The sequence below is a fragment of the Nycticebus coucang genome, chromosome X (assembly GCF_027406575.1).
Source record: "Nycticebus coucang isolate mNycCou1 chromosome X, mNycCou1.pri, whole genome shotgun sequence".
Taxonomy (NCBI): Eukaryota; Metazoa; Chordata; class Mammalia; order Primates; family Lorisidae; genus Nycticebus; species Nycticebus coucang.
Genome location: NC_069804.1, coordinates 136036188 through 136108276, shown reverse-complemented (window position 1 = coordinate 136108276; position 72089 = coordinate 136036188). Strand labels below are relative to the sequence as shown.

At 38.0% G+C, this 72089-nt stretch overlaps 1 protein-coding gene and 1 pseudogene across 2 annotated transcripts; one reads left to right on the top strand and one right to left on the bottom strand.

Annotated features, from left to right (window-relative positions):
• Positions 1 to 46590: 46590 nt before the first annotated feature.
• LOC128578093 (phosphatidylinositide phosphatase SAC2-like) lies at positions 46591 to 48204 on the top strand (annotated as a pseudogene).
• Positions 48205 to 51742: 3538 nt separating this feature from the next.
• On the bottom strand, positions 51743 to 59382 carry SERPINA7 (serpin family A member 7). 2 transcript variants are annotated; one of them, XM_053580879.1, is made up of 5 exons: positions 59322 to 59382; positions 56904 to 57551; positions 55612 to 55885; positions 54795 to 54942; positions 51743 to 54288 (listed from the first exon to the last, which is right to left on the bottom strand). In XM_053580879.1, the coding sequence occupies exons 1-5, from the start codon at positions 59371 to 59373 to the stop codon at positions 54085 to 54087; spliced, it is 1326 nt and encodes a 441-aa protein (XP_053436854.1). In that variant the 5' UTR covers positions 59374 to 59382; the 3' UTR covers positions 51743 to 54084. The 2 variants fall into 2 exon arrangements, with proteins under 2 accessions (XP_053436854.1, XP_053436855.1); XM_053580880.1 differs by having other exon boundaries at positions 54019 to 54350.
• Positions 59383 to 72089: the final 12707 nt, after the last annotated feature.

Genomic DNA, 72089 nt, shown 5'->3' with positions numbered 1-72089 from the left:
TCCATGATTTTTTTTTTTTGTAGGAGCAGATCCTAGCACAGAGTAGGTCGTCCCTTGATGTTTGTTGAACAAATGAGTAAATGCATGTTTCATCAAGAGAACTTGTGATGTCCCCCTTCTGATGGAGATCTTAGGGCTGGGTTCTTAGAAACTTGTGGGTCCATTTTAAAAACTGGCTGTTTTTGTTTATTGCTTTCTATTTACCTGTGGGTGGCTTCCTGAAGTAGCAGGAAGGAACTTCAAGGAGAGGCCAGTGATGCTTTTACTACATTTGTTCCTGCCATTTCCCAGGAGGCAAGTAAAATCCTTGCCCAAACCAGAGGCTCCAGAGTGAGATAGCCTGTAATTTTATTCCTAAAATAGCTATGCACCTTTGGAAAAGTTTCTTATCCCCCAAGCCTTTATTTCCTTATCTATACAATGGCACAATGGGGGATAATATTGATATATTTCTAGATAAGGGTAATGCTGTTTTATAAAATAAACTCTACGCTTCCATGACTTAAAAAATTAGAAGTTTGTTCCACTCTAACCTAAGAGTCCAAAGTGGTTGTTTGTTATACATGTGTTGTTTCCTCCACATAGTGATTCAGAGGGCCAGGATCCTCCATGTCTTATGATTCCATCGTACCTTTAGACTTTGGAGTATCCTGCTTCTAACTGGCAAAATGAGGAAACAGTAGTAACACAGATCACTTCCACTCATATTACATAGTAAGAAAAAGTTGCAAATATTTTCTAGATGCAGGCTGTTTGGGAAATAATGTCCATGAATAGGCAGGTGTTTTAAACAATAAATTTATCCCATAGAGGGCAGAGTAAAGATTTTTAGGGGACAGTTATCCCTGCTTGAGCCTCTGGCCACCAAATATCTATGCACATTCCAACTCACACATGGAATACACTTACTCCCTCTCCAAGGGAGATACCCAATGTTCTATCCAGTTACAATGTTCAGGTCAATATCCATTAACTTCCTATTGAACTAAAAGTTCTCTGCCTTTCTCAAATCCCCAATGTACAATGGTGGAACAGAAACAGAAAACTCTCAGTAAAAACTTCCATGAGTTAAGAAACAGAAGAATGAAAAATACAGTGTTTGGTGGTCCATAGAAATAATGGAATCTTACTGGTCAGACCTTTTTATTTTTTATTAAATCATAGCTATGTACATCAATATGATCATGGGGCACTATACACTTGGTTCATAGAATATTTGACAATTTTCATCTCATTAGTTGACATAGATACTCTGCCCTGTCAATGGGGGTGGTCCCTGATTAGATACTGATTCCTCTCTTTGTGGAAAACTTCCTTGCCCATTGCTCTCCGTGGCCATACCACAGTGGGTTTGGGGGAGTTTTCTCTCCTTGCTGGATACATAATTTTCCACAGCCTTCTTTGTGCTGGTGCAGGTTTAGGGATTAGGGGATTTTTATACAGTTTGAGGCTCTTTTATATATCTTTTTTATTAAAATAATAACTGTATACATTTATGGGGTACAATATGATGATTTGATATATATGTGGAACACTTAAACCAAACCAATTAACATAACCATCACCTCACTTACTTATTTTTTGTGACAAGACCTTTTGGGCTCTTTTAGTTTGTGGTTTCTTTGGCAGTACAAGTATCTCAAAATCTAGTAAGCTTTCAGTCTATTTACATTCAACCAGTCCTGTGTGCCAATAACCACACTGAGCTATTTGCCTTGACACAATCATTGCCTGCCTTATTTCCTTGCTTTCTCACCCTCTTGTTTTCTCTTTTCTTAATGGAAGTCATCTGAACCAGTTGGATTGGGTGAGAAGACAATAAACCTAATCTAATCTTTGCTGAAGGACTGAGTCTATCTTTTTAACTGACAAGGAGTTTTTATTCAAAGACATTTTCTTTCTGAACTTTTTTCTATTTGGAGTGAATTTTTGTATATGCATAGTGATATCCAATACCCCAGCATCATGTATTAAACAGACTATTATTTCTCACTGAATCATCTTAGGACACTAGTCAAAAATCAACTGCTTCAGAAATTTTTGATCAAAACCCAACTTCCACAGTGACGAAAGGATTAAAAATGTCTACTGGACTTTTGAAAAATTCAACACCCAAAATAATACCAAACTTATCACTACTCTCAATTAATGTGAATGGCTTAAATTGCCCTACACAGAGGCACGAGTTGGCTGACTGGATACAAAAACTCAGGCCACATATCTGCTGCATACAAGAATCTCATGTGACTTTAAAAGATAAATGTAGACTCAGAGTGAAGGGATGGTCCTCTATAATTCAGGCAAATGGCAATCAGTAAAAAGCAGGTGTTGCAATTTTATTTGCAGATACAATAGGCTTTAAACAAATAAAAGTAAGGAAAGATAAGGATGGTCACTTTATATTTGTTAAGGGCAACACTCAACATGGTGAGATTTCAATTATAAATATTTATGCACCCAACCAGAATGCTCCTCAATTTATAAGAGAGACTCTAACTGACATGAGCAACTTGATTTCCTCTAGCACTGTAATAGTTGGAGATTTTAATACCCTTTGGCTGTGTTGGATAGATTCTCAAATAAGAAACTCAGCAAAGAAACTTTAGACTTAAAATTAACCATTCAACAATTGGATTTTACAGACAACAAAACTGAATACACATTCATTTCATCCCAACAAAACTGAATACACATTCTTCTCATCAGCACATGGAATATCCTCCAAAGTTGATCACATCTTAGGTCACAAGGCTAACCTCAGCAAATTAAAAACAAAACAAAACAAATTATTCCTTTTCTGTTCTCAGACCATCATGGAATAAAAGTTGAACTCAGTAACAACAGGAATCTGCAAACTCCCACAAAGACATGGAAACTAAATAATCTTATGATAAATGATAGCTGGGATATAGATGAGATTAAGAAAGAAATCACCAAATTTGGGGAGCAAAATGATAATGAAGACACGAACTACCAGAACCTCTGGTATACTGCAAAGGTAGTCCTAAGAGGAAATTTATAGCATTGCAAACCTTTCTCAAGAGAATGGAAAGAGAGGAAATCAACAACTTAATGGGACATTTCAAGCAACTGGAAAAGGAAGAACATACCAACCAAAAACCCAGCAGAAGAAAATAAGTAACCAAAATTAGAGCAGAATTAAATGAAATTGAAAATAAAAGAATTATACAACAGATCAATGAAACAAAAAGTTGTTTTTTGTTTTTTTTTTTTTTGAAAAGGTCAATAAAATAGATAAACCTTTGGCTAACTTAACCAGAAAAAAAAAAATGAGTAAAATCTCTAATTTCATCAATCAGAAAGGACAGACATGAGATAACCACAGACTTTGCAGAAACTCAAAAAATACTTGATAAATATTAAAAAAACTCTATTCTCAGAAATATGAAAATATGAAGGAAATTGATCAATACTTGGAAGCATAGCACCTTCCCAGACTTAGCCAGGAAGAAGTGGAAATGTTGAACAGGCCTATATCAAGTTCTGAAACAGCATTAACTATACAAAATCTTCCCCCCAAGGAAAGCCCAGGACCAGATGGCTTCACATCAGAATTCTACCAAACCTTTAAAGAGGAACTAGTAGCCATATTACCTAACCTTTTCAAAAACATAGAAAAAGAAGGAATACTTCCCAACACATTCTATAAAACAAACATCACCCTGATCCCCATACCAGGGATAGATCCAACAAGAAAAGAAAATCATAGACCATTATCTCTGATGAATATTGATGCAAAAATATTCAATAAGATCCTAGCAAACATTATCCAGCAACACATCAAACAAGTTATGCACCACGACCAAGTGGGTTTTATCCCAGACTCTCAAGGCTGGTTCAATATACGTAAATCTATAAATATAATACATCATATAAACAAATTAAAAAACAAAGACCATATGATTCTCTCAATTGATGCAGGAAAAGCTTTTGATAATATCCAGCATCCTTTTATGATCAGAACACTTAAGAAAGTAGGTATAGATGGGACATTTCTTAAACTGATAGAGGCCATCTACAGCAAACCTACAGCCAATATTATATTAAATGGAGTAAAATTGAAAACATTTCCACTCAGATCAGGAAACAGGCAAGGTTTCCCACTATGTCCACTGCTTTTTAACATTGTAATGGAAGTCTTAGCCATTGCAGTCAGGCAAGAGAAGGCAATCAAGGGTATCCATATAGAGTCAGAGGAGATCAAACTTCACTCTTTGCAGATGATATGATTGTATACCAGGAAAACCCCAGCAACTCAACCACAAAACTCTTAGAAGTGGTCAAGGAATACAGCAGCATTTCAGGCTACAAAATCAATACAAATCAGTAGCATTCATATATACCAACAATAATCAAGCTGAAAAAACAGTCATGGACTCTACTACCTTTACAGTGGTGCCAAATAAAATGAAATATCTGGGAATGTACCTAACAAAGTACATGAAAGATCTCTATAAAGAGAACTACGAAACTCTGAGAAAAGAAATAGCCAAAGATGTCAACAAATGGAAAAACATACCATGCTCATTGCTGGGAAGAATCAACATTGTTAAAATGTCTCTACCACCCAAAGAAATCTACAGATTTAATGCAATTCCCATTAAAGCACCTCTGTTGTACTTTAAAGATCTAGAAAAACTAGTACTTCATTTTATATGGAAACAGAAAAAACCTCAAATAGCCAAGACATTACTCAGAAATAAAAACAAATCAGGTGGAATCATGCTACCAGACTTCAGACTATACTATAAATCTATACTGATCAAAACAGCATGGTACTGGCACAAAAATAGAGAGGCAGATGTATGGAACAGAATTGAGAACCAAGAGATGAATCCCGAAACTTATCATTATTTGATCTTCAATAAGTATGTCAAAAACTTAAATTGGGGAAAAGGCACCCTATTTAACAAATGCTGCTGGGTGAATTGTCTGGCGACTTGTAGAAGACCACATCTTTCACCTCTAACAAAAATTGACTCTCATTGGATAAAAGACTTAAACCTAAGACACGAAACCATAAATATTCTTGGAGAGAGTGCAGGGGAAGCACTTGAAGGAATTGGCCTGGGAGAAAACTTTATGAGGAGGACCCCCAGAGCAACTGAAGAAATACCAAAAAATATATTACTGGGATCTGATCAAACTAAAAATCTGCACTGCCAAGAACACAGCAAGTAAAGCAAGTAGACGTCCCTCAGAATGGAAGAAGATATGTTTCTGACAGAGGTCTGATAATCAGAATCCACAAAGAACTCAAACTTATTAATAAAAAAAGAACAAGTGATCACATTTCACTATGGGCAAGAGATCTGAACAGAAGCTTCTCCAAAGAAGACAGGCACATGGTCTACAGACACATGAAAAAATGCTCATCACCTTTAATCATCAGAGAAATGCAAATCAAAACCACTTTCAGATACCATCTAATTCCAGTAAGAGTAGCCCATATAACAAAATCCCAAAACTACAGATGTTGACTGGGATGTGGAGAAAAGGGAACACTTCTCCACTGCTAGTGGGAATGCAAGCTAATACATTCCTTTTGGAAAGAAGTTTGGAGAACACTCAGGAATCTAAAAATTGACCTGCCATTGGATTCTGCAATTCCTCTGGTTGGAGTATATCCAAAAGACCAAAAATCACTTTGCAAAAAAGATATTTGTACCAGATTATTCATTGCAGCTCAATTTGTAATAGCCAAGTCCTGGAAGAAGCCCAAGTGCCCATTGACCAATGAATGGATTAATAAATTGTGGTATATGTATGCCATGGAATACTATGCAGCCTTAAAAAAAGATGGAGCCTTTACCTCTTTTAGTTTACATGGAGGGACCTGGAACATATTCTCCTGAGTAAAGTATCTCAAGAATGTAGGAAAAAGTATCCAATGTACTCAGTACTTCTATGAAACCAACATATATGAAAGTTGTGAAAGATAGAACACAACTATAGCCCAGGATGTAGGAGAGAAATGGAGTGGGAAGGTGGGGGGAAGTTTGATAGAGGGAGGGTAAATGGTGGGAATGCACCTATGGATCATATTGCAAGGGTACAAGTCAAATCTATCAAGTGTAGAACATAAATGTCTTAACACAATAATCAAGTATATGAGGCGAAAGCTATATTAATTAGTTTGATGTAAGCTTGTCAAATTGTATAAAAAAAATACGGTAGCCCACATATGCACAAATGTATTCATGATGTGTGTGTATATGACATAATTAAAAAAAAATCAATTGCTATGTATTTATAGACATGTGGGTTTATTTCTAGACTTTTAATTCTACTCTATCTATCTATATGTTTATCAATGCCAACACCAGTTTTTGATTGCTGTAATAATTCATGATTTTAAAATTTGAGATGTGTGTTTCCTCTGACTTTGTTCTTTTCTAATTATTTTGACTATTCAGGGTTAGTTATACATTTATGTGAATTTTAGAATCAGCTTTTCCATCTCTACAAAAAAAAGCAGTCATAATTTTGATAGGAATTGTACTGACTGTGTAGATCAATGTGGGTTGTAATGTCGTTTTAACAATAATAAGTTTTCTAATTCATAAACTCAGGATTCTTTTCCATTTATTTAGGCTTTCTTTAATTTTTTTTCAATAATGTTTTGTAGTTTCAGTGCACAAGTCTTTCACTTTCTTAAATGTATTCTTATTTTAATATTGAAGACATTATTAAATTGTTTGCTTAACTTCCATTTAGATTGTTGATTACTAGTGGATTTTTTTGTGCTATTTTTTATCCTGCAACATTGCTGAACTCATTTATTAGATCTAATAGGTTTTTTTGGTGTGCGTGGATTCTTTAGTTTTTTTTTATTTTTTTATACATAATATCATGTCATCTGCAAATAGAGGTAATTTACTTCTTCCTTTCCAGTCTGTAGGCCATTTATTTTTTTTTCTTGCCTAATTTCTTTGGCTGGAACTTCCAGAAAAATGGTGAAAGGAAGTGGTGAGAGTAGGCATCTTTGTCTTGCTGTTATAGATAATGCTGTTAGCTTTTCATCTGTGAGCAAGGTTAGGTTTGGGCTTTTAATAAATGTCTTTTATCAAATTGAGGATATATCCTGGCTTTTTTATGTTGGATATTGTCAACTTCTTTATCTTTACCTACTAGATGATAATGTGCTTTTCTTTTTAGAGACAGGGTCTCAATCACTCAGGCTAGAGTGCAGTGGCATGATCACTGCAGCCTCAAACCCTAAGGCTCAAGCAATTGTTTTTGTTTTTTATTTTATCAATACAATGCTAAAAGCTATAAATACAGCTATAAATTTCCCCCTGAGAACTGCTTTTGAAACATCCTATACATTTTAATATGTCGTATTTTCCATTTTCATCCATCTCAAAGTATTTTCTTTTCTTTTTTTTTTTTTTTTTTGTAGAGACAGAGTCTCACTGTACCGCCCTCGGGTAGAGTGCCGTGGCGTCACATGGCTCACAGCAACCTCCAGCTCTTGGGCTTACACGATTCTCTTGCCTCAGCCTCCCGAGTAGCTGAGACTACAGGCGCCCACCACAACGCCCGGCTATTTTTTTGTTGCAGTTTGGCCGGGGCTGGGTTTGAACCCGCCACCCTCGGCATATGGGGCCGGCGCCCTACTCACTGAGCCCCAGGCGCCGCCCTCAAAGTATTTTCTAATTTATCTTGTGATTTCTTTTTTTTTTCAGAGAATTTTTTTTTTTTATTAAATCATAGCTACTGTGACATTTAATTCCCACGTTTTTTCTCCTATGGATTCCTAATTTTATTTTATTAGGTCATAGATAAAACTTTAAATGATTTTTAAATTTCCTGAAACTTGCCTTGTGGTTTAACACACAACTTATCTGAGGATATGTTCCATTAGTGCTTGAGAAGAGTGTTTATCCTGGTATTTGTATATTCTATTTATACATGTGTATCTTTAGGCCTAGTTACTTTGTAGCATTATATAAGTCTTCTAGTTCCTTGCCGATCTTCTGTCTAGCTGTTCTATACATTATTGAAAATGAAGTATTGAACTTTACAATATTATTGTTGAACTATTCATTTCTTTCTTCACTTCTGTTTTAGCCTTATATATTCGAGCTCATTTTTATATATGTTTTTAATATATGTGTATATATGTGTATATTTTATATATGTATTTAATATATGTTTTTTTTTTTTTTGTGGTTTTTGGCCAGGGCTGGGTTTGAACCCACCACCTCCAGCATATGGGACCGGCGCTGTACTCCTTGACCCACAGGCACTGCCCTAATATATGTTTTCAAACACCATATCTTCTTGATGAATGACAATTTATCATTACATGATATTCTTCATTTTCTCTTGTAACAATTTTTATCTTAATTTCTATTTTGTCTGATAATAATATACCCATACCAGCTCTCTTTTGGTTACTATTTGCATGGAATATATTTTCCCATACTTTAATTTTCCTTTTTTTTTTTATTGTTCGGGATTCAATGAGGGTACAATAAGCCAGGTTACACTGATTGCAATTGTTAGGTAAAGTCCCTCTTGCAATCATGTCTTGCCCACATAAAGTGTGACACACACCAAAGCCCCACCCCCCTCCCTCCGTCCCTCTTTCTGCTTCCCCCCCATAACCTTAATTGTCATTAACTGTCCTCATATCAAAATTGAGTACATAGGATTCATGCTTCTCCATTCTTGTGATGCTTTACTAAGAATAATGTATTCCACTTCCATCCAGGTTAATACAAAGGATGTAAAGTCTCCATTATTTTTAATAGCCGAATAGTATTCCATGGTATACATATACCACAGCTTGTTAATCCATTCCTGGGTTGGTGGGCATTTAGGCTGTTTCCACATTTTGGTGATTGTAAATTGAGCTGCAATAAACAGTCTAGTACAAGTGTCCTTATGTTAAAAGGAATTTTTTCCTTCTGGGTAGATGCCCAGTAATGGGATTGCAGGATCAAATAGGAGGTCTAGCTTGAGTGCTTTGAGGTTTCTCCATACTTCCTTCCAGAAAGGTTGTACTAGTTTGCAGTCCCACCAGCAGTGTAAAAGTGTTCCCTTCTCTCCACATCCATGCCAGCATCTGCAGTTTTGAGATTTTGTGATGTGGGCCATTCTCACTGGGGTTAGATGATATCTCAGGGTTGTTTTGATTTGCATTTCTCTAATACATAGAGATGATGAACATTTTTTCATGTGTTTGTTAGCCATTCATCTGTCATCTTTAGAGAAGGTTCTATTCATGTCTCTTGCCCATTGATATATGGGATTGTTGGCTTTTTTCATGTGGATTACTTTGAGTTCTCTATAGATCCTAGTTATCAAGCTTTTGCCTGATTGAAAATATGCAAAAATCCTTTCCAATTGTGTAGGTTGTCCCTTTGCTTTGGTTATTGTCACCTTAGCTGTACAGAAGCTTTTCAGTTTAATGAAGTCCCATTTGTTTATTTTTGTTGTTGTTGCAATTGCGATGGCAGTCTTCTTCATGAAGTCTTTCCCCGGGCCAATATCTTCCAGTGTTTTTCCTATGCTTTCTTTGAGGATTTTAATTGTTTCATGCCTTAAATTTAAGTCCTTTATCCATTTTGAATCAATTTTTGTGAGTGGGGAAAGGTGTGGGTCCAGTTTCAGTCTTTTACATGTAGACATCCAGTTCTCCCAACACCATTTATTGAATAGGGAATCTTTCCCCCAAAGTATGTTCTTGTTTGGTTTATCGAAGATTAGGTGGTTGTAAGATGTTAGTTTCATTTCTTGGTTTTCAATTCAATTCCAAGTGTCTATGTCTCTGTTTTTGTGCCAGTACCATGCTGTCTTGACCACTATGGCTTTGTAGTACAGACTAAAATCTGGTATGCTGATGCCCCCAGCTTTATTTTTATTACTAATAACTGCCTTAGCTATATGGGGTATTTTCTGGTTCCATACAAAACGCAGAATCATTTTCTCCAAATCTTGAAAGTACGATGTTGGTATTTTGATAGAAATGGCATTCAATGGGTAGATTGCTTTGGGAAGTATAGACATTTTAACAATGTTGATTCTTCCCATCCATGAGCATTGTATGTTCTTCCATTTGTTAATATCCTCTACTATTTCCTTTCTGAGGATTTCATAATTTTCTTTATAGAGGTCCTTCACCTCCTTTGTTAGGTATATTCCTAGGTATTTCATTTTCTTTGAAACTATGGTGAAGGGAGTTGTGTCCTTAATTAGCTTCTCATCTTGACTGTTATTGGTGTATACAAAGGCTACTGACTTGTGGACATTGATTTTATATCCTGAAACATTACTGTATTTTTTGATGACTTCTAGGAGTCTTGTGGTTGAGTCTTTGGGGTTCTCTCAGTATAAGATCATGTCGTCAGCAAAGAGGGAGAGTTTGACCTCCTCTGCTCCCATTTGGATTCCCTTTATTTCCTTGTCTTGCCTAATTGTATTGGCTAGAACTTCCAGCACTATGTTGAATAGTAAAGGTGACAGAGGACAACCGTGTCTGGTTCCAGTTCTAAGAGGAAAAGCTTTCAGTTTTACTCCATTCAGTAAAATATTAGCTGTGGGTTTGTCATAGATAGCTTCAATCAGTTTTAGAAATGTGCCACCTATGCCTATACTCTTCAGTGTTCTAATTAGAAAAGGATGCTGGATTTTATCAAATGCTTTTTCTTCATCTATTGAGAGTATCATGTGATCTTTATTTTTGCCTCTGTTAATATGGTGGATAACGTTTATGGACTTGCGTATGTTAAACCAGCCTTGCATCCCTGGGATGAAGCCTACTTGATCATGATGAATGACTTTTTTGATGATAAGCTGTAATCTGTTGGCTAGGATTTTGTTGAGAATTTTTGCATCTATATTCATGAGTGAGATTGGTCTGAAATTCTCCTTTTTGTTTGGGTCTTTTCCTGGTTTTGGTATCAGGGTGATGTTTGCTTCATAGAATGTGTTGGGGAAGATTCCTTCTTCCTCAATTTTTTGGAATAATTTCTGCAGTACAGGAATAAGCTCTTCCTTGAAGGTTTGATAGAATTCTGGAGTGAAGCCATCTGAAGCAGGGTATTTTTTGGTTGGAAGATTTTTTATTGTTTCTTTGATCTCAGTGCTTGAAATTGGTCTGTTCAGGAGCTCTATTGCTTTCTGGCTGAGTCTAGGGAGAGGGTGTGATTCCAAATATTGATCCATTTCCTTCACATTGTCAAATTTCTGGGCATAGAGTTTCTGGTAGTATTCAGAGATGATCTCTTGTATCTCTGTGGGATGAGTTGTTATTTCCCCTTTATCATTTCTGATTGAGGTTACTAGAGATTTTACTTTTCTATTTCTCGTTAGTCTGGCCAATGGTTTATCTATTTTATTTATTTTTTCAAAAAACCAACTTCTTGTTTCATTAATTTTCTGAATGATTCTTTTGTTTTCAATTTCATTGATCTCTGATTTGATTTTGGATATTTCTTTTCTTCTACTGAGTTTAGGCTTAGATTGTTCTTCTTTTTCCAATTCCATAAAATGGCTTGTGAGTTTGTTGATGCACTCTCTTTCTGTTTTTCGAATGTAGGCATCTAAAGCGATGAATTTTCCTCTCAAAACTGCTTTTGCAGTATCCCACAGGTTTTGGTAGCTTGTGTCTTCATTGTTGTTATGCTCAAGGAAGTTAATGATTTCCTGTTTTATTTCTTCCTGCACCCATCTGTTATTCAATAAAAGATTGTGTAATTTCCATGCCTTTGTGTGGGGTCGAGTGTTTTTGTTAGAGTTGAGTTCCACCTTTAGTGCCTTATGGTCTGAGAAGATACAAGGTAAAATTTCAATTCTTTTGATTCTGTTGATATTTGTTTTGTGTCCCAGGGTATGATCAATTTTGGAGAATGTTCCATGGGGTGATGAGAAGAATGTATATTCTTTATCTTTGGGATGGAGTGTTCTATATGCGTCTATCAAGCACAGTTGTTCTTGGGTCTCATTTAAATCTCTTATATCCTTGTTTAATTTCTGTTTAGAGGATGTGTCCAGCTCTGTAAGAGGAGTGTTAAAGTCCCCTGTTATTATGGTATTATCAGATATCATATTGCTCAGACTGAGTAAGGTCTGTTTTAAGAATCTGGGAGCCTTTAAATTGGGTGCATAGATATTTAGATTTGAAATGTCTTCTTGTTGTATTTTTCCCTTGACCAATATAAAGTGACCATCTTTGTCTTTTTTGACTTTAGTTGCTTTAAATCCACATGTATCTGAAAATAAGATTGCAACTCCTCTTCTCTTCTGAATTCCATTTGCCTGAAAAATTGTCTTCCAACCCTTGACTCGGAGCTTTAATTTGTCTTTTGAAGCCAGGTGTGTTTCTTGCAGACAACAAATGGATGGCATCTGTTTTTTAATCCAGTCAGCCAATCTATGTCTCTTCAGTGGGGTATTGAAGCCATTAACATTTATTGAGATAATTGATAAGTGTTGTAGTATTCTATTCATCTTATTTTGTGAGAGTCCATTGCTTAGTTTTATCTTTTGCATCAGTGTGGAGGTTAGGTTCTGTCCTTTAATTTCTGAGTTTTTACTTTGCTGCAGATCCATTGTGGTGATCAGTGTGCAGAACAGGTTGAAGTATTTCCTGTAGAGCTGGTCTTGTTGTGGTGAATTTTCTCAATGTTTGTATATCCGTAAATGATTTGATTTCTCCGTCAATTTTTAAGCTTAGCTTAGCAGGGTACAGAATTCTGGGCCAGAAATTGTTCTGTTTAAGTAGATTAAAGGTAGATGACCATTGTCTTCTTGCTTGGAAAGTTTCATTAGAGAAGTCTGCGGTCACTCTGATGGATTTGCCCCTGTAGGTCAACTGGCGCTTACTCCTGGCAGCTTGCAGAATCTTTTCTTTTGTCTTGACTTTGGACAGGTTCATCACAATGTGTCTTAGAGATGCTTGGTTGGAATTGAGGTGACCTGGGGTCCGATATCCCTCTGAAAGCAGTGTGTCAGAATCTTTGGTGATATTTGGGAAATTTTCTTTTATAATATTCTCTAGTATGGCTTCCATTCCTCTGGGGCATTCTTCTTCCCCTTCTGGGATTCCTATAACTCGTATGTTGGAACACTTCATAAAGTCCCATAATTCTGACAGTGAACGTTCTGCTTTCTCTCTCTTCTTTTCTGCCTCTTTTACTATCTGAGTTATCTCAAGAACTTTGTCGTCTACCTCTGAAATTCTTTCTTCTGCATGGTCTAACCTGTTACTGATACTTTCCATTGCATCTTTAAGTTCCCTAATTGACTGTTTCAGTTCCTTCAGCTCTGCTATATCCTTTTTATATTCTTCATATCGTTCATCTCTTATTTGATTCTGTTTTTGGATTTCCTTTTGGTTATTTTCCACTTTATTAGCAGTTTCCTTCATTTCTTTCATTGTTTTCATCATGTGTATTTTAAATTCCCTTTCTGTCATTCCTAACACTTCTTTATAGGTGGAATCCTCTGCAGTAGCTACCTCATGGTCACTTGGCGGGGTTGTTCTGGACTGGTTCTTCATGTTGCCTGGAGTTTTCTGCTGATTCTTCCTCATGAGTGATTTCTTTTATCTGTTTCCTTGCCCTAATTTTCCTTTCACTTCCTCTTACTCTTTAAGTTCTCATGCCTGTGGACTAAGGGTTAGATGAGTCTTTTTGGTACAGGACCAGAAGGGTGAAAAGGTTGAACAGCAAGAAAGGGATGAAAGAAAGGAGGACCGAATGAAAAGAAAAAAAAAAATAAGGAATGGAGAGTGGGTGGGTAAAAGGAATATTGACAAAAAGAAGAGAGGCACAGAAAGAGGGAGACAGAGCAATATACGTGTATAGTAGAGTACTTTGACAGTACCTTAAAACAAAAACCACCTTCTGGGGTTGCCCAGTTGTGTGTTTCCCTTGAGGTCAGCAGCTCTTTGCTAACCTGATGAGACACAGTACCCCACCTCCACCCAGTAGAGAGGAAAGACAAAAATGCTATTAATCAAACCAAAACAAGCAAACAGAAAACTTTACGGGATAATATTGGATGAAGAACCAAATAATAGCGGTAGAAACACTAGCAAAAATGTTCCAGTTATTAAAAATGGCAGCAATGGGAAATTATAATTAAACTAGAAAAATTGAGAAAGAAAAAAGATCTGTACGGAAAAGGTTGAAATTAAAAAACAAAACAACATCAACAACATCAAAATAAACCAAGAAACAACCAAATCAAAAAAACCCCCCCAAAACCAAAAAAAACAAAACACAACCAAAAACAAAGCAGTATATATATGTTATTGAATATTGTCTGGGCAACACGTGTTCTTCTGGGGTATGAGATGTTACTCACAGTTCTGATATGACTGGAGGCTGCTGATTTCTCAAACCCTGGCAGGTAGACACCCTAAATCTCTCTTCAGCCCAGTTAAAAGGCACTTTGAATTTGTAAACTTGCTGAGCAGAAGCTTTCCCAGGAAAGTGCTTGTCACTGGAATCACTGCTGAAGTGGCTATCCACTTACCCAGTGTGCCAAAACCGGTCTCACTCTGCCCCTGAGGGTTAGGGCTGCAAGGTGGCTCAGACCCCACCCTTAGGCTACTCAGTCACTGGGTTACCAGCTCCCACCCGATTCTAGCTCTGCGACCCTGAGGGCGGAGCTTGCTGGGGCAGATCACTCACAATGGCTCCCTGCGGCCCACAGCCAAACACTATTAGCTCCGTGTGTCTCAGCGGCTCAGACTGGGGCCCTAGACAACGGCCAAAGTTCTCCGCATTCCCGCTCAGACTCTCCCCAAGACAGTTCAACTGAGTGCCAAGTCCAAAGACACCAAAACAGTTCACAGGTAAGGCCTTTCTGGTTTGCAGTCTCGCTGCTACTGAACTTACAGTTGCGGGCGGGTTTAGACCGATTGAACACACGTGACCACTTGCCAGTTTTCCACTGTTTTAGTCCTCCTCTTGGGGTCCAGAAGTCTCTCGCTGACTCTCTGTATCTTCACAGGGGTGATGATAGGCAGATCCCACCAGCCAGAGATGCCTGGAGTCCTATCTCCCTGGACTCACGGTGCCCAGATGCAAGGAAGCTGTTACTCGGCCTCCATCTTGCTCTCCTCCCAGATTTTATTTTCCCCATACTTTAATTTTCAAATGAGACATGTATTTGAATCTAAAGTGAGTGAGTCTCTTATAGATATCATAATGTTTGATCATCGGACTTTTTATAAATTATTTCCATCTCTACCATGAATTGGAAATTTTAATCCATTTATATATAATATAATTACTGATAAGAAATAACTTACACATAAAGTTAGGTAATTAAGTTAGTGAACTCATCCTGAAAAAAGTGCTACATATCTCATTGCTAACTGTCACTGCTGTTTCCTTTGAAGTGTTCCCTTTGAGAAGCTATGCACCAATGGTGCTCCTAGTCCACCCTTTGAAGCAATTTTGGAACTCTTTTTCTGGAATGGTTATCAGAGCTGTCATCGTATATGGTCTGACAATTAAGTCCACCAACTCATCATAGAAAAGTTCTTTGAAGGATGTACCAGGTACTGGCATCAGTGTATAGCTTCCCAAGAGGAGTACTATGAAGGTGCCCATAGTGATATTAAGAAATGAGGTATGCAGCACTTTTTCTAGTATGAATTCCCAAACTTAATTGTCCAATCTTGTATGCCATTTTTTCCATTTGTTTCTCTATGTCTTATATCATTTTAGTCTCTCAATTCCTTGGATATTGCTTTTTGGGTGCTAAATAGATAGTTTCTAGCATATCATTTTAATTTCATGGTCATTTCTGTTATTGTATATATATTTAGTTGTTTTCTTAGTGGTTGTTAAGATTAAAATTAGCATCTTAATTTGTGGCTACCTGGTTTAATATCAACTTATTTATAATAGTATAAAAGTGTTTCTATATAGCTCTGTCCCTTTCTTTATAGTGCTATTGTCACAGATTACAGTTTTATTTTATACATTATTTTCCCCAAACCATAGATTTACAATTATTGTTTTAAGCAATTGTCTTTTAAATTATATAGGAAATCAGAGGAGTTACAAATAAAAAAATATATTTACATTAATTTTTATTTTCCTTTCTATTTTTCTTTAATATTGTTCTTAATTTCTTCATGTGGATTTGGGTTGCTCTCTAAGGGTCTTTCATTTCAGCCCGAATGTTTTTGCAATTCTTGTAGGAAAGGTCAGGTAATAACAAACTCCCTCTGGTGTTTTTACTCTAGGAATATCTTATTTTTTCTTCATTTCCAAGATTAGTTTAATGGATATAAAATTCTTTGTTGACTTTTTTGTCTTTCACTATTTTGAAACTGTTATTCCATTGTTTCTGAGCCTCTATGGGTTCTGATAAAAAATCTGTTGTTAATTTTATTGAGGATACCTTCGAATTGATGACTTGCTTTTCTATGGCTGCTTTCAGGAATCTCTTTGTTTTTGTCTTCTGATAGTTGAGCTATTCAGTGTAGATCTCTTTCAGTTTATCCTACTTGAGATTCATTAATCTTTCTGAATATTTAATTATATCTTTCATCAAATTAGGGAATTTTTCAGTTATTATTTCTTCCAATATTCTTTCTGTTCCTTTTACTTCCCCCTTCCTTCTAGGGTTATCATTATGCATATATTGGGACTTGATCATGTACTATAGGACTCTTAAGTTTTCTTCATTCATTGCTCTTTCTGATTCTTAGTTGACCTATCTTCAAGTTCGCCAATTCCCTTTTCTACCTGCTCAATTCTGCTAGAGAACTCTTCACTTAAATTCCTCCATTTTTTGAATCCAGAATATTCTTTGTTTTCTTTTTATAATTTCTATGCCTTTACTAATATTCTCTAACTGTTGAGACAGAATTTTTATGGTTTCCTCTCATACTTACTATTTGGTTTCCTTTAGCTCCTTGAGCATATTTAAAATAGTTATTTTAAAGACTTTGTAGTAATTCTAACAGCTGTGTTCCACCAGAACAGTTTCTATTATATATATATATATATATATATATATATATATATATATATATTTTTTTTGTCCACAGTATATCTGCTATAAAGAAATCTGTTAGTAAATGGGCAGAGATTTCTTTATATGTCTGGATCCAGAAAAAGTGTGTTTGCAAATGAGTTCAGTAGGTGTATTGAAGTCTGTCTCCAACACTTAGCTTGGATATTTACAATTCTGCCTTAGATTTCACTTCCTGTTTTCACGGAGCTGAATGACAAGCCAGAGTTGAGACTCAGGTCTTCACGTATTTCCTGAAAATGCACTCAGCACAGGGCATATGTGTGAATTCATATATTCCTAGGACTACGCTGGAACTTTTTTTTTCGAGCTTGCAATTTTATTTGTTTCAGATTAATATGAGGGTACAGATGATTAGGTTACATTGTTTGTGTTTGTTAGGTGAATTCCAAGTTATAGTTCTGCCCTTCCTCTAGGAGATGTGCCATATACTCCTACATTGTCCCTGTTAGGTGAGAGCTTACCAAGTCCCCTCCCTCCTCTCCTCTTTCCCCCTTCTTCTCCTTCCCTCAACTTGAGTTTAATTGTATTTTTCTCCTGTATGGGTATGTATTTGTTCATCTACTGGTTTCATGTTAATATTGAATACATTGGAATCTTGCTTTTCCATTCTTGTGATAACTTTGCTAAGGAGAATGTTCTCCAACTCCATCCAGGTTAATACAAAGATGTAAAGTCTCTGGAATTTTTTATGTATGCTGAAGCTTTTGAAAGTCCTTATTCCTGAAGGCATCTACAACCCCAGCCTTTATTCCTAAGGTTTTTGATTAGCCCATTGTTTGCTCCAGCTGTTATCTGTTTTCTTATAAAGCAGTGACTAAGCCATTTCCTTTGAAATGTTTTCAACCAAGTTCCTTGGGTAGTCACCTTAGTAGTGGGAAAATTAGATGAAATAATGGCAAGACTTTCAACTTGTCTTCCAGGAAGCCACCAGGCACATCAAAGCAAATAACCTCAGTCCTTTGAGAAAAAGGTCTATTCTTCTTTTTTTCTGATATCATACACCAGTTCCTCTACCTAGATTTTAGACTGTTGTCTTTAAGGCTACCATCAAGCTAAGAAATGAATATAAGAACAAGGTAATTTAAAATTTTATAAATGTCTCTCTTCCTACTCAGGTTCAATGTTTCTGTTTCTGATGATTAAATATTCCCCGGGCTGTTGAAAGTTTTGGTGAGTTTCTAGAGCTCAGAAAAAAATTATTGTGACATGTTTTGTCCATTTATTAGTTGTAGGAAAAGAGATACATTTCTTTCTCGCCATGCACATGAACAGAGGAAAGACCATATGAAGATGAGAAGGCAGCTTTTTGCAAGCTAAGAAGGGAGTCCCCACCAGAAATTAACCCTGTCAGACCTTAATCTGAGACTTATGTCCTCCATTACTATGAGAACATAAATTTCTATTTTCAAAGTTATCTGGTCTATGAAATTTTTTTACGGCAGCCTGGACTCCACTGCTTTTCTGTTTATAATCTCAAACTAGGCCATTCTTGCCAGTGTGCATCCCCCATTTGACACATGTTGCTAAATCCTGCAAGTAATAACCAATGTATACTACCAACATTCTATTATCCAGTATCTCTACATGGATATTCAGGCTTAGTAGGTCTTTGATCCGACTGCCATGTCATCATGGATGATAAATTCATCCAATATTTGCCACCGTACAACTTCTACATCCTTATCTTCAGTTTCTAATATCAGTTTCCTTACTTCATACAAATTAACCAGTAAGACCAACGCACAGAATATAGGTTTTTTACTACAGGTAAATTCCTCATTAAAACACAAATTTCTATATTCCCTAGTGTAGTTTTTGCTCCTATTACAAATATATCCCAACACTCAGGTGACTTAAAACAAAAAAAGTTTATTTTTCACTTATGTAACAATACAATGCAGATATTCCCAAATAGGAGGTAACTGCCTCCCACCTGGTAACTCAGAGAAGATAGAACCTGTTTCTTGTACCTGCTGCTGGGATCTGGGAAACCTCTTCTAAAAAAAGAGAGAAAAAGGCAAACTGGCTTCATAACCTTCATGGTCCAGAAATGACATATAATAAGACCCAAGACTCATGATACTCTTAGAGATCCATAAAATGATTTAAAATTTTAAATTTTTAAGACAGAAGAAAAATGAGCATAGCAATAATAAACATCTAATAGTGAATTAGGCCTGGATTATATTCATCTTTATTCTAATGTAGTTATAAAATAAATTTGTATTGAGGAAAAGACCCATGAAATCAGAATACTTAGGGCCCTCACAAATCACAATATGGCCCCAGTGATATTTCTGTTCATAGTTATTTAATGGGAACTGTATCAATTTATGTTGAGTGCTGAAACAAATTACCACAGACTTAGTGGCTTAAACAATAGAAATTTACTTCTTACAGTTCTGGAGGACAGAAATCTAAAGAAGATTCACTAGGTTAAAACCAAGATGTCAGGGCTATGCTCTAACTGGAGGCTCTAGGGAAGAATCTATTTCCTTACCTTTTCCAATTTCTAGTATACATGCTCTGCATCCCTTGGCTTATAACCCCTTCCTCCATCTTTAAATCCAGAAATACAGCATCATCAAAATTTTCTGTGTATCCTCCTTAAAGAGACACTTGTGATTGCATTTAGGACCCATTTAGATAAGCCAGGATAATTTCCTTACCTAAAAATTCTCAACCTTGTTCATCTTCAAGTTCCCTTTTGCATGTAAATTAAAATTTTATAGATTATGACATGGATAACTTTGAATGTCATTGTTCAGTCCACCACAGAAGCTAATCACATAACTCCATTTAACTCCATTGGTGTAGATAGAAAATATAGTCTTTCATTGGGCAGCCATTTCCCCAAAATAACCCTTCACTATGGAGATGGAGGCAGGATAGCTAGTTGACTCTGCCACACTCCTCCATAGGGTTTTCATAAAAATTAATGATATTTGAAGCTTAGAATAGTGCTTGGCACATACTAAATCCTTGACATAGTGTATCATCTATTATTCTAGTTGCTCTTCTTGTTCATTTGCAGTTCTCCTCTCTCACTACCTCTTATCCACATTGTCCTTTAATGCTTTACTTTGTTCTTGACTCTTAGAGCAAGGAGTATTAATGGTAATTTTTTTCTAAAACAAACTCTTTTCACCAAAATGTGGTGATCTTGTTTCAGAATGGTATATCATTTTCTCAAATGGCTTGATTTCCCCTGTATATCAAGGAATTTTGATTCATTTTCTAAGGATCAGATTCAAAAGCATTGTGAGGAGACCACACAAAGTCAAGTCAATTTGGCTTCCCAGAGTTGATAATCATTTACCCTATCCATTAACATAGGATGAGTTCTCTGTACACCAAGGGGCTTTAATTACCTCAGATGCTATGAAAGTCTTTGCGACTTTTCTTTTTTTCCTTCCTTTAAAAATTTTTTTCCATAGATTATGGGGTATAGGTGGTTTTATTATACATGGATGAATAGTATAGTAGTGAAGTCAGGGCTTTTACTGTACGAATCACTGTAATAGTATACAGTGTACTCAATAAGTAAATTTTGACTCCTTACCCCTCTTCAACCCTTTCACCTTATGAGTATCCAAAGTCTACTATGGCACTCTGTATGACCATGTCCACCCATCATTAAGCTCCCACATATAAGTGAGTATATGCAGTATTTATGTTTTTCCGTATCTGGGATTATGGCTTCCAGTTCCCTCTAAGTAGCTTTGAAAAACATTAATTTGTTCTTTCTTTATTTTTTAATTATTTCTTTTATTTATTTATTTTTATTAAATCATAGCTGTGAACATTAATGTGATCGGGGGCATTGTACCCTGTTTTTATAGACCGTTTGACACATTTTCAACACACTGGTTAAAATAGTCTTCCTGGCATTTTCTTAGTTACTGTGTTAAGACATTTATATTCTACATTTACTAAGTTTCACATGTACCCCTGTAAGATGCACCACAGGTGTAATCCCACCAATCACCCTCCCTCCACCCAACCTCACCTCCCTCTCCCCCTTCCCCATATTCTTAGGTTATAACTGGGTTATAGCTTTCATGTGAAAGCCATAAATTATTTTCATAGTAGGGCTGAGTACATTGGATAATTTTTCTTCCATTCTTGTGATACTTTACTAAGAAGAACATGTTCCAGCTCCATCCATGTAAACAAGAAAGAGGAAAGTCTCCATCTTTCTTTAAGGCTGCATAATATTCCATGGTGTACATATACCACAATTTATTAATTCATTCATGGATCGATGGGCACTTGGGCTTTTTCCATGACTTAGCAATTATGAATTGGGCTGTAATAAACATTCTGGTACAAACATCTTTGTTATAATGTGATTTTTGGTCTTCTGGGTATATACCTAGTACTGGAATTATAGGATTGAATGGCAGATCTATTTTTAGATCTCTAAGTGTTCTCCAAACATCTTTCCGAAAGGAATGTATTAATTTGCATTCACACCAGCAGTGTAGGAGTGTTCCCTTTTCTCTACATCCACACTGACATCTCTGGTCTTGGGATTTTGTGATATAGGTTAAACTTACTGGAGTTAGATGATATCTCAAAGTAGTTTTGATTTGCATTTCTCTGATGATTAAGGATAATGAGCATTTTTTCTTGTGTCTGTAGGCTGTGCGCCTGTCTTCTTCAGAGAAGTTTCTCTTCAAGTCCTTTGCCCAGCCTGCGATGAGATCACTTTTTCTTTTCTTGCTTATACGTTTGAGTTCTCTGTGGATTCTGGTTATTAAACCTTTGTTGGAGATAGAACATGCAAATATCTTCTCCCATTCTGAGGGCTGTCTGCTTGTTTTACTTACTGTGTTCTTGGCTGTGCAGAAGCATTTTAGTTTGATGAGGTCCCAGTAGTGCATTTTTGAAGCTGTTTCAATTGCCCTGGGGGTCCTCCTCATAAAATACTTGCCCAGACCAATTTCTTCAAGGGTTTTCCCTGCACTCTCTTCTAGTATTTTTATAGTTTCATGTCTTAAGTTTAAATCTTTAATCCAGTGAGAGTCTATCTTAGTTAATGGAGAAAGGTGTGGGTCTAGTTTCAGTCTTCTACAGGTTGCCAGCCAGTTCACCCAGCACCATTTGTTACATAGGGAATGTTTTCCCCACTGAATGTTTTTAATTGGCTTGTCAAAGATCAAATAACGAGGTTCATCTCTTGGTTCTCTATTCTGTTCCATACATCTATCTCTCTGTTTTTGTGCCAATACCATGCTGTTTTAATCACTATCGATTTACAGTATAGTCTGAGGTCAGGTAGTGTGATTCCTCCTACTTTCTTTTTATTTCTGAGTAATATCTTGGCTATTCGAGGTGTTTTCTGATTCCATATAAAATGAAGTATTATTTTTTCAAGATCTTTAAAGTATGACAGTGGAGCTTTAATAGGGATTGCATTAAAATTGTATATTGCTTTGGGTAGTATGGACATTTTAACAATGTTGATTCTTCCCAGCCATGAGCATGACATGTTTTTCCATTTGTTAACATTTTCAGCTATTTCTTTTCTTAGAGTTTCATAGTTCTCCTTATAGAGATCTTTCATGTCCTTTGTTAGATAAACTCCCAAATATTTTGTCTTCTTTGGCACTACTGTGAATGGAATAGAGTCCTTAACTGTTTTTTCAGCTAGACTATTGTTGGTATATATAAAGGCTACTGATTTATGAATGTTGATTTTGGAACCTGAGATGCTACTGTATTCCTTGATCACTTCTAAGAGTTTTGTAGTAGAATCCCTGATGTTTTCCAGATATACAATCATATCATCTGTGAAGAGCGAAAGTTTGTTCTCTTTTGACCCTATATGGATACCCTTGATCGCCTTTTCTTCCCTAATTCCGATAACTAAAACTTCCATTAGAATGTTAAAGAGCAGTGGAGACATTGGGCAGCCTTGTCTGGTTCCTGATCTGAGTGGAAATGATTTCAATTTAACTCTATTCAATACGATATTGCCTGTCGGTTTATTGTAGATGGCCTCTGTCAGTTTAAGAAATGTTCCTTCTATACCAATTTTCTTAAGTGTTTTGATCATGAAGGGATGCTGGATATTATGAAAAGCTTTTTCTGCATCAATTCAGAGAATCATATGATCTTGGTTGTTTAATTTGTTTATGTGCTCAATTATATTTATAGATTTATGTATATTGAACCAGACTTGAGACCCTGGGATAAAACCCACTTGGTCATGTTGTATAATTTGTTTGATGTGTTGCTAGATTCTGTTTGTTAGGATCTTGTTGAATATTTTTGCATCTATATTTATTAGTGATATTGGTCTATTATTTTCTTTTCTTGCTGAGTCTTTTCCTGGTTTGGGGATCAGGGTGATGTTTGCTTCATAGAATGTGTTTGGTAGTCTTCTTTCTTTTTCTATATTTTGTAACAGGTTGAGTTATATAGGTACTTGTTCCTCTTTACAGGTTTGGTAGAATTCTGACGTGAAGCCATCTGGTCCTGGGCTTTTCTTTTTAGGGAGATTTCGTATGGTTGATACTATTTCAGAACTTAGTACGGGCTTGTTCAACATTTCCACTTAATTCTGGCTAAGTCTTGGAAGGTGACATGCTTCCAAGTATTGGTCAATTTCCTTCAGATTTTCATATTTCTGAGAATAAAGTTTCTTGTAATATTTATTAAGGATTTTTTTAATTTCTGTGGAGTCTGTTGTTATTTCGTGTTTGTTACTTCTGATAGATGAAATTAGAGATTTTACTCTTTTTGTTTTTTCCTGGTTAGGTTAGCCAAAGGTTTATCTATTTTATTGAACTTTTCAAAAAACCAACTTTTTGATTTATTGATCTGTTGTATAATTCTTTTGTTTTCAATTTCATTTAATTCTGCTCTAATTTTGGTTATTTCTTCTCTTCTACTTAGTTTGGGGTTGGAATGTTCTTCCTTTTCCAGTTGCTTGAGATGTCCCATTAAGTTGTTAACTTCCTCTCTTTCCGTTCTCTTGAGGAAGGCTTGCAGTGCTATAAATTTCCCTCTTAGGACTACCTTTGCGGTATCCCTGAGGTTCTGATAATTTGTGTCTTCATTGTCATTTTGTTCCCAAAATTTGGCAATTTCCTTCATAATCTCATCTCTGACTCAGCTATCATTCAGCATAAGGTTATTTAACTTCCATGTTTTTGTATGAGTATGCAGATTCCTGTTGTTACTGAGTTCAACTTTTATTCCACGGTGGTCTGAGAAGATGCAAGACATAATTTCTATTCCTTTAAATTTACTGAGGTTAGACTTGTGACCTAATATGTGATAGATTTTGGAGTATGTTCTATGGGAAGATGAGAAGTATGTGTATTTAGTTTTGTTGGGATGAAATGTTCTGTAGATGTCTTCTAAATCCAAATGTTGCATGGTTAGGTTTAAATGTAAAATTTCTTTGCTCAGAATCTTCTTGGAGGATCTATCCAACACTGCCAAAGGAGTGTTGAAATCTCCAACTCTTATGGAGCTGGAGGAAATCAAGTTGCTCATGTCAGAGTTTCTCTTATAAATTGAGGTGCATTCTGGTTGGGTGCATAGATATTAATAATTGAAATCTCATCATATTGAGTATTACCCTTAACAAATATGAAGTGACCATTCTTATCCTTCCTTACTTTTGTTGGTTTGAAGCCTATTGTGTCTCAAATAGAATTGCAACACTTGCTTTTTTCTGATTACCATTTGCCTGAAATATGGACGACCATCCTTTCATCATGAGTCCATATTTATCTTTAAAGGTAAGATGTGATTCTTGTATGCAGCAAATATCTGGTCTGAGTTTTTGTATTCAGTCAGCCAACCTATGCCTCTTTAGAGGACAGTTTAAGCTGTTTGCATTAATGGGGAATATTGATAAGTTTGGTAAAATTTTGGGTATCGAGTTTTTCGAAAGTCCAGGGGACATTTTTATTCCTTTTGCCACTGTGGAAGTTGGAGTTTGATCAAAAGTTTCTGAGTGTGTTTACTTTTGTGGTAGAATATTGTGCTGGTCATTATGGAGGATAGGTCTGAGAATATCCTGAATAGTTGGTTTGTTTATGGCAAATTTCTTCATCATGTGAATGTCATTAAAGTATTTAATTTCTCCATCATAAATGAAACTCAGTTTAGTTGGATGCAGGATCTGGTGTTGAAAGATATTTTGTTTTAGGAGATTCAAAGTTGATGACCATCATCTTCTGGCTTGAAAAGTTTCAGCAGATAGATCTGCAGTCATTCTAATTTTCTTCCCTTTGTAGTTAATGGTTTTCTTATGTCTGGGTGCTTTGAGAATTTTCTCCTTCATATTAACTTTAGTGACGTTAATTATGATGTGCCTGGGGGATGTGTTATTTGGGTTGAGTCGTGCTGGGTTTCTGAAACTGTCTGCTATCTGAATTTCAGAATCTCTTGGCATGTCTGGAAAATTCTCTTTCATAATTCCATGGAGAAGGGCCTCTGTGCTTTGTGAAGCCACTTCATCACTTTCAGGGATTCTCATGAGGCAGATATTATTAGTCTTCTTCGAATTATCTCAGAGCTCTCTGAGGGAATGATCCATTTTTGCTCTCCATTTCTCTTCCTCTTTGAGAGTTTGGGAGCATTCAAAAGCTTTGTCTTCAATGTCAGAAATCCTTTCTTTTGCTTTCTCAACTCTGTTACTGAGGGATTCTACTGTATTTTTCAGATCCTTGAAGGCTGAAAATTCTTGCTTCAGTGCATCAATATCTTTGGTGATTTTGTCTTTAAATTCATTAAATTCTTGATACAACTTTTGAATTTCTCTCAAACTTCTAATTCTGACTTTTGAATTGCTCCTCAAATTTCTAATTCCAAATTTTCCTCCATTCTATTAATCTTGTTTGCAATCCAAATTCTGAATTCGATTTCTGTCATCTCGACCAGCTGTTTATGAATGGGATCTTCAGTTACATCTGCCATATCCTTCCTTGGGGGAGTTGATCTATTCTGGTTATTCACGTTACCAGAGTTTTTCTGCTTATTCCTCCCCGTGATTATTTTACACCATTTGACTTTTCCCCTGGAGCTTTGTCGAGGACCCATACAGTGCTACGGCCTGAGAAACTTGGGACCTGTTTGGTCTGATTGGGCTAAGTGGCTCTGTCTTGTTTTCAGTTGTTCTCTGTCCAACCCTAGTGAAACAGTTACTCTGGGTTGAAGTCTCAGCTGTGGAGAAATACCAGCAATTAAGTCACCCCGCCCCCCCCACAGGTTACAATTGGAAAATGAAAATCAAACCTTTCTACAACCACACACCCAGTGCACCACTTGGATAGTCCTCAGTTCAAAAGGTCCAAATCAATTGTCTCAGTCAGCACCTGTCTCATGTGGGAGAGTTTAAAAGGTCTCTGGCAACTAGATCACAGGGGTCTGCTGACAACTCAAATATGACTTGCTCCAGTGGTCCGTGAAGTCAGGAGGACCCACCCAGCAAATATATTAGTCTGGGAAGGTTAATGCCTCCTTCCCCACTTTGCACCTCTGTCACACCCAGTCACTGATAACCCCAGGGCTGTGACCCAGTTGCCTCCAATGAGCAGATACTCCAGGGGTTTGCACCTGCCTGAATCACAAGGAAATCTTTGTCTGCTCAGCCAGGCCACTGCTTTCTGCCTCAATCCAGCCAGGGGAGGTGAGGCCTGACAACCTCAGAAGCTTAATGGAGGCTGGGGTGGGGTGTTCACTCTGTTCTAGCCCTGCCCCTGATTGATGTTACTAACAGAACAGAGCAACTTTTTGGGAATTTGTTTCTGTCTCTGCTAAATTCCCCTGCAAAAGAGAAGCTGTTTTGAGTTCACAGAACCTGTGCTTCAGGTTCTGTCTTTGCTCCTGCAGGTTTGTATTCGGAGCACGGTTAGCTATCAGATCTATCCTCCTGCCTTCCTTTGTCTGTAGGCTGATGATCCCCTGAGGGCTGGCTGCATCTTAGGCTCAGTAAAGTAGTCCTTTGGGTCAGCCCCACCCTGGGAATCTCCCAGCTCTGTGCATACATTTTCTAGTCCCCACTCTTCACCCAGGATGGTACCATCTCAGGCAAACCCTTTACTCACGGGGCCTGCGTTTCCATCCCAGATCTGTTCTGAGGTGGTTGCCACCTGAGAAGATGCCCAGCCTCCTCTGGTTTTCCAGAGAGACAGGGGCTGTGACTTTGGAATACCCAGGAGCGAGCCTTATTGTTGCCAAAAATGGCTGCTGCTCTGCACCTCGGGGCACTGCTGCTCTGGCATGGTTCCCTCTCAGCTGACCGTCCTCTCCTCACTCCTGTGCTATAGAATCAGCACTGAGCAGCTGCAGTCCAGGCCCTGTTCATCCACACCCCTTGAGAAATCACCCAAGAATCTGGACTCCTGGGGGACAGACCTCCAGACCTCAGAGTGGGAGTGGAGGGGAGCGAGTGGATCTCAGAATTGCAGGTAGAGAATATATACAGTTTTATGCAGTTTTATACCTGGAAGGAAAACACTATGTCACCCTAGTAGGGGAGGTAGGTCCAGTTTTTAGAGGGTCTCTCCCGTGGAGTGTAGTGGGAGGACCTTTGAACTCTGTTCGGTTGTTTGTGGGGCACTCTGAGCCATTCTCATCGAGGAAGGGCCTCCCATCTGCTTAGTGATGGATTTTGTACTTTTTTTTTGTATCCTTGGGGTCGCAGCTCATCTCAGAGGGGTTGATGTGCGTTCTTCAACCTTCTCTCTTGGTGTGGCTCTAATCCACCAGGTTACTTGCTAAATTTCTGTCCTTTAACTCTCCTTCTGGACAGGAGCCTCTGTGGAAAGCTAGCTTCAGTCAGCCATCTTGTCTCCGCCCTACCCCCCAATTTGTTCTTTCTTATGGTTTAGTAGTATTCCATGGCTTATATCCCACGTTTTCTTTATCCACTTGCCAGTTGATGAGCAATTAAGTTGATTCCACATATTGTCAGCTGTGAATTGTGCTGTGATAAATGTATAAGTACATGTATCTTTTTGATATAATGATTTGTTTATCTTTGGGGAGATACCCAGTAGTGGGACTGGTAAATGGAATGGTAGTCTACATTTAGTTTTTGGAGGAATCTTCATACTGTTTTCCAGAGAGGTTGTACTAGTTTACAGTCTCACAAACAGTATATAAGCTTTCCTTTTTCATTATACCCACACCAACATCTGTTGTTTTTTGGCTTTTTAATATTTGCTATTTGACAGAGTTCTTTGTATTAACAACCTAAGATCAGACCATCAGCTCCAAATTCACCTTCACCCTATTGTCTTCAGAGGCCTTAAGTTTTTCACACAAATATTCCCTCAGTGGCTGCTCTGATAGCTCAGTATCTTTATGGCACACATATACATTAGTATTGACTATGACCTACAGTGCATGCCTTCTTGGCTAGACCTATGGGCTTTAAAAAGCCTTCATCTTTGTCTAAAGACTCTCTCCTTTCAGTTATGGGTCTTGGGTGTGGCTTCCACTGAGATGCATAAGGATTTCCTTAAGCTTAGTTCTCCAGGATAGAATATGTTTCCACATTCCAGGAGGCACCACACTGTGTTCACAAATTGCTTTTCTGTGCCATCCACTATGGACAGCAGAAATTGTGGTATATATCAGCCTTTGATAAAAGAACTTATAACCTGCTCCTACCTCGCCTCCTCTACCCACCTTGACAGAGGTCCAAAAGAGAGGACAATAGAAACTCCAGGTAAATTTAGAGTCCTTGCTTCAATCTCCAGGATTTCATCTTGGAAATATAAAACCTGTGTAGATAAGCCACACATTCAACATGTTATTTCAGAAGAATAGCAATGGCTAAAATAAGTGTTGAGGTGCATGTGCATGAGGACAAGCTCCTGTGAAGTGTGGGGGAAGCATCCCTCAGTCTTCATGTCCCTAAGGGATATGTGCCTAAAAGCTTGAAGAAACAAAAGGTTGAAAGAGAACTTTAGTTTGTCTGCAGGCCAATGCAATATGGGGCCCTTATAAATTGAAGGTCATGACAGACAGGAATCAACTGAGCTAATGCCAGCACAGATGAATAGTAGCCAGCGTGGTAAGGAAATATCTGCAGAAGCCAATTTGGGCAAATGCTAACCACCTTGGACAAGAAACCTCTCCCCTGATATCAAGGCAATTCATGAGCAAGTTTCCTCCTTCCATGTCAGTTAAATCACTGTGGGCATTGAAAAGTCTGATGAAAGTGGAAGAAAGCCTTGAGTTTGGCCATGTGTCCACCCAAAAGAGAGAGAAAATGTTCATACGTTACTGACCTTGCCTTGAAGTGACTAAATAAGGTAATATGCTATTAAAAGGGTCATGTGATCAAAAGCCAAGTTTGATGCAATTAAAAGAAAATAGAACAATATTTTTCTTTTACTTCCATAAACTACTTCAGGGAAATATCCCCAAACTCTATGTATTATTAATGGTGTTCCAGAAAAACATTATATATATATATAAATAATATATAATGTTTCATATATATATATAGTGTCTGTAAAGTTTGTGTGCAATTTGAAATTGCACACTATTTTAAATTGCACATGAACTTTATGGCCACCCCATATTTAATGTATATAATATATGCATATATGTATCATACATAATGTATATTGTATATACACATATATATGTTTATATAATGTATGTTTATTGTATATATACATGCAATATGTGTATATTGTATATATGTACATATATAATATATATGCATATATTATATACACTATATATGTATGTATATAGTGTCCATAAAGTTCACGTGCAATTTAAGGTAGACAACTATTTATTGAGCACCCTGTATATGTGTTTGTAAGTCTATCTATGTCTGTGTGTGTTTATATATATGTGTGTGTATATATATATATATATATAGAGAGAGAGAGAGAGAGAGAGAGAGAAGGGATTGGGGGGAGGGATAGAGAGAGATTTATTTCAAAGCATTTGTTCACGTGATTGTGGGGCTGCAAAATCTGAAATCAGTAGGACTGGTAGGATGGATTCTGGTCTTTTCTCTTAAGACGTTCAACTGATTGCATGAGGTCCTCCCATTTAATGAAGAGAATAATCTGCTGTACTCAAAAATCTACTAATGTAAATGTTAATGACATATAAATAACACCTTCACAGCAACATCTATACTGATGTTTAACCAAAAGCTGATTACCTTAGCTTATCCAAGTAGATACATAAAATTTACCATAAGAAAGGAGAAAGAATTTCAAAGAATTGTGAGTGAAGAGTATTTGACCCCCTAAAATATCCTCACATTTGTTACATATTATGTAATCTATCACCTTGCCCACGGTGGATGCTATGTGCAAAACAGTCAATAATGAAGGGAATTCTTTCTATATGGAATGAGACTAAATCTTCCAAGGATGTAACCTCTTGGAACTAGGAGAAAAGCAGTGACTGTGGGTACAGGCAAAACTTACTAAATGCAGAATACAAATGTCTACATACAATAACTAAGAAAATGCCATGAAGGCTACGTTGAACAGTTTGATGAGAATATTTCAGATTGTATATGAAACCAGCACATTGTACCCCTTGATTGCACTAATGTACACAGCTATGATTTAACAATAAAATAATAATAATAATAAATTTAAAAAAAAGCAGTGACTTACCTGACCTCCCAGAGAAGCCTCCTGCTGTCACCAGGTCTGTAGCTGTTAGTGACTTAACTTTTCCTTCTTAATAGTCTTATGAAATGGATGAATGCAAGTTAATATTAAGAGGAGTACCACAGGTGCTGTTCCAAGATGATACAAGATAGACAACTATCTTTATAGTATTCTTTATAATAGATGCTAGACAGAAAAGATGAGAAGGGAGATCCAGTCTCTGCTCTTCAGGAATACCTACTATTCTTAACCCTTAGAATTACCTGAGGTACTTGAAAAATATTAATTCCTAAACCCCACCTCAAGTTACTTTGATTTAATTCTCTTACATTATTAATCTTATGAGTTAGTCCTTATATAATTTTTCATATACAGGTAGCAGCATGTGAGAAAACAGATTATTAAAATAGATTATAATTTGTGTTATAAAAGTAGATGTCAGAGAGAAAAACTTGTGGGCATAGGAAATGTTACTAAGTTTACTAGAGGGTATCGCAGACTGCTTCACCAGAAAGGTTGTATTTGAACTGAGTTTTCTTTTTGAATTTTGAAGGTTTAAATGTTTCAAGCCAAAGAGAAATACAGAGAATAATATAACTCTGTTCATATGCCAGTTACACAGTGCTAAAACTGTTTATGTATATTCTTTTACTCCTTGAGAAATAAATTAAACAATTGCAGATATTGTTGAATTTCCCTTATTCAATCTCATCACAACCTTTCTTCCCTGAGAAGCAAGCATTAGCATGAATTTGATACATGTATTTCCAGTTCATATTTTTATACTTTTACTTTATATATGTGTGTTCATGAATTCTTTATCATTATTATTTTTAAGAATGTTGTTGATCACAACTATAGCCCAGGATGAAAGAGAGAGGTAGAGGGGGATGGGAGGGTAGGAGGGTGTTTCAATAGAGGTAGGGTAATCAGTGGGACCACACCTATGGAGCATATTGTAAGGGTAAAAGTCAAATCTACCAAGTATAGAACATAAATGTCTTAACACTATAATTAAGTAAATGAGGCAAAGGCTATATTAATTAATTTGATGTAACCATTCCAAATTGTATAAAAATATCAACACTTTGTACCCCACAAAAGCATAAATGTATTCATGATCTAAGTGTGTATGACTTAATAAAAGGAAAAAAATAAAAAATAAAAATATTGAGGTAGAATCAACAAATAAAAACTATATAAATTCATAGTGTACATTGTGATGTTTTAAATATGCATATATTGCAAAATGATTACCACAATCAAGCTAGTTAACATAGTCATCACCTCACATAGTTATCTTTTTTGTTATGAAAACATGTAAGATGGACTTTATTAGCAATTTTCAAGTATACAATCCATTATTCTTTTTCTCTTTAAGATACAGTATCTCTCTCTCCCCTCCAGGCCAGAGTGCAGTGATGGGATCATAGCACACTGCAGCCTTAAACTCCGGAGCTTAAACGATCCTCCTACTTCAGCCTTCTGAGTGGCTAGACCTATAGGCCTGTGCCACCTTACCAAGCTAATTTTTATTTTTATTTGTGTAGCAATAGGGTCTCACTATGTTACCCAGGCTGGTATTGAACTCCTGGCCTCCAGGGATCCTCTTGTTTGGGCCTCCCTAAATGATGAGATTACAGGCGTAAGCCAATGCATTGGGCCCAATACGTTATTTTTAACTACAGTCACCATACTGCACAATAGATTTCCAGAACTGTTTATTGTTTTGTGTGGCTTTTAATGTGATATAGATAGTATCATACTTTGTTTTGTTCTTCAACTTGAATTTATGAAGTAACATTATTTCTTTGAAATTTTTGAGACATATTCTTATTCAGACATATAGCTATAATTGATTTATTTGGGTGCTTGAACAATATTGCATCCTATGAACCTACCACAATTTAGTCATCCATTCCCATATAATGGTGTTATTCACCAGACCTGCATAAGAATATTCACAGAAGCATTATTTATAACAGCCTGAAAACTGGAAATTATCTAAATGTCCATTAACATTGGAATTGATAGATAAAGTGTGATTTATTACATTCTTTCTGTTAAATTTCTGGCATATACCTCTAAATGCACTCTTGCAAATATTTCTCTAGTACTGTAGAGAAACCTGGTCCACAAATCTGAATAATCTGGGAAACTTTCTTTTTTTTTTTTTTGGGAAACTTTCAAAGAAACATAAACATTTCTCATTTCATACAGATAGAGTAGTTCATGGTAAATCAATGCTCCTATAGAGAACAACTAGAATAGGCAGATAAATTACTAAAATATAGAATAGTTATAAAGGCATCTGAAAACTATAGAGGCAATGAATACTACAGGGAAAAAATCTGAAAAGAATAAAATCTTTGCAAGCTGTATTGAATGTCTACATTTTTTTTTTTTTCTAGGAAGATGTTGCCAATTCTGGCTGAGGGCGGCATCTGAGGAATTGACAAACCATGTGAGCTTTCGGTGGTGACAGGAAAATGAGGTAGCAAATTTGAAAATATGGGGGGAACTCAAACACGCAACCAGAACCTCTCTCAAAACATTTGCTGATTCCCAAACAGAAATTCTTCTGAAAAGTAGAACGACAATCCACGTACTTTTTCACGGGAACTCCTACCCTGTCTCCCCGAAAATAAGACATCCTCTGAAAATAAGACCTACTTACAGGAAAGATAAGACATCCCCTGAAAATAAGACCTACCTCATCTTTGGGAGCACACCTTAAAATAAGACACTGTCTTATTTTCGGGGAAACAGGGTATGTCTTTGTCCTCTAATACTCTTCTTAGGGAACAGTGGGAGAAATGGTAAATTGGTAAAGAGGAAGTGATGAAAAACACAAATGGCAGGGTTTGGAAACCTTGGAGGCAGTGCTGAATTTATAACATCTTTGCCAGTGGAAGCTTCCTAATCAGAATGCACCTAGAGGCTGACAATCCAGGTCTGGGCTAAGACATAAAGATGTCTATGGAAGGTGATTACTGTATACACTAACCCTATGACATAGCAGTTTTACCTCTTGGTTAATATCCATCAGGAAGGCATAACATTTATTCACCAGACCTGCATAAGAATATTCACAGAAGCAGTATTTATAACAGCCTGAAAACTGGAAATTATCTAAATGTCCATTAACATTAGAATTGATAGATAATGCATGATATTTTTATCCAACAAAATAACCTGGATGGAACTGAAGCACCATCATAAAAATCTATAACTATAATTAATCTTGTAGACCTGAGTAGAAAACAGAACAGAACAAAACAAAAAAGATATCAAAGAGTATAAGCTATTTTTTATGTTCTAACTCCTTTATTTTATTTTAGTATTTCATGTTAATATGAGAGTACAAGTGATTAGGATATATTGTTTGCATTTCTAAGGTAAAGTTTAAGTTGTAGTTTAGCCCCTCATCCAGGGGGTGTGCTGTATACCCTTACATTGTGCACATCAGGTGAGAGCTTTCAATCCCCTGCCCTCTTCCCCTTTCTACCCTCCCTCTTCCTCCCTCCTCCCCACTTGAATATACTTGTGTTTTTCTCTCATGAGGGTGTGTAGTTGTTTTTCTATTGGTTTCATATTAGTATTGAGTATATTGGATACTTGCTTTTCCATCCTGTGATACTTTACTAAGAAGAAGGTGCTTCAGTTCCATCCAGGTTAATACAAAGCATGTAAAATCTCCATCTTTTTATGGCTGAAGTATTAGTATTCCATGGTATACATTTACCACAGTTTATTAATCCATTCATGGGTTGATGGGCACTAGGGTTGCTTCCACATCTTGGTGATTGTGAATTAAGCTGCAATAAACATTCTAGTAAAAATGTCCTTGTGATAAAATGATTTTTTTTTCTTCTGGGTAGATACCTAGTAATGGGATTGCAGGATGAAATGGAAGGTCTGTCTACTTTTAGCCATTTGAGAATTCTCCATATTTCTTTACATAGAGGCTATATTAGTTTGCAGTCCCACCAGCAGTGTAAAAGTGTTCCCCTCTCTCCACATCCATGTCAGCATCTGCAGCTTTGGGATTTCGTGATGTGGGTTATTTTCACTGGGGCTAGGTAATATCTCAGAGTGGTTTTGATCTGCATTTATCTGATGATTAGGGACTATGAGAATTTTTCCATGTGTTTGTTGACCATTCATCTGTTTCCTTCAGAGAAGTTTCTGTTTAAGTCTCTTGACCACTTATATAAATGGATTGTTCACTCTATTCTTATTGAAAGTTTGGTTTCTCCATAGATTCTAGTTATTAGCCCTTTGTCAGATTCAGAGCACCCAAAATACCTTTTCCCAGTCCAAAGGTTGCCTGTTTGCTTTATTTGCTGTACCCTTAGTTATGCAAAAGCTTTTTAGTTTAATCATGTACCATTTACTGATTTTTGGTGTTGCTGAAATTGCCAAGGGGGTCTTCTTCATAAATTCTTTCCCTAGTCTGAGAGTGTCAAGAATTTTTCCCACACTCTCTTCTACAATTTTAATCATTTCATGTCTTAAATTTAAATCTTTTATCTAGCGAAAGTCAGGTTTTACAAGTGGTGAGAGGTGCGAGTCCAGTTTCAGTCTTCTAAATGTGAACTTCTAACCAGTTCTCCTAGCACCATTTATAAAATAGTGGTTCTTTCCACCAGTGTTGGTTTATCAGAGATCAGATGGTGATATGTGGCTGGATTCATTTCTCAGTTCTCTATTCTATTCCATAGATCTATATCTCTATTTTTGTGCCAGTACCATGGCGTTTTGATCACTGTAGACTTGCAGTATAACCTGAAGTCTGATATCCTGATGCCTCCAAATTTGTTTTTATTTCTTAAAATTGCATTGGCTATTTTTTTTTTCTGGTGCTGTGATGAAGATTGCATTAAATCTGTAGATTGTTTTAGGTAGTATGGACGTTTTAACAATGTTGGCTCTTCCCAGACATTATCGTGGTATATTCTTTTATTTGTTAACATCTTCTGCTATTTATTTTTTTAGGGTTTCATACTTCTATTTATAGAGATCCTTCACATCCTTTGTTAGATATGTCCCAAGGTATTTCATTGTCTTCAAAGCTACTGTGAAGGATATTGTGTGTTTGATTCTCAGCTTGACTGTTATTGGCATGTATGATTTGTGGACATTGATTTTGTATCCCAAGACGTTACTATATTCCTAAATCATTTCCAGGAGCCTTGTGGTTGATACCCTTGAGTTTTTTAAGTATAAGATCATATCATCTGCAAAGAGGGAGAGTTTGACCTCCTCTGTCCCCATTTGAATACCCTTGATATCCTTCTCTTGCCCGATTGCATTGGCTACAACTTCCAGGACTATTTTGAACAGTGGTGGCAATAATGGACATCCTTTTCTGGTTCCATTTCTAAGTGGAAATGCTTTCAGTTTTACTCCAATCAGTATATTGGCTGTGATTTTGTTGTAGATGGCCTCTATCAGTTTAAGAAAAGTCCCATATATGCCTATTTTACTAAGTGTTCTTTTCAGAAAAATGATCCTGAATTTTGTTGAATGCTTTTTTTGCATTTATTGAGAGAATCATATAGTCTTTGTTTTTGCATCTATTCACGTGGTGAATTACATTTATGGATTTACTTATGTTGAATCACACTTGCTTCCCTGGGATAAGGCCCACGTGATCATGATGTATAATTTTTTTAATGTATACTTGTATTTTATGTATACATAAACTATATAACTATATTGTATAGTTATATAGTTTATGTACACATAAAATATATAAATATATATATATATTTATATTGTAACTATATAATGTATACTAGAATCTTACTGAATATTTTTGCATTGATATTCATTAATGATATTTTTCTATATTTTTCCCTTTTTGTTGGGCCTTTCCATGGTTCTGATATCAGGGTGATATTTGCTTCATAGAACATGTTGGGGAAGATTCCTTCCTCTCTGTGTTTGGAATATGTTCTTCAATATAGGTACTAGTGCCTCTTTGAAGGTTTGGTGGAATTCTGGTGTAAAACATCCAGTCCAGAGCTTTTCTTTTTAGGAAGGTTTTTAATTATTGTTGTAATTTCAGTGGTTGATACAGGTCTATTGAAAATTTCTAATCCTTTTTGGTTAAGTTTAGGAAGGTGGTATGATTCCAAGTAATGGTCCATTTCTTCTACATTTTCAAATTTCTGACATAGAGTTTTTTTGTAGTAGTTATTGGTGATATTTTGTATCTCTGTGGTATTGGTATCTGTTGTTATTTATACTTTTTCATTTCTTATTGAGTTTATTAGGGATTTTACATTTATATTTCTAGCTAGTCTGGCCAAGGATTTATTGATTTTATTAATCTTTTCAAAGAACCAACTTTTTGTTTCACCTATGTGCTAAATGATTCTTGTGTTCTCACTTGCATTTAATTCTGCTCTAATTTTGGTTACTTTTCTATTTTTTCTTCTGCTAAGTTTGGGATTGGATGCTCTTCCTTTTCCAGCTCCTTGAGATGGTTCATTAGATTCTTGTCTTTCACTCCTTCTGTTTACGAGATATGGACATCTAATGTCATGTACTTCTGTTTTAGTACTCCCTTTGCAGTGTCTCACAAGTTTTGATAGCTTGTAGTCTCACTGTCATTTTGTTTAAGAAAGCTAATTGTTTCCTTTTTTATCTCCCCCTTGACCTAGCTGTCATTCAGCATAAGGTTATTTAGTTTCCATGACTTTATGTGGGTTTGAAGATTTCTGTTAGAATTGAGTTGTACTTTTATTTCCTGATAGCCCAAGAAGATACAAGGTACAATTTCTATTCTTTTTAATTTGTTGATGTTTGATTTGTGCCCTAAGATATAATCAATTTTGAAGGATGAATCCTGGACTGACAAGAAGAATGTATACTCAATTTTATTAGGATAAAATGTCTGTTAAGTCTGTTTGTTCTAAGGTTGTGTTTAAGTCCATTGCTTCTTTGTTTAGTTTCTGCTTGGACGATCTGTCTAGTTCTGATAGAGTGATGTTGAAATCCCCAGTATTACAGAGTTACAATATATTGTATTGCTCAGAGCAGTTAGGGTTTGTTTTATATATCTGGGAGCATTTAAGTCAGGTACATAAATATTTACCATTGAAATGTCTTCTTGTTGTATTGTTCCCTTGACAAGTATATAGTGTTCATCTTTGTCTTTCCTTATTTTGTTGGTTTAAATCCAATTGTATCTGCAAATAAGATTGCAACCCCTGCTTTTTTCTGATTTCCATTTGCCTGGAATATTGTTTTCAAACGCTTTATCATAAGTCTTGTTTTATCCTTAGAAGTTAGATATGCTTCCTGAAGACAATAAATATTTGTATTGTATTTTTTTAACCAGTCAGCCTGCCTTTTCCTCTTCAGTAGGGAATTCAAGCCATTCACATTTATCGAGAAAATTGATAAGTTAGGTGGAGTTCTCTTCATCTTGTTTTGTAGAGGTCTGTTGATTAGTTTTATCCCTTGTGACATTTTGGAAGATAGGTTTTGTCTTTTAATTTCTAGTTGTGTTTACTTTGCTGGTGGTTCTTCATTAAGGTCATGTGAAGAACAGGTCTGGGTACTTCTTGCAAAGCTAATCTTGTGGCAAGTTTCCTCAGTGTTTGCAAGTCATTAAAATTCTTGATTTCTAAAGAGGCGGAGCAAGATGGCAGCCGAGTAACAGCTTCCTTGCATCTGGGCACCGTGAGTCTGGGGAGATAGGACTCCAGGCATCTCTGGCTGGTGGGAACTGCCTATCATCACTCCTATGAAGATACAGGGAGTCAGCGAGAGACTTCTGGACCCCAAGAGGAGGACTAAAACAGTGGAAAACCGGCAAGTGGTCGCGTGTGTTCAATCCGTCTAAACCCGCCCACAACTGTAAGTTCAGTAGCAGCGAGACTGCAAACCAGAAAGGCCTTACCTGTGAACTGTTATGATGTCCTTGGACTTGGCACTGAGTTGATCTGCCTTGGGGAAGGCCTGAGCGGGAGTGCGGAGAACTTTGGCCATTGTCTAGGGCCCCAGTCTGAGCCGCTGAGCCAGACGGAGCTAATAGTGTTTGGCGGTGGGTCACACGGATCCATTGTCAGTGATCTGCCCCGGCAAGCTCCGCCCTCAGGGTCGCAGAGCTAGAAACGGGTGGGAGATGGTAACCCAGCAACCAAGTAGCCTAAGGGTGGGGTTTGAGCCGCCTTGCAGCCCTAACCCTCAGGGGCAGAGTGAGACCGGTTTTGGCACACTGAGTAAGTGGATAGCCACTTCAGCAGCGATTCCAGCGAGAAAGCTGGGAAAGCTTCTGCTCAGCAAGTTTACAACTTCAAAGTGCCTTTTAAGTAGGCTGAAGAGAGATTTAGGGTGTCTACCTGCTGGGGTTTGAGAAATCAGCAGCCTCCAGTCGTATCAGAACTGTGACTAACATCTCATACCCCAGAAGACCACGTGTTGCCCAGACAATATTCAATAACATATACAAACTGCTTTGTTTTTGGTTGTGTATTTTTTCTTCTTTTTTTTTTTGGTTTGGTTTTTTTTTTTGTTTGTTTATTTTGACGTTGCTGATGTTCTTTTGTTTTTTTAATTTCAATCTTTTCCACACAGATCCCTTTTTCTTTCTCAATTTTCCTAGTTTAATTATAATTTCCCATTGCTGCCTTTTTTAATAACTTCAACTTCATTTTTGCTAGTGTTTCTACCGATATAATTTGGTTTTTCACCCAATTTTATCCCCGTAAAGTTTTCTGTTTGCTTCTTTTGGTTTGATTTATAGCATTTTTGTCTTTCCTCTCTACTTGGTGGAGGTGGGGTACTGTGTCTGATCAGGTTAGCAAAGAGCTGCTGACCTCAAGGGAACCACGCAACTGGGCACCCCCAGAAGGTGGGGTTTTTTAAGGTTGTGTCAAAGTACCCTACTGTACACCTATATTGCCCTGTCTCCCTCTTTCTGTGCCTCTCTTCTTTTTGTCAATATTCCTTATACCCACCCCCTCTCCTTTCTCTATCTTTCTTTTTTTCTTATCACTCGGTCCTCCTTTCTTTCATCCCCTTTTTTTGCTCTTCAACCTTCTCACCCTTCTGGTCCTGTAACCCTTAGTCCACAGGCACAAGAACTTAAAGAACAAGAGGAAGTGAAAGGAAAATTAGGGCAAGGAAACAGATAAAAGAAATCACTCATGAGGAAGAATCAGCAGAAAACTCCAGGCAACATGAAGAACCAGTCTAGAACAACCCCACCAAGGGACCATGAGGTAGCTACTGCAGATGATTCCACCAGTATAGAAATGTTAGGAATGACAGAAAGGGAATTTAGAATACACATGTTGAAAACAATGAAAGAAATGATGGAAACAATGAAGGAAATTGCTAATAAAGTGGAAAATAACCAAAAGGAAATCCAAAAACAGAATCAAATAAGAGATGAACGATATGAAGAATATAAAAAGGATATAGCAGACCTGAAGGAACTGAAACAGTCAATTAGGGAACTTAAAGATACAATGGAAAGTATCAGCAACAGGTTAGACCATGCAGAAGAAAGAATTTCAGAGGTAGAAGACAAAGTTCTTGAGATAACTCAGACAGTAAAAGAGGCAGAAAAGAAGAGAGAGAAAGCAGAACGTTCACTGTCAGAATTATGGGACTTTATGAAGCGTTCCAACATACGAGTTATAGGAATTCCAGAAGGGGAAGAAGAATGCCCTAGAGGAATGGAAGCCATACTAGAGAATACTATAAAAGAAAATTTCCCAAACATCACCAAAGATTCTGACACACTGCTTTCAGAGGGCTATCGGACCCCAGGTCGCCTCAACTCTAACCGAGCTTCTCCAAGACACATTGTGATGAACCTGTCCAAAGTCAAGACAAAAGAAAAGATTCTGCAAGCTGCCAGGAGTAAGCGCCAGTTGACCTACAGGGGCAAATCCATCAGAGTGACCGCAGACTTCTCTAATGAAACTTTCCAAGCAAGAAGACAATGGTCATCTACCTTTAACCTACTTAAAATTCTTGATTTCTTCACTGCAGATGAAACTTGGTTTAGCAAGATACAGTATCCTGGGGTTAAAATTATTTTGTTTAAAGTTAAATGCTGATGACCACCATCCTCTGGTTGGAAAAGTTTCAGCTGAGAATTTCACTGTCAGCCTCATTTTCCCACCCTTGTCAGTAAGAAATTGCTTATGCCTGCCTGCTTGCAGGATTTTCTCTTTCATTTTGCCTTTGGTCAGGTTAATTACCATGTGTCCAGGAGTTGCTCTGTTTGAATTGAGTCATGATGGGCTTCTGAAACAATCTAGTATCTGGATTTCTGGGTCTCTTGCAATGCTTGCAGAATTATCCAACATGATGTCTTGAAATAGTACTCTCATGCCATTTGGACCATCTTCTCCTTCAGGAATCCCTATGATTTGAATATTCAATCTTTCAGAATAGTCCCATAACTTTCTCGAGGAAAGCTTTGCCTTTATTCTTTTTTTCTGCCTCTTTGAATGATTGGGTTAGTTCAAAAGTCTTATCTTTGATTTCTGAATTTCTTTCTTCTCCATGTTCTACTCTATTGCTGGAACTCTCAATGGTGTTTTGAATCTCCTTGAATGCCTTTTCAATTTCTTAATCTCTGCTATATGCTTCCTAATTATATGCAGATTCTTGATGACTTTGTCTTTAATATCATTAAATTCTTGAGACAGTTTTTGGATTTCTTTTTGGATCTCTTTCCCACTCTCCTTAATTCCATTCATCTTGTTTGCCATCCATATTCTGAATTCTATCATTTCAACAATTTTTCTATGCATAGTATTTTCAGCTGTTTCTCCCTTGTTATCTGTTTGGGGAATTGATCTGGTCTGATTTTTCATAATGCCAGGGTTCTTCTGCTGGTTATTCTCCATGTGAATATTCAGTTTATTTATATATTTATTATACTTTAAAGTTGAAATGTTAGGTTGTCCCTTACTAGCTATTCAGATATAACCAAACTGGGGACCCTTAGCACCCCCAGAGACCTATTTGCACCTAAAACTGGCAGGCAGAGATCAGATTCGTAGGCCCCAGACTATGTACCTTATCAGTCTTTCATCACTGACTGCTCAAGTGAGCTGGATCTTATGCCTGTGTCCCTTCCCACATGGCCTCATGAAGCTTCCCTTTCCAGAATGCAGCATGAGAGTCTCTGAGGGCTGGCCTTACTTTCTCTGAGTTGGGTGTGGTTGCATTGGGGGTGGACCTCCATGTGAAGCTCCTAGGCTGGGAGCATCTCCTGCTTAGTGTGAATTGTTTGTGTCCTGGTATCTGCCCACCCTCCACCAAATTTAAAATATCATGGTTTTTCACTGGAGTCTTTGCTATAAAATACTTGAACTGCTGCAGCCCCCTGCAGGCAGGTAGAGGTGGGGTATCCCCAGAATGCCAGATAGATCCCACCCTCCACAGCATGAATACCCCTTGTGTAAGCAAATTCAAAAAGGCATGCATCCCCTGGTGCCCCCCAGGGTCCTGGCTGTGGGCTGGGTGCAATGTGGCTTTTACCAGTGGCTGTGGGAGGGGATCAATTGCCTGGTGCCTGCTGACTGCTTCTTGGACCTTTCCAGGGTAGAGTTGCCTGAGGCTAGGCCTTTCTCTCCAAGTCTACAGGAGGGGAGGCAGGAGGACAGGCACAGATGCCGGGCAGAGTCACTCCAGAGGGCAGGGAAAAGATCCCCCCTAGCCAGAAGGAGACCCAGGAGGGACCATGCCATGCCAAATTCAGTGCAGCAGAACTACAATTTCCTCTCACAACAGGGAGTGGGACACAGCTCACCAACCACACAATGAAGAGGATCCCCAGACGTCCTGCCACACATGCTGAGGGGAAAGAGCCATTCTCCCCCTCCTCCATCAGCCAGTTAAGGACCCAGCCACTTATGGTGAGAGAGAAAGTGGCCTTTGAGCTCCTTGTATCTTTAGTCTGGGGCTCTTTCACCTTTCTGGTGCTTAGGAGTGGGGCACACCCACCAGGTTTTCTGTACTGAGCTACCACCTTATCTGTTCCTGGTCTCTGCAGGGGGCCATCTGTCAGGGAACCAAAGGGGGCATATGGGCTATGGGCTCAAGGCAGCCAAGAGAAAATTTGTTCACTTTTATGTTAGGCAGAATGGGGACCCAGAGACGGAAATTCCTGGGTATAGGGGAACTAGGACTTCATGGTTTTCTCCTGTGGGGTGAGATGAGAGGGCCTCTGTTCCCTGCTTATTGAAAGCTTGCAGTAAGCTTCCCCCCAGGTGGGGGATCTCCCCTTCCCCTTTGGCACCAAGCACCTTCAGTCTAGTCACTCTGTGCCTTGTTTTTGATCTCTTCTTTCCTCTCACTCATCCTCAATTTGTCTCATCAAGAATGTTGGGAACACTGACTTTATCTTGTGTTCCATCCCCCAATTTCATCTTCTCCCAGTTTGCTTCAGTCCAATTTTTCTCCTTCTAGACAGAAGCTGCTGGGGAAAGCTGCCTCTAATCGGCCATCTTGCCTAAAAGTCTAACTCCTTTTAGACATATAACTTCATTTATATAAAGATTTTAAAATCCAAGTAAAAGTAATTTGTGGTGCTAGGAGTCAGGATAGTTTTTACACTTGGCTGTTAGTAAGTATAAGATGGCCTGAAGAGGGATTTGGGGGTACAGAAAATGTTCTTTCTTAATTTGGATAGGTTCTTTTTGTGAAAATTTATTGACTAAATACGTATGACTTGCATACTTTTATACATGTAGTGTATTGCAATAGAAACATGGAAAATTAAGATAAAGCAAAGCAAAACAAACAAACAACAAATGAGCACATGTACACAGGCTCTACCTTTAGGGAGGTGGTTTCAAATAGTATGTAGTAGGTCCAGTTATCAGCACATTTTATAGGTTTGCTGAACAATTTTTTTTCCTACCTTAACACTACTTTTTTCTAATTTTTGCTCAGTTTTTCTCTTGGATTTTGTGCCATTTTCTCATTGCATTTGTAAGCAATGATTATATCACTAATTTGTGATTGCCATATTTGTCAAAAATATCTTATTCTTGTCTACAATTATATTTTCACTTTTTAAAGATGTATTTTCTCAATCAGAAGGTTTTGTTCTTTAGGTCATATTTTCTAATTTTTTTAATATGTGTTTTACTTTTTATTATTATTTCAAACATTCTTCCCTATTAGCCACTTTGTAAAATATCCTATACTTTTAAAATTTACTTTTTACATTTGAGTCTTTAAATCCATGAATTCACTCTGTTATATGGTAAAAAGTAGTGTTATAATAATTGTTTTCACATAGTAAGTCCATTGTCCCACTGCAAATATAGATCTCATCATCATTTCCTCACAGATTTGTTACTGCAGCTCTATCATCTACCAAATTCTCATTTGTGCTTTTGTCTATTTTGAGATTTCTCTTCTATTTCACTAAACATGCTAATGCTTTTATCTTGAACTTCCTAGCCTGAAGAACTGTGAGGAATAAATACATTTCTATTGTTCATAAATTACTTAGTTTCAGGCATTTTGTTATAGAAGCATACATGGACTAATAAGACAACATGCTAGCATCTACCAGAAGCATACATCATGGAAGGACACTGAACAACCAAGTAGACTGAATGACTAGGCCAGCTGCTATCAGCAAGCTTCTGTCATTGTGCACCCTAGTACTGACATTATAGTGCTATAATTTGAATGTTTGTCCTCTCCCCAACCTCATGTTGAAATATTATCCTCCTTGTTTAATGTGGAGAATAATGGGAGGTGATTGGGTCATGAGAATAGATTCCTCATGAATGGTTTCATGCTATCCTACTGATAACGAGTATGTTCCCAATCTATTAGTTCCTGTGAGAACTGGTTTTTAAAAAGAGCCTGGCATCTCTCATCCCCCTCCCACTCACTTCTGCTCTCCCCAAGTGACTTTTATACACATCAGGACCCTTTCATTTTCTGCCATGAGTAGAAGCAGCCTGAGGCCCTGACCAGAAGCAGATGCTGGTACCATGCTTTTTGTACAGCCTGCAGAATTGTGAGCCAAAGAAACCTTTGCTCTTTATGAATTAACCAGCCTCACATATTACTTTATAGCAACACAAATGGACTGAGATATGTGGACACATGAATAAGATAACAAGCCATGCAGCAGCAGAGATAGGGCTCCTCTTGAACCCAATAGCATAGGCTTCCATTTACTATGACCAACCTGGCTATTTCTACTGCCAAATGTCTAGGCTGCAAGAAATAAACACCAATGTTGGAACCTCAATATGGCACAATCCCTAGAGAAGAAAAACTGGTCACCTAATGGCAAGTTGACTACAATGAGCCTTTCCCCACTTCAGAAGGGCCAGTGATTTTTCTGATATGAATAGATACGTATTTTTTAGGGCAGCAGGACAAATCTCCTACTGGTTCAAAAATGATCTGAGAGAGTAAGGAAAGGAAACAGGCTTGGAGTTTTAGATTGTTAGGGTTGGGGCCAGTGTGTAGGTTCCTTTGTGTGGGCAGGAGCTTGTTTGGTTTGAACTTTCCATCAGCAGTAAACAAAGGAACACATTGGCTTTCTTATCGGCTTTCCAGATGTACACAAAGGAAACAAGCAGATATAAGACTTAATATATGTCAAACATCAAAAAAATGGAATTAGACTATTTATTACACCAACTAGACAGTGTAATTGACTCCAATTATCAGGAGGAGGAAGAGATGTTGTGATACAAGGGGTGAAACCAGAATATTATTTGACAGCCAAGTGATTTATTCACATGGGTGCTTCATGGTACTCCTTTGCCCGATTTTGATGGGAAATGGACACATGAAATAACCTAGGTCAGAGAAGAGTGTGATAACCAGTGGCTAAATACTTTTCATGGATGTGTTTTTCACTCATGTCATCAGGTGAGCCATGGAGACCAGTTGAGGAGAAGGAGAATCTAGTGGAGAAGAGAGATGAAGAGTATGAACTGTGATACCAAGGCCAACCACAGCACCAGATGCTGTCCTTCGTTCTATCAATATTTTTCTTCTAAGCTTTTCCCAGGAAGATTTGCCAGAGCTTTTGGAGAAGTTGCTTTTCATACTTACATGGTTTGCGTAGCACAAGAAGTTGATCGGGTTGGACATGGAAGTGTGTCATACAGATTTCTCTTCAAAAAAGGGCTTGTTCAGTGACTTAGTGCAGCCAAGTTGCAGTTTCTACATTCACTGCAGGCTTGAGGTTGGGTGCAGGCAGCTGACTGAGTGATCATGGAGGGATTGACAGACCAACAGATGGACAGACAGACTGACAATACCGAACTCCCACAGGCCTCCACTTGCTGCGCAGCTGCTGCTGAGACCAAGTCTGATAGTGTACTAGCCATGATGTTCAAGCTTTCTCTCCTTTTTGCAGGACTTATGGTTAAAGTTCCTGTCAGGTTATATTTTTCCTATACATTACTTTTCCAATGTCTGATGTTAATGTTCCCTGGAGGCAGCGCCTTTTACATGACCATTGTCACAATGGTTGGGCTTCAGGTGGTGCTGGCAATTTTTATCTTCATAGTGTGGAAGGAGGCTTGCCTCAGTGCTGCAAAACTAAAATGAATATTGTAGCTTTTCCTTTATGACTACAAACCCGGAGGAGGGGGCATGAGGAAGTACTTAAATGGTTTTTCTTTCTGTTTCTTGTTCTTACTAAAAGTGCTTTTTTTTATTTTAAAGGGTAGGGTGGATGGGGAATGGAACTAAGTATTTACTGTAGCTAAGACTTCAGTAAAAATGGGGATGGGAGAAGGGCTGACATTTTCGACCACCTGTTACACACCAAGTGCTTTTTGTTAAGGACATGTTTTTGACTGAGGATCATGTTTGGCTGATATAAATATTAATGCAAAAATAGGAAGCTAGGATAACAGTAACACTGCAATTACTTGGAGTCAAATTTATTTCATATTAAAATATGTGTCATAATGTAATTTTTATGGCTTGGCTACAGCAACAGTTTTCAGAGTGCACCCTCATTGATGCTACTCACAGAAATGTGGCTGCGCTGTTACTGTTTTCTAACTCTGCATGGTCTATTATGATGATGAAGCTGATAAAGTAAACCAGTATCAAAGACTAAGTCTAGAATACCTGGAAAAATCGAAACAAGTCTTGAACCCACTCTTTTTTGGTAAGCCAAAGTTCTCCTGCTTGTAATTTCACCACAGATATAAAGAAGCAAGTGGCTATTTCCACACACTGAGAGCTGTAATGCAAAATCCAGAAGAGGATGGAAAACATACCCTTCAGTGTGCTGCAGAGATGTTGCATATCACCAAGCAAGCCATGGGATTGGATATAGCTATAATTGAGAAAAAACTTGAGTAGAAGAGCAGTAAACCTCATGAGTACATCACTGGTACTGGATCTCAAAAACAAGGCTCTTTGGTCCAGGGGCAAAAAAAATTTAATGAGCAAATTCTCATCTTTAAATCAAAAATTGAAGCAAACTAAATCCAGTGTAAATATTGGCAATCTATGGCAGCTAGGAAACGTTACAAAAACTGAAATGAAAGTTCACTTTCTAAAACCAAACTTAAAAGTAAACCTTTGGGAGTCAGATAATAGTCTTGAAACCATGGAAAACACAGGAGTGATGGATTATAAGGTCCAGGCAGAGTCTGATGGGGACCTATCTTCAGATAATGACTCATACCACTCTGATGAAGTCATTACAAATTCCAAGTCTGATGCAGACAGGCAGCAAGCTAATTATTTAGAGGGTGTAGGGCCAATAGATTGTGTTCTTCCTAGTTGTGGTATTATTGCTTCAGCACCTTGACAAGGCAATCAATCCCTGTCTATTAGCAGCACTAATATTAGCATTCGTGTTCCTTCAGAGACTACTGTTGCTCATGGGAGTGGGCTTCAAAAAGCCCAGGAATCTCCCCTGATGAAAAGTTCTTCTGCTGACAACATACATATATTGACTAGCTTTGCCAAGTCTGTGAATATTTACTGCCACATATTTGTGCAAGGTGCACAAAACAAGATGACCCAGCTATCAGAGACCAGGTCTTTGTCTCAGCAGGATAGTAAGGAAGGAAATCAAATGACCAACCAAGTTTCTGATGAAGAGACCCAATCAGGGTCAATGGAACAGACACCTTCCTGACCATCTCAATTAGATGTGTCATTTTCTACAACAGGCCCACAGTTTTTGTCAGTTGAAGCAGTACATTCGGTCATATCTCAAAAGATATGCTGGAACTTGAGACAGGGTTTCATGTAACTCCTTCTCCTTTGGAGAGCAGTAGCAGAGCAGACTCTACCTTTGCAAAGATTCCACGTTCCATGGTCCAGGTTGCTGGTATTATCCAAGCTGGATTAACCTATGGGATGAACTTTGCAGTGGCAAAAGTTGGAAAGAGTCCTGCAGAACCTGAAGTGGTTAATGAAGGCCAAGAACATGAACTTAAAAATATGTTTATAAAATGCCAGACATGGGTAATTCATGGCTTAGATTTTAGCCACAAAGAATCCTTTCATGGATTTTATCTAAAAATTTGAAAAGTTTTCACATAATAGGGTATTTAATCTTGTACTGTCTGTATCTAGAGGGTCACCAATTCTGTTTTTTTTTTATTGTTAAATCATAGCTGTGTACATTAATGCAATCGCCTGTACCCATTCTAAGATGCACCATAGATGTGGCCCCACCCATTACCCTCCCTCCACCAAAACCTCCCCCCACCCTTCCCCTTCCTTGGTCCTTTCCCCATTGTCTTGTGCTATAGTTGGGTTATAGTCTTCATGTGAAAGCTATAATTTAGCTTCATAGTAGGGATGAGTACATTGGATACTTTTTCTTCCATTCCTGAGATACTTTGCTAAGAAGAATATGTTCCAGCTCCATCCATGTAAACATGAAAGAGGTGAAGTCTCCACCTTTCTTTAAGGCTGCATAGTATTCCATGGTATACATGTACCACAGTTTGCTAGTCCATTCGTGGGTCGATGGGCACTCGGGCTTCTTCCATGACTTAGCAATTATGAATTGGGCTGCAATAAACATTCTGGTACAGATGTCTTTGTTATATTGTGACTTTTGGTCTTCTGGGTATAAACCTAGTAAAGGAATTATAGGATCGAATGGCAGGTTTATATTTAGGTCTCTAAGTATTCTCCAAACATCCTTCCAGAAGGAACATATTAGTAGGCATTCCCACCAGCAGTGTAGAAGTGTGCCCTTTCCTCCACATCCACGCCAACATTTCTGGTTTTGGGATTTTGTTATGTGGGCTACTCTTACTGGGGTTAGGTGATATCTCAAAGTAGTTTTGATTTGCATTTCTCTGATGATTAAGGATTATGAGCTTTTTTTCATGTGTTTGTAGATCTTGTGTTGGTCTTCTTTAGAGAAGTTTCTCTTCAAGTCCCTTGCCCACCCTGAGATGGGGTCATGTGTTCTTTTCTTGTTAATACGTTTGAGTTCTCTGTGGATTCTGGTTATTAGACCTTTATCGGAGGTATAACCTGCAAATATTTTCTCCCATTCTGTTTTTTGAGGGGAAGATTTCCAAAGTGTGAACCTGTGCAGACTTCCAAGTCTAAGAGTCAGGACTACAGAAGTGCGTCATCCTAGAACGTATGAACCCAAGTAGTTTGTATACTACAGAGCATTTGCTCACTTGAGAGTAATTCAGGAACAGATCACTTGGGATAGGATCTGAACCTTTGTTGTAGCAGAGCAGGTGAAGTGTATGAAGTAGGCACATGAAGAATGGATAGACTTAAAGGTATTAATGTTTCTCCTAATTTGTTCCGTTTGTGAGTTCATTTCTGTGTATTACCTCTACCAAACAAATTGTACACGTAGTTTTTCCTGACTTTATAGTGTTAACTAGTATGGAAAGGCATTTGAAGAGAAAAAGCTATTTCAGTTTTGATGGTTTAACCATTCTCTGCGAGGAGTTGATTAAGGGTGGACACTAAAGTTAAGAAATGTATTCTTATTTGATCCTAGTTTTTTCTATATTTTACTTGAACAAATTTACAATATTCTACTGCCTATCTACCTCCATATATAGGAGCATTAAGACTTGTCAGTAAACCTGATATGTGAAATGTGAACACTAGCACCTATTAAATTGCATTTTGCTGTTTTTTAGAAATGTATATATACATATATATATATATATATATATATATGGAAATTCTAGAAAGAGGTCTTCAAGTTTTAACTTTTTACAATGGGGCATTCCCCAACTTCCTGTTTACGGACTACAACTATTGAAAATTTAATCTGGAGCACAACCGTGCTAAAACTGGTTTTATGACTATACACCTGACTACACAGAGCCAGGGCCACTTCTAACCCACACAGTAAAAAGAACAAGTATTCCAAAAAGTATTGGAGTATTCCAACAAGTATCAGTTGGGTATCTTTAGAACCTTACTCTGTTGAAGTGATTCTCAGCTGAACAACATGTCTGTTGTAACTCTGATAAGCATTCCACTTTTGTTATTTATTAGCAGTCTTTTTTTTTTTTTGAAGTGTCAAATCTTGTGACTTTTAAAATAAAGTGCCATTGTAATTTAACCAAAAAAAAGAGAAAAGGGGCTTGTTCTAGATGCTAGGAGTCCTGTCAGCAGGCAAGCTTCTTCACCTTTTAGTCCCTTCAAGGACTGCGGCAGTTGCAGAAATATCTTGCCCTAGATCCTACCCTTTTCTGATCAGTTCATATTCACTAACTGATCAAAGCAGATGTGTTATGCCCTAGCCATTTCAATCTAATGCCAAATAATTCTAACTGGCCATTTTAGCTCCAGGTTTTCTTGCACACTCAGTCAAGGCTGCTAATGTTTGGGCCTGCATTTCAGCTTGTCTTCTGTCTCTGCCCAATTTTGGTTCTTTCCTTTTCCTTCTAGAGGCATCGATCCCAAGTTCACTCCCTAATAAACATACTGCACAATAAACTGTTTCAGGGTCTGTTTCCTAGAAAATCAAACATACAACATCCTCACTACTGTGACCAATTTCTGTATAACTTGGAATAAGGCTAGTGTTATTGAACTGAATGTCTGTGTACTCCCAATATTCATATGTTGAAGCTGAAGCCCTAACCTCCAGAGTGGCTGTATTTGGAGTAAGATAGGAATTAGGATTAAATGAAGTCATAAAGGTAGAAATCTGATCTGATAGGATTAGTGTTCCAATATGAGACACCAGAAAGCTTTCTTCTTCTTTCTCTCTCCACTCATTCAGGAAATGCCATGTAAGAACATAGCGAGAAAGTGGTTGCCTGAAAGACAAGAAAGGAGCCCTTACCAGACATAGAATTTGCTAGCTCTTTGATACACACTGAATAACAATTTTCTCCTGCCCATAGGCCTTAGGAATCACCACTTCACTCTCTGCTTCTATGAGTTTGATTAATTTAGATACCTTATACAAGTGGAATAATACATTGTTTGTACTTCCGTGACTGGCTTATTTTATTTATCTTAATGTCTTTAAGGTTCATCTATGTTATCACAAATGGCAGGATTTTCTTCTTCTTTAAGGCTGAATAATATTCCATTCTATATACATACCACATTTTCTTTCTCCATTCATCCATTAATTGACACTTGTATTATTTCTACATCTAGGCTATTGTGAATAATGGTGCAGTGAATGTAGGCATGCAAAATATCTCTTTGAGATCCTGATTTCAATTCGTTTAGATAAATATCCCGAAGTAGGGTTGCTGTATTATATAGTAGTCTTATGATTAACTTTTTGAGGAACCACCATACTGTTTTCTATAATGGGCATACTCACAAAGGGAATTTTTCTACATATTGATGAATTGGTGTATTCATCAGTGGAGTGGGGTAATAAGGCCCAGGGCTTCTTATTTTGCCATCTTTCTAATGTCATTCTCTGTATTATTTTTGTAATTATATTATTACTATATTACTTGTCACCTTGTAATTCTAATTTTCCTTAGTATTTAATTATTCTGAAAAGATGTACATAATTTTCACCAGACTGACAAGTTTGCATGTAGTTGAACTGGATAAGTAAATCCACCATCCAGCTTACAGCAGGAAGAAACAGAATGGAGGAGACACACAACTACTTTAGTGCATTGGTTGATAAACATTGCATATTGCTTTTATTCATGTTTCATTGATAAAAATTTACTCACATGGCTGCACCTAACTTCTACAGAGGCTAGAAAATAATACATCAGGGAAACCATGTGTCTATAATTCTATTACAATGTAGAAAGGAAAATAGAATTGGTAAATTCCATATAACCTGTACAACTACTTTCTTATATCTGGTTCCCCAGTAAGTTTTATCCCTTTTGTTATAAGAATTTATCCATGTCTACATATATATGGATTTTATCAATATAGACAGATTATTTTTTCCTTTCTGCTCCAGACTTTTATAATGTTCATTTCTTTTTCTTGTCTTGCTACATTAAGATATCCAATAAAATATTAAGCAAAAGCAATGATAGAGAGAATTCTTGTCTTATTCCCAATTTAATATAAATGCTGCTAAAAAATTTTCTTTCTTAGGTGAGATATTTGTTCTAGGTATTTTATAGGTATCCCTTATGAGGTTAAGGACATTATATTCTAGTCGTGATTTGCCAGAATGAGCTGACACTTGTGAATAGTGGAAATCATTCACGGTCTAGCCATAGGAATAAATGATTGAATGAGGTTTGGTCTCTGAGGAGTCATGTGAACTTCTTGAGGGACAGCATCTTTCTAATCCCTGATATCTTTCTGGAAATATTTATATTCCTTCCAGAACAAGTTATGGTCCAACTTATCTGGGAAGTAGGTGGTTTGGGAGGGGATTCATATTACATTTACTCTGACCTCTAGAGCTAGAGCCTGAGCTAGAGAATAGAAACCTGCAAACCAGAAGACCCAAATAACAATCTTGGTTCTGATACCAGCCCAATTCCTGATATTGATCAATATGATTGAAACAACTAATACTATGGGCTTTTTATTATATCAGGTCTCAGGCTCTGTCATCAGAATGTTACATGCTTTGCAACATTGTCCACAATATACCAATGACATGGATATTAATAGTGTCTGCCTTTTGTAAATGAGGAAAATATGGTGTGAGGCCTAAGATCATAGACCAGTGTAAGCATGAGAGCCACGATTGGAACATAACTGAGATGAAACAGAATCCCATGTTAACAATGACTTTTCTGTACAAGTCGCTATTCCTCTCTGAACTTCCTGTTTCTTATTCATAAAACCAAAGTGTGAACTATCCAGGAATAAGCAAACTTCCATGCAAGTGGTTTTAATGCAAAAAATATTAGAATTTTTATAGCTCACATAGTTTTCTAAACATGCATATTTATTTCAATTCGGAAGCACAACATCTACAACAGTACTTAGGCATTTGTTGTTATTTTGTCATCACTGAAAGGTTTCACCTTAGGGCTAGAATTTCAGATACAACATCATTAACGCTCACTGTGCTATTTACATGTGCTGAATTCTAATTTGGAGGATTTTAATATGTCTTGTTGTGGTAAAATCTAGTTTGGTGGGTGTAGGTGAGTTGACCTGCACAGGCAGAGGAGGTTATTGAAGGAAGTGGGGATACAAAAGTACCAAACTTCAATCAGAGTAAACAAAAAGACTAACCAGGAGATTCCTACTGAAGAAGACAAGAGTGTAATATTTGGAAAAAGAGTCCAATTAGGAAACAGAAAGGGGGCTATGAGATATGGTGTGAATAAATGACTTTTTTTCTCCACTCTCAGCTTATAAATTAGCAAGATATAATATTCTGAGGGGGTGAGGTGGACTTTTGCAAGGGAGTTAATCTACCTCTTGCTCTATTGCTGCGTGTTTATGAGGTTACAGAAGCTACATATCTAGCAGTAAACTCTCAAGTCTGTTACTTGGCTCTAGAGTAGAAGCACCTTTATTCAATGGCAGTTATGGAAGAACACAGAATCCTTCTGACAGGCTATAGGAAAGGAGATTGAGAAGGTCATGTATAAGACACTGTATGTACATTGTTTTATGTTCATTGTTCTAATTATTGGGATACTGGAATATGAGAACCTGGCTGCATTTTGACTATTCCCTAGAAGGCGTAGAAAGGGAATTTTTTTCAACCTAGTCAAATTTCTTAGGACAAACTAATTGAGGAGATTCTGACAAAGAGGAATGTACTAACATAGGACCTTCCTGTGGTAGGTCCTATGGTACCTATTTTGGTAATAATGAGCCATTCATTGATTCTCACAATGTTCAGACAAAGGATTGGCCTCTTCCACAGTCAATGCAATTCTTTCAGGGTCTAGTCTCTACCCTTGCACAAGAGAAGGCAAGTCCAAGCTCACATCAGTCACGTAAAGCTAAATTATTCATTTATTTCCCATTGCAATATGTACGTGCAATTTGACCATTGATTCTTTCCCAACTACACTTCTGTTGGGTCCACAACTTTCCCTAGAAATAGAATGCTCCTGGTACTTTTCTCCAAAATCATGAGCATGAAGGATCTATCAAATCGGATAGTAGGGTAAAAGAGAGTTTTTTCAGGCTGATCCAGGAGTCTGACTTCAGGGAGAGCTACAGCTTCAGTCCCCTTTTCACCAATGTGCAGCACAGCCTTGTGGGCAGCCTGTGGGGAGAAAACGAATGCTGATGGTCCCCTGAAGAAATAGGAATAGTCTTTGGGAGGAGCTGGAAGTGAAAAAAGAAAAAGGAAGTGTGGGGCCACCCCTTCGATGTACTTGGTTAAGAGAAGTTAATGAATCTCTCTCTTGATTTTAGGGTTAGCTTTTAGGGAAGTGGCTCATTCTTCAGCAACTTCTACCTCCACTTATCACCTCCTAAGCTCACTCCCCACCTTCTCCAAAACTTTATTCCACCAGAGTAACTTCTGATCATTAAATCCTTTTGTCAGAGTCATTTTAGGACATGAAGGTCAGAGGTAGAAGGAACTGCTAGGATAACTTTTTTAGAGTAATGAGGAATGACCCTTGAGTGATTTATTCTAGCCTAGGAGGAGTCACACAGCCTCTATTGCCATCATATTCCTAATTAGTAAGATAACAGGGTTTAATTAACTGACTCCCAATGGCCCTTCCAACTCATACATTCAAGGACTCTAATCTACCAACTTACACTGGAAAGTTTCAGACCATTGTCCTCTGTGAGTCCAGAAAAATTAGCATTTTCAGCATAGGCATCCTGCATTCCCATCTTCAGAAGCATGGCTTTAAGATCATATGTGGCAGAAATAGAAAACTTTGGGACAAACAAGTCAACCCATCTGTGGGGAAAGAAGAAGGGGACACATGGCAATCACCATACCACCATATCAAGCCCCTGATTCCCTTTTTCATGGTATTACATGGGCTATGCTCCTCCCAAGTGTTGACTAACTCTAAATCACAGAAGTTATTCTGAAAAGAATGCACTGTAGTTCAGCCATGGTTATGCAGTAACCCTGGGAATAGGGAGATGTAACTCCCTTATAATCAAAAGGAAACATCTCTAGGGTGATGGCCAAGGTTGGGGAGCCAGTAGCAGGAAGGTCAATGGGTAACACCAAAGAACTTCATGGTTTTCCATTTTGCACTCCAACTCCAGAATGGCTGCTCACCTACCTTTTGATATCAAAATACAAAAGGTCCCCTAAGCTCTAGCTAATCTCTAGGAAGACATAAATTTGCTAGCAGGCTGACTTTAAAGGGCTTATTTTACCTTTTAAGGCCTGACTTACTAATTTGAAAAATGCTAGTGATACTATCTCTATTGATGTGCTTAGATGAAATAAAGTGCCTGGCACAAGATAAATTCTTGGCCTATTCTAGTGATCATCACACAACTGCTAGGTGGTTCAGGGTGATTCTTCTGCCTTTTGGTCTTTGGCAAACTAGATATCACCTGCACTGTATGGCTTACACACTCCACCCCTCACATCCTCTAAGATGTTTACCCCTTCTGCAGTAAACGGTTCCACTTCTTCAGTATTTTAGATGACATGGCTGCTTCTACCCATTCCATCTGTCCCTGCTTGGGAAGGACAAATAGTGCCAGAGAAATCTTGCTGTAGTCCATTTGCAGCACTGTACAGTTCAGTTCCATATCCATAAGGTGATAATATTGTCCCATCTGGTGCATCATGGGCACTTGCACCATAGTGGTCTTGTCCACTAAGAAGCTAGAACTGTCTTCTGTCTTGGATGAATCAAAAGGTTTTGCCCACTGGGCTTAAAATATAGAGAGAAGAGAGTGTTTGTTTTAAATAATATTGGTGCCAATAAGAACATTTTCATTAGTCATCTCATCTAGTAATTAAGACCACCAGTGTTAGATACTTGGAGTCAATCAGTTTTACAAGTAACTGAGGATCAGGAAGAGAATGTCATTTGATGTGGCTAGCAGGCAGCAGAGCCAGGAATCACACCTAGGGCTATTGGACTCCATGGTCTTTTTTTAAAACCACCATACTTAACACTAAACCCATCAGAGCCACAGTTTCCTTATCCATACAAAAGTATGGCATCCAACACATAGGGTGAAATGAGACAACAGAAATGTTCTGCAATTTTAGTCGTCCATATGGCTTGTGGCCATCAATTGCTCACTCTACCAAACGTGGTTGGCATGGACTATGGGACTAGGAGAAATAATTTGGGCACAGTACCTTCAGAAAAGAGTCATGTGATTCTTGCTATTAACAAGTACCACCCTTAGAGTCAGATAAACTTGGCAGGGAATACTAGTCCTGAAACTTATTAACTGTGTGAACATTAGCACTTGTGAACACTAAATGAGACAGTGTGCGTAAACTACATATGTAGCACAGTCCATGGTACATAGTGAGTGATAATACATGATAAAAAGATTTATGTAACATACCTAAGTGTGCACAGCAAGTGAGGGGCACAGTAATTTTTTGATGCAAATATGTCTATCGGCCAAGCTTGTCCCATCTCATCAAATCTTTGAAAACCATGATTCTTTAACCAAATATGAGCAAGATGTTCATACCATTGTCACCCACCTCTCTGAAAGTGCGCTCTCCCTAGAAATTTCCTGGGCTCATTCACAGAGCTGTGTGTCCTTCCTGGAAGATCCAATACTATGCACAGCTATGTCCAATGGAGCAGATCACTGTGGCATGAGGGACACCTACTGATGCCAGTAATAAGAAACCATGAGCTCCCCCCAGTGCTCCACCAAAGTATCTGAACCCTAGACTTGAAGTTGAACTTAGAGCCTTACCTTCAAAGAGAATATAGTTCACCAGGACCATGATGGTGTTCAGTTTGAGGTCTTGGATTAGGCCCACAACTTTCTCTTTGGTTTTCTTCTCCACATAACTGTTGATCTCCTGCTTGGCTGCAGAAACATTAGAGAAGTCAGTAGAAAAGACATCAGTCTCATAGAGAATTTTGGCATCATCCAAAAACTTTGCCAGTGGTTTCAGCTGCTTCCCAATGAAGATAGCATTTCCCACTTGCAATTCCAGTTCCTTCTTTGGAATGTTTAGTGAACAGATCAGATGCTGGAAACCATGTTGAATTTCTGCCATTGGAGTATCTGTGAGGTTGAACCCCAAGACCTGCAGGATCTGAGTTTGGGTGCTGGAGCAGGCCCCAAAGGAAAGCATGGCCAAAGCTGCAGAAATGCTCACAGGGGAAAAGAAGATGTTCCGATCTGGGGTCTCCAGAGTGAGCCTCCGGTACAGGTTGAATGCAAAGTCAGCATTGATGGATGACATCTTATTGAGAGTAGCATTTTGTTGGGGTGAATGGCAGGTGGTTATTTTGCCTTCAGGGCTGTTAAGTGGTGCACAATGGATTGTCACATGAAGCCCGAGTACCAAGAGAATCAGATAGAGGAACAGTGACATTTTGGAAGGAAGATAATCTACAAGAGATGAAGTGAGATAACCTTTGATACAGCTTAGTTGGATGAAACATTCCCTGAGCCAGAGGCACATAATAATTACCCACCTCACTTTAATTAATAAAAAATAAGTAAATATTTAATGATGTGCTCACCAGGAGAGATTTCTCTTTTCTGGGTGGAGATTTCTCTTTTCTGAAAATCTGGTGATACATCTAATGTGGGCAGGAAGTAGGAAAAGTGACTTCCTGGGGCCATAGAAATGATGCCACAGACTCTCATTCAGATGTAACAGTGACATTATCAAAATGCTGTGAGTAAATTAAATTTATGGAAATTGAATCACCTTTTATTTGAACTAGGGGCAGCCTTTTGGAGAGGGCATAATCCTTAGGTAAACTAGTCTTCCCTCTGCTTACATTATTCTTTGTTGATTAGAATTTGGGATTATATTTCTTTTTAATTTGGTATCTTCTTAAAATAAAATCTATGAGATGAGTTGAGAGAATATCTGCACTCTCTTTGTCTAAAAGACAAAATGGTAACAATGTGTACACTATATGATTAGCTGGAATGAATAGGTAGTGGTTTATGGAGTTATGCACAAGGTCATGAGCAGATATTCATGCATTTCTGCAATGCCTATAAACCACAGGAGTATTTTCAAACAACAGTATCATGAAAGTATAATTTCCTACACTTTATTCCTTCCCTCACAGTATCATGAAAGTATAACTTCCTACATTTTATTCCTTCCCTCACCATCCATCTTAGTAACATTTAAAGAGTCATTTCTAAGTTGTATAACATCTTAACACTATTATTCTTACACCCATGCATGTTACTTTTAATTATTGGAGAGGAAGTTAGAAAGATATGGTGTAAGGTTCTCTGATCCTGAAAATGTACAAGGAAACAGCCCAAAGAGGTCAGCTATAGTACCCCAATGACCATGGACATGAGTAGTTAGAAGGAAGTGAGTTATGGCATCAAGACAGGGCTCCTTCCTCTGCTCTCCATATTTTTTTCTGGAGTAATATCATCCTAGGCACTCAACTGCTGCCTCAGAAAACTATACAGGGTGTCCATCAAGTTGACTATTTTAAATTGCACATGAAATTTAGGGACACCCTGTATATCTCTAGTATGGATTGTCCTTCTGAGTTCCTACCCATTTGTCCTGCTGTCTATTGCATATATCCACTAGGATGCTCCACACATACCTCAGTGTCAATAAGGAAATATCAAATTTTCCAAATGCAAACACATTGCCTCTCTACCCCCTCAAGCCTGCTCTTTCATCTCCATTTCATTTCACAACTTAGTCTATTGCATCTCTGTCTATGGATACTTTCATGCCAGAAACCTGTGAGTCACCTTAGGAGTTCCTTCATTCACATTCCCCACATCTAATGAGTTATTATGATCTATGAATACTACGTCCTAAATACCTCAAAAACTTCTTCCTTCTGTCCACTCTTACTGCCCCTGCTACAGGTGTGGCCTCATCTACTGCATTAACTCCTAGCAAGTCACACTGTCTCCTATCTTCTTCACCCCAACCTCCCTTATTTCACCACTAAATCCAGACTCCATATTGTCACCAGAGTCCTTTTTCTTTAAATGCTACCGAGGCTGGTAGAGGGTCAATAATATGATGACCACACTTAGACCTTGGCTTCTGGAGCTAGGAATTTGGTTTGGGACTCTGACTTGCTGATTTGGTTATTTGGGGACTCTGACTTGCTGATAGAGATGTTCAAAGTTCCCAAAGAGAAAAAAAGTACTTACAGCACATGTTCAAGAAGCCACTTGCATCTCTCAGAAAGAAAGACCTTTCCATTTTTATAACATGCCCTGTATTGCAAAACTAGGGTACTCTTAGTTACAAATTAACCACAACATTAACCCTGGGATGGTATTTTCAAAGCTGATGGACAAAGCCAAGGCCAAGAGGAACAAAACAAAAAATGATAAGGTTTGAACTTTGTGTGATTGATTGCTTTGGTTGCCAGATCCTTCAGCTAAAACAAAAGAGAAAGAGGACTGTCAGAGCTGAAGGGGTCCAGGTCCATGTTAGGAAAAGTGTCTTTTCAGTAGGCAGAATGAGGGACATGGGCAAAAGTGGCAGGTGGCAAGAGAAAGAAAGCTCTCGCTATCAACCAAACAGTGCTGGGATTAGCAGCCTTTTGAGGAAAAGGTGCACACAGGCAGAGGCTGGGTGAGCCTGTGATGGGTGCTGTGGAAATTATTTATGCATTGGCAGAGGAAACGATGTCAAAGGTAGTTTCTGGTGGGAATCTTCTGGTACTGTACACATATAATGCCTGCTCTGGGGCAAAACCATTCTTGTCTTCTGGTCGCTAAAATCCCCTGCACCCTCCCCTAGCCACAGGACTCCAAAAGAGGATACAAAAAGGAGCCAAGGAGGCTGAAATCAAAGAATGCACTCTCCGGTATTAACTGTGTGCTTACTATGTGCAAAGAAGGGAGAGAACAAAGAGAACTGGACTTGGTCAGCTGAGTTCAGCCACCCCTCTGCTAGTTTCTAGCTCTAGTAGTAGCAGTAGTACTAGTAGTAGTTGTAGTAGTAGTAACTTCCACTTCTGCTTTTGTATATTTACCATGTGAAGGTCATTTTGTGAAGCATCTGATTCTGGGCACCTCTGGCTTCAGCACTACATTAAGAATTTTTGTGTTAAGCTGTAGGAGGTGGGCAGGGGATGGAGGATAGTTTTAGCTTAGCCTAGATGCAGTCTAAGGTGGGACTTGGAAATCAGGATAAATAGCACAGACTTTACCTTAAAGGCACAGAAAGCCACTGAGGGACTTTAACAAGGCAGTGGCTTGTGATTCTGTAAACCATTGTTTCTTCTCAACCAAACATAAACTGAGCACTTACTATGTGGTGTAAAAACACCACAGTAAGCACCAGAGTTTCAGAGGTGAATGCTATCAGTCCTAAACCCAAGGGGTCTTTTCAATGGGCACTTACTGCCCAAATTGAAGAGATGAGGACATATCTCACATATGGGGTGGTCACTTGTCCATGGGTCCCAAAGAAAGACAATGGCAAGCTGAGGTTTCCAGAATGCGAAGTCAGGCCATGCTCAGTCCTGATAATACAATAGGGCACGTCATCTGCTCTCTTATCTATAGCAAATTTCTACAGAAGAAATAGCAAAAGACTATCCAGAAGGAAAACTTCTAAACCTGTGCCCTCTTGTGGCATAATCAGACAATGGCACAGGATGCTTTCTACTGCTTGTAATTCAGCAGAGCTTTGCTGGCTGATAAGAGCTGCAGGGCGGGTCTCCGACATATGAGAAAGGCACCCTTCCCCCTGCAGGTTCCTATGTCCTGTGCTCTGGCATCACAGGCCCTAGACCTGTGCTTCTATCGCATCTCTGTTATGTAAACTGTGCAATTTGGGATAAGTTACTTAATATCGTGAAACCTCAGTTTCCTCACTTCTAAAGTGGAAATGATAATAATCCCCAAGTCCTGTGGTTAGTGGGAGTATCCCATGACATTTAGAGGTGGTGTCCAGAAGCTCCTATAGTAGTTCATGGCACGTGGTGAGGATACAGCAACTGTTAATTCCATCTTGATTTTCCTCCCTCACCTCAAGTCTCCACGGTCCCTGTGCTTCATCCCCAACCCTCCCTGCTGTTCATTTCTGCTTTACACAAATGCATTCTACTTAATATGCTATTTATTGATGGATAAGGTATAAAATATTCTTGTAAACTTATATTTAGCACAATAATTTCATTGTGCTGCTAGAGCTAGCATGTTGAATAAAGACTCTCTAGGAGGTGTTACTTCGACAATAAATTCAATCAGACCTAAAATTATATATGTTGTTCTTTGGATGAACACCATCATAATCTATTCCCACACAAATTCCTCAGAATTTAGTTCTTAAAGTGTCCAAAATTCAACAACGTTTTTTAGTGTATGAACACTATTCTCATTGTTTTGACTTGATATTTAATCCTCCACCCCAGTCTTGGGGATATAAATGATCATACTCTACGTACAGGTCAATGGTAATAATTGGTTAGGGATGATGGCATTAGGACAATTGGCTTCTTCTTACAATTTTCAGTATCACCATATTCTTAGGTTGTAACTGCGTTATAGCTTTCATGTGAAAACCCTAAATTAGTTTCATAGTAGGGCCGAGTACATTGGGTACTTTTTCTTTCATTCTTGAGATACTTTACTAAGAAGAATATGTTCCAGCTCCATCCATGTAAACATGAAAGAGGTAAAGTCTCCATCTTTCTTAAGGCTGCATAATATTCCATGGTGTACATATACCACAATTTATTAATCCAAGGGTATATGTGAAACTTGTAAACGGTCTGTGAAGCTAGTGAATGATGCCCCATGATCATATCAATGTACACAGCTATGATTTAATAAAAAAAAAGAAAAAAACATTTTTCAGTATCACAGGCAGGGAGATTACTGGGTTTTTAGGCAAAACAGAAACAACCTCATCAGACAAAGAGAACAACTTCTCTGCTACCAAGGGAAATTTGGTAGGCATTTGGGGTTGAGACTTTTTTAAATTCTCAGTGGAGAATTAATGTCTTCCTATACTTGAAATTTTACTTTTTATTTCAGTGACTAACTTAGACAGAAATGAACTATCAATGTTAGAATATCAACTGATTCTAGAAATTCATAGGTTCAAATGCTAAGCATAGGATTTGGCCAACTTATCTCTCCAGCTACATTTCAAGAAATTCTGCTTAAATGTTGTACAGCTTCAATATGCTCCTTAAGCATCTGAATCAGGAATGTAGTATTTTGAGCATGTCATTCTTTTTTTCAAGTTTTCTAGAGCCATTAGAATCATCAACTTCACCACACATTCTTTGAACTACTTACATCCTTCAGGCTTCTCTATGGCAGCAATTAGGGCTTCCAAAGGCATACCTTCAAAGGCTCTACATATCAAGAGACCACTAAATTAATTGATATGTCATTTTATTCCATGGGTTTCCATACTTCTCTTCTAGAACATGAGTGGGGTTTTCAATTGCCTTTAGACCTACTGGGCCAGAATTGTGGAATTTCAAAGTTCTAAAGTTTCCTTAAATATTGTTGCATGAAACCTGATTTCTGTTAGCAATGTCAGGATCAGTTACAGTCATTGGCTTCAGACACCAGTAACTGTTGCTGAATAACCTTAACATGAAAGACATTTATTGGAGGATATGATTTTACCCAAAATTAAAGGAAGGGCAGAGAACCTTGCACATTTTGCTTGGAAAGAGACATGGGAGCAGAAGGCTGAATTTGCCATGGTTCATGGGCATTGGTTAATGGTTTGGCTGGATGTCCCTCAAAAGGGACATGATTATAAAATAGATGACAAAGCGGTATGGTGAAGAGGTATATGTGGTGACCTCTGCAAACAGGCATGGCATGTGAAGACATTTGTGCTCCATGTGACTACTCACTCAAAGAGCAACCTTATCAGAGTAGAAGTTTAATAATCACTCAGGTAAGATGATTCAGTCTATAGATGTCAGACAGCCTCTTTTCCAGACACACCTGGTCTTTGTTCATTGGGTTCATGAAAAAAGTGGTCATGCCAAACCAAGATGAAGTTTATGTGTGGCTCAGAATCATGAACCTAAACAAATCAAGGTCAATATGGCTACAGCTTCAGCAGATACCCAAACCGAGATTCTAATATGGTACCATTCCTCAAATGACTGACAAGTTACTTGTTTTGAGCTTGATTACGGTGGACCACTTCCAGCATGGTAGTGGAGTTGTTTTGTTCTCAATAGAATACACAATGAATGGAAATGCGGCTTTGCCTTTCTTTCCTGCAAAGCTTGTGCCAAAACTACCATTCAAGACCTTACCAACTGCCTTATCCACCGTCATGGTATTCTCCATGTACATAGAGTCTCTTCTGGCCAAATAACTAATTTCACACCAACACGTGGAAATGGGCCAAGATTCATGAAATCTTCTGGCCTTACCATGTTTCCCATCATCCTAAAGCAGTAGGCCAATGAAGAGTGGGATGGCTTTGATGAGTCATTAACAGAGCCAGCTAGGTGACATCTTGAAGAGCTGGGCCAAAAACTTCTAAAATGTGGTATATGGTCTGAATCTGTGTCTAAAATATGGTTCCCTTTCTTCCATACCTGGAATCATAGGTTAGGATATCAAGGAGTAAAAATGGGTGTTGATCCACTCATTATTCCTCTACTGATAGCAAAATTTCTTGCTTCCTATATGTGCAACCTGTATTGATTTGGAACAATAGTGGATCTTCTATACAATGGATACCTTAGGATTAAAAATATTGAATTAAGGTTCCTTTGCTATATCAAAAATAGGTGTCCTCCAAGCTAAATTGGAAGACCAAGGTTTTAAAATAAAACAACTCCAATAGGGCGCATTTTTATTTGGCATTTAGAGGCATCCAAATGAATTCAGGACTCTAAAATTGCCTTTCTCCAAAACAGACTCTAAATTCACAGAGGCTAATAAAAAAGGGAAAGAGAAAGAAAAAGTCCTTGAGGCTCAAGTTTCTTCCCCCACCTCTCATTCTCTCACTCCTTCTGTTTCCCTTCCTTTATATTCTCTACATTTGCTGAATTTCCAATCTACTCTTCTGACCCCAAGGCTTCCTTTGATTCCCTTGTTTCTGCTAAGCCTGCTCAAATTTACCTTTGTAAGCTCTGTCCAAATAATGAAGACATCTCTTAAACATTTACGATACACGCTGAACCTCGGGCTATAGCTAAAGTATTCTCTAAGGTTACTGAAGACCCTCATATATTTGCTGAAGAATTTCAAGTTGTTACCTACACTTATCAACCAGGTTTCTCTGAGCTTAATTAATACATATGCTCATTGGAGTAAGTCATGCACAAAATTGGATGGCTAAAGCAGGTTGGAACTTTCCTCTAATGGACCTCCAACACAATGTGCCTCCAGATAGGGAAAAAGCCCAAGAAAAAGCCAAAACCTTATACCAAGCCATTCCATCAGCAATTTCTAAGGAGTAGATTGGAACAAGATTCAGGCCTGTATCCAAAAAGAAGGTGAGGCAGTGCATGATTATTACAATAGACTTGAAATTGTTTTCAGGGAAAACTCTGGACTCCCCTTGGATGTCAAATCTACCAAAGTGGCTTTTAATGCTATGTTCATAAATGGCTTCGATGAAGGTTTTACAATTCTAGTTAAATAGGCTCGATTCAATTGGGAAACAACCTTCACCTCTAATTTACCTAACCTGGCCAACCAATTAGCCAAAAAAATTTCTAAGGCCAAGAAGGTGAGGGCAAAGAAAACAATGAGCTATAGTTTCAACAATTTTCCATGCCCCCATAATAAAACATGATAGTGTACCATCATAAAACTAAATCTTAAAGTGTTCTAATACTACTTTGAAAGGCCTGGTCATTCAGAAAAAAAATTGTGTACAATTAAAATATGCTAAATGATTCCTTGATAAACTGCTCTCTATGTCCCTTATAGACTGAGGGGTGTTCCAAGGAGACACAGTTGATCTTTCCAATCTTGCCTTTAAACATTTTAATGAAACTTCTTTAATAATTATAAATAAGATTCTTGCTATTCTTATGAACACTGAAGCAACACTGTCTGTGGTTAACCCTACTATCCACAAGCAACCTCTTCCTTGAAATACTGAAAAAAAATGCAAATGGTGGGAGTTTCTAATATACTTTTTAATTGTTTACAAATATTCACCTTTGTTTTTTCAATTAGGTTCTCTCCAGGACAGTCATACTTTTTTTTTTTTTTTTTTTTTTACTATTAATAGTTCCCTTGGCCCCAGTTCACTAACTTACTAACTTAGAAGACATCTGTTCCTCTTAATTAAAAAATGCATGGATCAGCACCTGTAGGTCAGCAGTTAGGGCACTGGCCGCTTACACCGAGGCAGGTGGGTTCAAATCTGGCACGGGTCTGCTAAACAACAATGATAACTACAACCAAAAAATAGCCAGGTATTGTAGCGGGCACCTGTAGTCCCAGCTACTTGGAAGGCTGAGGCAAGAGAATGGCTTGAGCCTAGGAATTTGAGGTTGCTGTGAGCTATGACACCACAGCACTCTACCAAGGGTGACATAGTGAGACTCTGTCTCAAAAAAAGAAAGCAGCCATTCTCTTTTCCCCAAAGAGGGGAATCGTTCATAAAATTGACTTAATCCCTGCTTTAACTGACAGCCGTGAAAATTATTCAACACCCTTGCCCATTTTTGCTTTTAACACAAATAACAAAAATGCTGAACGTTTAGGTCTTTTAAAAGAGGTTCCTGAGGAACTCTGGGTTAAATCCACAACAGACGTTGGACAAATCCATTTAGCTCCCAAGATACGGACTCAAACTGACCCAAACAAGCCCCTTTCTAGTATCACATCACACCCCATAAACCCTGAAGCTCTTGCAAGAATTAAACAAATTCTTCCAGTGCCTTTCCCTAACCACTGTAACACATCTATACTTCCTGTAAAGCAATCTTATAGTTGAAGACCTAAGAACCATTACAACATTGTCATTCCTCAACATGTTCATGTTTCAAATCCCTATACCCTTGCGATTTCTATCCACAAAGAAAGTAAATTTTGCACAGTGATAGATCTTGCAGTCCTTTCTATAAAATTAGCATTCCTATGGACCAGGAGAGTGGATTTTTATCTGCCTTCATGTGGAAAGGATAACGATATACTTAGACAGTAATGCCTCAAGGGTATACTGAAAGCCTCCTCGCACTTTTTACAGAAACTGAAGGCAGATTTAACAGATTTATTTCCCTCAAGGATTGACTCTCTTGCAGTAAACTGGTGATCTTCTTCTTTGTCATCTTCTAAACAGGCTTATAAATAAGATAGAAATCATCTCCTTAAATTTCTAGCAGATAAAAGCCATAACATTTCCAGAAGAAAACTCCAATTTGCACAGGATTATGTCAAATATTTAGGACACTTGAGACCAAACCCCCCAAATTTCACTTGGCTCCTGATAGATGTAATGACATTTTCAACTTTACTCAACCCCACATTGAGACAACTATGAGGCTTCTGGGGTCTGACAGGATACTGATAAAACTGGATACCTAACTTTCCTTTGATAATTCAACTCTTATATGATCTGCCGAAATTTAACAAACCAGATCCCCTGGGCTTGGAAGAGAATTCTCATGTAGCCTTCTATCAACTCAAAGGAGGACTTTCAAGTCCTCCTGCTTTAGAGTACTCAGTCATCAGCTACCCTCTTCCTTTTAGTGCATAAAAGAGAAGGGAATGCATTAAGACTCCTTACCCAAAAACACGGAGATCAACACGGAGCCCATGGCTATTATAGCCAGCAATTAGATTCAGTAGTTAAAGAACTTCTTTCCTAAATTGTGGCTTTAACTAAATCTAAAGAAGAGGTAGTTATGGGCTCTCCTCTCACTATCTATGTCCCTCATGCTGTTGAGAAGCTTTACTCAACTCTCATCATAGTTAAGATCTTTCTGTAAGTACACTCACTTTTTATGAGCTCTTGCAGTCTACTTCCCCTCATATTATTCTTTCTCAATGCAATAATCATTTTTTAATTTCAGATTAATGTGAGGGTACAAGTGTTTAGGTTACATTGTTTTCATTTCTTTTTTTTTATTAAATCATAGCTGTGTACATTAGTATGATCATGGGGCACCCTACACTTGGTTCATAGACTGTTTGACACATTTTCATCACACTAGTTAACATAGCTTTCCTGGCATTTTCTTAGTTATTTTGCTAAGACCTTTACACCTATGGTGCATCTTACAAGGGTATATGTGAATCTTAGTAAATGTGGAACATTGTTTTCATTTCTAAGGTAAAGTTCAAGTTGTAGTTAGTTGAGCCCTTCATCCAGGGAGCATGTTGAACACCCTCACATTGTGCCCTTTCTCCTTTCCCTTCCCTCTTCCTCCCCTCCCCCTCCTCCTCGCAGGACTGTGCTTATGTTTTTCTTTTGTGTGCACTGCAATAATCTTAAATTCAGCAGCCCTCCTTCCCCTACCTGATTATCAGACATGACTGTCTAACTGTGACCAGTTACTAAAACCTAGAGTTGACTTACAAATAATTTCTATACCAAATACAGAACTTTCATAGTTTACTAATGGATCATATATGGCAAATAATAAAGGAAAATATAGTGTGATATGCTACTCACACCCTTTTTGAAGTAGTTGAAGAAACCTCAGTGCCAATGAATACTTCAGCCCAATAAGAAAATAGTAATGGCCAAACAAGGCTTGTATTCAGGCAAAAAGTAAAATTGTAAATATTAATATTTATACTGATAGCTGTTATGCCTTTAGAGCTGCTCATGATTTTGAAAACAAAGAGGATTTTTAACCTCCAGAGGGAATCAAATTAAAAATGGAACTTTTGTAAATAATTTATTGAATTCAATTCAACTTCCTTCTGCCTTGACCATAATCAAAATTTCTGGGCATTCAAAATTGTAATCTAATGAGGTTAAAGGAACAATTTGCCTCATCATACAGTAAAAGCAGATTTTGTTTGGTTCCACTAGACAAAAAAACCATACAGCTAATATTATTTTCAAAAAAAGGGTTTAAATAATGTTGTTAAAGATGGTTAGTCTCAAGCACCACATAAAGAAAAAATTTATTTGGCTTATGGTTACATTTTTTTGTCAAACAACAAATTTATGGTTTGAGCTCAAAAACAAACTAGTATTACCAGAATCTATGAAAATACCCCTATGCAAAATGACACTTAAGATGACTCATGGGCAACTGATTAACTTGTAAATTTTATGTTATTAGTGGAAAAACATTTCAAGGGCCACCCAAGAAGCACGATCGTCTGGTACTGTTTGTCCAAAATTCAATCCAGGAGAGATAATTCAGACAGTTCCAGGTCATTTTGGCCTGCCTAATGGACCCTTTCAGGTTGGGCAAATGGATTTCATGCAGCTATTGCTCTCTCTCGCAAGGTTATAAATATGTTCCTATTATAATTTGTATGTTTTCCCATGGGGTAGAAGTATTTACCTACTGATGTGCCATTACCACAGCTATTGCAAAACTGTTACTTGAGGCTAAATGATATAAAGATAGCACATGAAATTTTTGGTCTTCCAATACAGACCCATAAAGGTCGTCAAAATAAATTAGCCGGCTTTCCATTTAAGTCCCATTTAAGGATGTACACTGCAGCAAGGTAGTAGGTGAGAAATTGTGACTGCCTAAAGGAGGTGGTTCTGTTGCCAGAATTTCACTGTGTTGGGTCCTTTTGGTCTGGGAGTTCAAAGAATGAAAGCACGGACCAGGTGGATCAGCAAAAGGACAGAGTTTATTGACAGAGAACAAAGTAGATGAGGGAAAGATCAACAGAACCTCTGGAAGCAGTGGTGGAGGAACCCAAGTGGGAAGCCCCCTTGAGCCTTTTGTCTAGGGGTCCATATACTGCCTGCCAGCAAGGGAGTCTAAGGAGTGCATGTCCAGGACATGTCACAATGTCAGAAAACAATTAGCAAAGGAATGTATTTAGAAATGAATGTGGTCTTTACAGTCCCTATCCCAGGTCGGGCAGCAGGGTGCATGTTTTCCACTCTAGGAGGGACCACCCAGATAAGATACTGATTAGGCTGTTTTTCTCTGGTTCTGCTTGAGTCCAGAGAATGGAATCAGGAAAGGGCCTGCTTTCTAGGCCTAGAAAATGGTGCGGAGGGTCTCTGTCCTTCTCTGAATGGGGGAACCCTTTATCAGTCCTCCCCCTTTGAATAGAACTTCTAACTAACTACTGTTAGGGAAAAGGGACACTGAACACTCTAAACTGCTTCTTGCTGGATGTAGGTGATGGCAAAGGGCGGCAGTTAGGGATTTCTCTGAGAAGGACAATCCAGGAGGTCATGGTAAATGGAAATCTGGACTGATTGTGGTCCTGAGTAGCTAATCTTATGATATTTAGAACAACAGTTCCAGTGGAACATAACACGTGGGGTACGTTGGATGCAATAACATATAAACAGTTCTAAAGTAAGAATTCCTACACTAATAACTAAGTCTCTTACCCAAGTTTAATTAGGTAACCCAGAGAAGAATAAGTTAAAACATACATTTTTAAAAGTCTGTGTATCTATGATTATGTCTTAAAAGTAAATAATTAAAAGCTGCTTGGTTGTCTAAGATAATTTCACAGATTTAAGTTCTAGGTTTATGGTGCTAATAGTTTGTGGAGTGGCATTTAAGGCTTTTATTATAGCAGGAGCTAGTTGATCCATCTCATTTAATTCAATTACCATAGCTGGTATCATAAATAAAAACAAGGAAATATACTCAGCTGGACTGAATAGCTGAACATCACTCCAGCAATCTTCTGGGAGATTAAGATCTGGGGCCTGTAGGTCCTTTCAGTTCGGGTGTTATTCAGGTCCCATTCCCTGGGCAAGAAAGTTACTAATCTCCCTAGAGAACAGGGTTCTCTAGTGGCATCAGCCAGAACATAAGCAAAAGGCTGTTGCCCGTATGGCAAAAACCATCCTTTAGGAATTTCAGTATTGAAAGAACCAGACCAGTGCCATCTTAGGAGTTAAGTTTCGCTCCCCCCACCCCCACCCCCTGCCATTTCACTCAGTAAGTTTAACTTTCCAGGCAAGCCCAGGCAATTCCTCGAAATCGTCGGACAACTGCCCACCAATCAGGGACCCTCACACCTGACCAATCCAGAAGCGCCCCCTTTGTTTCAAGCTGTGCACACCCACCCACTGCGTGGGACCATAAAAACCCCCTGCTCCAGAGCTCGGGGCTCCTGGCTTGGATCCATTGTAGCGGAGACCCCGGGAGCCCAAGCTTGAGCTTGCAATAAAAGGCCCTTTTGCTTTTTGCATCAGACTGGGCTCCTTGGTGGTCTTTGTGGGGGATTTCAAGATCTGGGCACAACATTATGTACATTGGCACAATATATGGTAGTTGTCTTATGACATTGGAGCAAGCTATCAGTTAAATTGACACAGGAGGCAGAGTAACATGAAAACTTTACACAAATTCCTCATGGTGTCTGGAGCTGTTTGAATAATGAATTTATACTTTAAATTGCCCCTCTTGCCCCTCTGCAGAGTTAGGTATAAACTAGGTTAATCTTGAATGACTTTCTAGGTCACTTAAGAAATGCTGAGGGATTTTTGTTCCTCTTCTGAGTGATAGAAGGCAGTTGAGGATAATTCTCAGCATCCCACTTAGAGTTGGAGAACAATTCACAGAGTCCTGCTTAGGGTCTCCAAAGGTGTCTGTCTGTGGGATACCTGGTCTTTTTCAGGAGACACATTGTTATGAACCACAAGTCACTCCACTTTCCAGCCTTTTTTAAGGCTTCCTTTCCTTCATTTAAGGTCAATGTTTAGTCAATGACCTTACATCTCTCCACAAGAGGTTAAAATATTGTTTAACTTTTGGAAGACATTTGCACATTTATCATCTGAAAAAATTCCCAACCATTCTTAACTTTTTTCACATTAGCTAAAAAGAATGGAGTATTCACTCAACCTGTTTTTACATCATCACCCCTGCAGGGTCAGGGGAAGTCTCTAGCGTTGTGTTTTCTTACTTAAGCTCATTTCCATGGTCACCTAAAGAAGTTGAAGAAGGCGAGGTAAGAGTTGCTAGTGAGTTCAGATAAGGTAGCAATTTCCCCCTTGTGAATTTCTGACTACTCTCAGAGACCTCCATGGCTAGAAGGGCTAGTTTCCGTTAGGCAAAATAGAAAAATTAGGCATTCTTTTCTTAGAGGTTCCAATACTTGTAAAATGTATCCTAGCTTCCTAGTGGGATGCTGAAAGTTGAAGAATTCTCCATGTATGAGAGAGGACACAATTAACATCTGGTTATCTTCCCTCTTCCTACTCATTCCAGCCATGGGGCATCCCCAGGGCTACAGGAGTTCACTCACTCCAACCAGAAGGTTATCCCCTCATGTGCTGGAAAGAGTATTGTGGTGCATGATCACCCCATAGTAAGTCACTTGCCCAGATTTATTCACACTTATGTTACCAGCCAAACAGGGTCCAGCTGCCTATGATTGTCAGCCAATACGCAGAGACCAGGAGAGGTCCACCAAACTTTCTCAAAAGGCTGGGATTCTAGAAAACAGTGACAGTAGCCTCTCCAAAACTGTTTTGTTCTTGCATTTCCAAAATCAAAGTTTTATACATAAAAGTTCAAAGCAAAGGCCACATTAACCCTTATTTTCAATAATGATCAGCATAACTGAGTGATCTACTACAACATTCCAATTCAAAAGTTAATCTCCCAAATCAATCTACCTAAACTACTCATCATAGGCATCTTTAGGGTGGGAGCTAAATTTACAAAACAATAAGAATGGGAGACAGGAGGTAAGGTCACTTAGGACCTGAACCAACCAGACCAGCTGTGTCCTGTTGGCTCTAGCCTGACTGACTCCATCTTATTTTCACCACACGCGCTCTCATTTGGCATAGAGACTTTCACCCACTATGTTCCTCTGTTCCGCCAGCCAAAG

Bases quoted from the DNA above. Each gene is read 5' to 3' on its own strand.
- SERPINA7 (XM_053580879.1), bottom strand. From the start codon at position 59,373: ATGGAAAGGTCTTTCTTTCTGAGAGATGCAAGTGGCTTCTTGAACATG. The intron at 55,886-56,903 runs GTAAGGCTCTAA...CTATATTTTAAG, and splicing joins GAACTATATTCTCTTTGAAG to CCCAGTGGGCAAAACCTTTT. The intron at 54,943-55,611 runs GTAAACATCTTA...CTTTCCCCACAG, and splicing joins AACCGTTTACTGCAGAAGGG to ATGGGTTGACTTGTTTGTCC.